Here is a 72089-nt window from a genome sequence, read left to right as displayed (position 1 = left end):
TTCAAATGTTATCCCCTTTCCCTATTTCCCCTCTGGAAACCTCCCATCCTCCCATCCTCCCATGCCAAGCTTCTATGAGAGAGCTCACATTTTTAATTGAACACAAGCAATGAGAAAGCCAATGTGAAATAGCCCTTTGAAATGTCAGTGCTCTCCCCTAGTGACATACTACATCCAGCAAGACCACACCTCCAAAATTTACACGAACAGCAACACCGAGTGCCAACCAGGTACTCAAACATCTTAGCCTATGAGGACATTCTCATTCAAACTATCACACTATCCCAATAAAAGTGGTAGCCTCGTACATTATGGGTCTTTTTCATTTACTTAAACTGGAATGGAAATATACTTCAGACATCTGGGTGATTCCAAGTCAAACTAAATTGACAATGAAAGTTAATTATCACATGTATTGTGTCCCATAACATCCTGGTGATAATGAGAGGACTGTCAGGGGATACTCAGCTCTGAATGAGAGGATAGAGGCCCCTGGCATTAAAGAGTACATTTTTTAACCTGCCCTCACATAGTAAGGGACTCATTGAAAAACATTCACAGGCAACTAGTAGTGAATGCAGAGACATATAACTGCTCCGAGTGCTGGAAATAAGTGAGAGTCGGGAACACAGCCATCCATAACCAAGCCATTATATCACCACACCTAAGTCTTGGAATATTACAGAAGAGGGTTCATAAAGAATGTAGAACTGAAGATAAGAAGAACTGTGAAATGCTTTTTGCTGGACATGATAATCATTAGAAATAGTGATTCAAAGCAACTAGAGGTACTGTTAAAGATTAGGTAAAATATTAAGGCCTAGATGGAATATTTATTTATTTATTTATTTTAGATATTTTCTTTACTTACATTTCAAATGCTATTCCCTTTCCCAATTTTCCTTCTAGAGTCCCCCTATAACTTCCCCTGTCTTCCCGTGTCTATGAGAGTATTCCTCCACCCACCCAACCACTCCCTCCCATCTCCCTGCCTTGGCTTTCCCTATATGGGCATTGAGCCTTCACAGTGCTGTGGGCCTCTCCTCTCCCTTATGCCCTATAAGGCCATCTTCTGCTACATATGTGGCTGGAACCATGGGTCGCTCAATGTGTACTCTTTGGTTGGTGGTTTAGTCTCTGTGAGCTCTGGGGGATCTGGTTGGTTAATATTGTTTTTCTTCTTATGACGTTGAAAACCCCTTCAGCTCCTTCAGTCCTTTGTCTAACTCCTCCATTCTCAGTTCCATGGTAGGCTGCAAGCACCTGCTTCTCTTTTGTCAGTCTCTGGCAGAATCTTTCAGGAGACAGCTATATCAGGCTGTCAGCTTGCATTTCTTGGCATCCACAATATTGTCTGGGTTTGGGGACAGTATATGGGATAGATCCCCAGGTGGGGCCATCTCTGGATGATCTTTCCCTTAGTCTCTGCTCCACACTTTGTCTCTGTATTTCCTAGTATGAATACTTTATTCTCCCTTTTAAGGAGAACTGAAGCATCCACTATTTGGTCTTCCAACTTCTTGAGCATCATGTGGTCTGTGGATTGTATTTTGGGTCTTCTGAGTTTTTGGGCTAATATCCACTTATTAGTGAGTGCATACCAAGTGTGTTCATTTGTGATTGGGTTACCTCCCTCAGAATGCTATTTTCTAGTTCCATTCATTTGCCCAAGAATTTCATGAAGTCATTGTTTTTAATAGATGAGTAGTACTCCATTGTGTAGATGTACCACATTTTCTGTATTCATTCCTCTGTTGCAGGGCATCTGGGTTCTTTCCAACTTTTGACTATTATAAATAAGGCTGCTATGAACATAGTGGAGCACGTGTCCTTGTTATATTTTGGAGAATCTTTGGGATAGGAGTGATATAGCTGGGTCCTCAGCTAGTACTATGTCCAATTTTCTGAGGAACCTTCAGACTGATTTCCAGAATGGTTGAACCAGCTTGCAATTCCAGAAACAACGAAGGAATGTTCCTCTTTCTCCACATCCTTCCCAACATCTATTGTTACCTGAGTTTTTGAACTTAGCTATTCTCACTTGTGTGGGGTGGAATCTCAGGATTGTTTTGATTTAAATTTCCCTGCTGAAGAAGGATGGTGAACATTTCTTTAGGTACTTCTCAGCCATTTGATATTCTTCAGGAGGGAATTCTTTGTTTAGCTCCATACCCCATTTTTTTTTTGGTGTACTTCTTTTTTTTTTTTTATTTATTTTTTTAACTTGAGTATTTCTTATTTACATTTCGAGTGTTATTCCCTTTCCGGTTTCCAGGCCAACATCCCCCTAATCCCTCCCCCTCCCCTTCCTTATGGGTGTTCCCCTCCCCATCCTCCCCCCATTGACGCCCTCCCCCCAACAATCACATTCAGTCTTAGCAGGACCCAGGGCTTCCCCTTACACTGATGATCTTACTAGGATATTCAATGCTACCTATGAGGTCAGAGTCCAGGGTCAGTCCATGTATAGTCTTTAGGTAGTGGCTTAGTCCCTGGAAGCTCTGGTTGCTTGGCATTGTTGTTCATATGGAGTCTCAAGCCCCTTCAAGCTTTCCAGTTCTTTCTCTGATTCCTTCAACAGGGGTCCTGTTCTCAGTTCAGTGGTTTGCTGCTGGCATTCGCCTCTGTATTTGCTGTATTCTGGCTGTGTCTCTCAGGAGAGATCTACATCCGGCTCCTGTCTGCCTGCACTTCTTTGCTTCATCCATCTTGTCTAATTGGGTAGCTGTATATGTATGGGCCACATGGGGGGGGCAGGCTCTAAATGGGTGTTCCTTCTGTCTCTGTTTTACTCTTTGCCTCTCTATTACCTGCCAAGGGTATTCTTGTTCCCCTTTTAAAGAAGGAGTGAAGCATTCACATTTTGATCATCCGTCTTGAGTTTCATTTGTTCTAGGCATCTAGGGTAATTCAAGCATTTGGGCTAATAGCCACTTATCAATGAGTGCATACCATGTGTGTTTCTCTGTGGTTGGGTTACCTCACTCAGGATGATATTTTCCAGTTCCAATCATTTGCCTACGAATTTCATAAAGTCATTGTTTTTGATAGCTGAGTAATATTCCATTGTGTAGATGTGCCATATTTTCTGTATCCATTCCTCTGTTGAAGGGCATCTGGGTTCTTTCCAGCTTCTGGCTATTATAAATAAGGCTGCTATGAACATAGTGGAGCACGTGTCTTTTTTATATGTTGGGGCATCTTTTGGGTATATGCCCAAGAGAGGTATAGCTGGATCCTCAGGCAGTTCAATGTCCAATTTTCTGAGGAACCTCCAGACTGATTTCCAGAATGGTTTTACCAGTCTGCAATCCCACCAACAGTGGAGGAGTGTTCCTCTTTCTCCACATCCTCGCCAGCATTTGCTGTCCCCTGAGTTTTTGATCTGAGCCATTCTCACTGGTGTGAGGTGAAATCTCAGGGTTGTTTTGATTTGCATTTCCCTTATGACTAAAGATGTCGAACATTTCATTAGGTGTTTCTCAGCCATTCGGCATTCCTCAGCTGTGAATTGTTTGTTTAGCTCTGAACCCCATTTTTTAATAGGGTTATTTGTCTCCCTGTGGTCTAACTTCTTGAGTTCTTTGTATATTTTGGATATAAGGCCTCTATCTGTTGTAGGATTGGTAAAGATCTTTTCCCAATCTGTTGGTTGCCGTTTTGTCCTAACCACAGTGTCCTTTGCCTTACAGAAGCTCTGCAGTTTTATGAGATCCCATTTGTTGATTCTTGATCTTAGAGCATAAGCCATTGGTGTTTTGTTCAGGAAAATTTTTCCAGTGCCCATGTGTTCGAGATGCTGCCCTAGTTTTTCTTCTATTAGTTTGAGTGTATCTGGTTTGATGTGGAGGTCCTTGATCCACTTGGACTTAAGCTTTGTACAGGGTGATAAGCATGGATCAATTTGCATTCTTCTACATGTTGACCTCCAGATGAACCAGCACCATTTACTGAAAATGCTATCTTTTTTCCATTTGATGGTTTTGGCTCCTTTGTCAAAAATCAAGTGCCCATAGGTGTGTGGGTTCATTTCTGGGTCTTCAATTCTGTTCCATTGGTCTATCTGTCTGTCTCTGTACCAATACCATGCAGTTTTTATCACTATTGCTCTGTAATACTGCTTGAATTCAGGGATAGTGATTCCCCCTGATGTCCTTTTATTGTTGAGGATAGATTTAACTATCCTGGGTTTTTTGTTATTCCAGATGAATTTGCAAATTGTTCAGTCTAACTCTTTGAAGAATTGGATTGCTATTTTGATGGTGATTGCATTGAATCTGTATATCACTTTTGGTAAAATGGACATTTTTACTATATTAATCCTGCTAATCCATGAGCATGGGAGATCTTTCCATCTTCTGAGGTCTTCTTCAATTTCTTTCTTCAGAGCCTTGAAGTTCTTATTGTACAGATCTTTTACTTGCTTGGTTAAAGTCACATCGAGGTACTTTATATTATTTGAGTCTATTATGAAGGGTGTCGTTTCCCTAATTTCTTTCTTGGCTTGTTTCTCTTTTGTGCAGAGGAAGGCTACTGATTTATTTGAGTTAATTTTATACCCAGCCACTTTGCTGAAATTGTCTATCAGCTTTAGTAGTTCTCTGGTGGAACTTTTGGGATCACTTAAATATACTATCATATCATCTGCAAAAAGTGATATTTTGACTTCTTCTTTTCCGATCTGTATCCCCTTGACCTCCTTTTGTTTGTACCCCATTTTTAAATAGGGTTATTTGATTCTTTGGAGTTTAACATCTTGAGCACCTTGTATATATTGGAAATTAGACCTTTATCAGGTATAGGATTGGTAAAGATCTTTCCCAGTCTATTGGTTAACATTTTGTCCTATTGACAATGTCCTTTGCCTTACAGAAGTTTTGAAATTTTATGAGGTCCCATTTGTCAATTCTTCATCTTCGATCATATGTCATTGGTGTTTTGTTTCCAAAATTTTCCCCTGTGCCTATGTGTTCTAGGCATTTCCCCCACTTTCTCTTTTGTAGTGTATCAGTGCATTGGGTTTTATGTGGAGGTCCTTGATCCATTTGGACTTAAGCTTTGAACATGGCAATAAGAATGGATCGATTGGCATTCTTCTACATGCTGACCACCAGTTGAACCAGCACCATTTGTTGAAAATGCTGTCTTTTTTCCACTAGATGGTTTTAGCTTCTTTGTCAAAGATCAAGTGACCATAGGTGTGTGGGTTCATTTCTGGTTTTCAATTCTATTCTATTGATCTACCTGACTGTCTTTGTAGCAATACCATACCGTTTTTTTTTTTATCACAATTGTTCTGTAATACTGTTTGAGGTTGGGGATCATGATTTTCCCAGCAGTTCTTTTATTGTTAAGAATAGTTTTCGATATCCTGGGTTTTCTGTTTTTCCAAATGAATTTGCAAATTGCTTTTCCCAACTCAATGAATCTTTGAATCAGAATTTTGATGGGGATTGCATTGAATCTGTAGATTGCTTTTGGCAAAATGTCCATTTTTACTATATTAGTCCTGCCAATCCATGAACATGGAAGATCTTTCCATCTTCTGAGATCGTCTTCAATTTCTTTTTTCAGAGACTTGAAGTTCTTGTCATATAAATATTTCACATGCTTTATTAGAGTTACACCAAGGAATTTTTATATTATTTGTGACTATTGTGAAGGGTGTCTTTTCCCTAATTTCCTTCTCAGCCTGTTTATACTTTGAGTAGAGGAAGGCTACTGATTTGTTTGAGTTAATGTTATACCCAGCCACTTTGTTGATGCTGTTTATCAGGCTTGGTAGTTCTCTGGTGGAACTTTTGGGGTCATTTAAGTATGCTATCATATCATCTGCAAATAGTGATATTTTGACTTTCCAAATTTTAACCCTTTGATCTCCTTTTGCTGTCTGATTGCTCTGGCTAGGACTTTTAGTACTATATTGAATAGGTAGGGAGAGAGTAGACAGCCTTGTCTAGTCCATGATTTTAATGAGATTGCTTCAAGTTTCTCTCCATCTAGTTTGATTTTGGCTACTGGTTTGCTGTATATTGCTTTTACTATGTTTAGTTATGGGCCTTAAATTCCTGATCTTGCCAAGACTTTTAACATGAATGGATGTTGAATTTTGTCCAATGCTTTCTCAGCATCTAATGAGATGATCATGTTGTTTTTTTTCTTTGAGTTTGTTTATTTAGCACATGAAGTTGATGGATTTCTGTATATTGAACCATCCCTGCATCCCTGGGATGAAGCCTATTTGATCACGGTGGATGATCATTTTGATGTGTTCTTGCATTTGGTTTGTGATAATTTGATTGGGTATCTTTGCATCAATATTCATAAGGGAAATTGGCCTGAAGTTCTCTTTCCTTGTTGGGTTTTGGTGTGGTTTAGGTATAAGCATAATTTTGGCTTCATAGATCGATTTGAGTAATGTTCCTTCTGTTTCTATTTTGTGGAATAGTTTGAAGAGTATTGGTATTAGGTTTTTTTTGAAGGTCTAATAGAATTCTGCTCTAGATGGAATGTTAAGACCTAGATAAAATGTTAAGGCCTAGGTAACAGTTACCTGGCTAGTCTGCCATTATAAGGAAAAGTTTTAATGTTTCTGCTGTTACTAGGAAATGTTCTAATATTAATCTGATTAGGCATTCTGCTATGTTCTGTGCCCTTGGAAAGCAATCCCACTAGAAGTCATTAGAAATGTTTTGAATAGCTACTTATGATTAGCTTGGACCAGAAACAGGGTTCCAACTTTGTTTCTGTGTATAAGCTTTTCTGGTATAAGCTGCCCTTGTGATGAATCCCAGCATAAAAGAGATGCATGTTACAAAATAAAAAACTACTTGGAACAGGACTTTCATTTTGAGTAATAGTTCAGTGAAGTTTAAGTTCCAAAGTCCTCATGACTTGAAAATATATTAAATCATGGGTTAATAAAGAAAAGGTTTTGTAAAAAAAAAGGCTTTGTTTGCTGGCAATAAATTGAATGTGCATGATATTTAAAAATACAGTTCAATTTCACTTAAACACGCAGTTATTTGCCAAAGGAATATTTGTGTACCTGTATTTGTAATTCTTTATTTTTAAATTTGGTGTGTGTAACTTTTTCTTGCATGTGTGTCTGTGCGTCATGTGTATAAAGTGCCCACAGAAGACAAAAGAGAGTATTGGATCTCCTGGGGCTGGAGTTACAGATGATCATGAGCTACCGTGAGGGTGCTGGGTAGCTTCACAATTGAGTCACAATAGATAATCTGATGGTGGAAATGTTTTTCTGAAACTACTAGGAAGGAACGTTCTTTAATGAAGAATGAAGAGAGAATAACTTGTAGATGATTGAGCTGGTTGAGCTCAGAGCATTACATAAGCCTAGGGAATTATTTTCTGCGAAGGCTGTATTGAAGTTTAAAAAGAATGGATGATGGTGGCTTCCTGTAGTGCCTCCATCTGTTGCAAAGAGAAGTTTCTTTGATGAGGAGTGAGGACTACACTTACCCATGGGTATAAGAGCAAATACTTAGAATGTAGTTAGAGATGTTTATAGCTTAACAAATTAGTGGTTGCCTATTTTCTTCCAGTAACAATGAGTTCACTAGCATTGAGAAGTTAGTAAGTTTCCAGTACCTGGCATAGTCTTCATCTTGTTGAGTTGGTCTTAATACAAATGGAGAGCTATTGGTCAATGCCAAAGTATACATATCAGTACTGTATACCCTTAGGGTTATTGTGCCACAATTGTTGATATGGTTCATAGGTATCTGTCTTAGTTTTGGTTTTCTTGTGAAGAAACAACATAGCTATGGTAACTCTTATAAAGGAAAACATTTAATTGGGGCTAGCCTACAGTTCAGAGGTTTAGTCCATTATCATCATAGTGGGAAGTATGGCAGTATGCAGGGCAGAGTTGGTGCTAATGAGGTAGCTGAGAGTTGTACATCTGGATCTACAGGTAGCAGGAAGAAATCTGAGCCACATTTCGTCCAGCAATGCCACACCTACTACAACAAGGCCACAACTTCTATTACTGTCACTTCCTATGGGCATATGGTGGGGGCATTTTCTTTCACATCACCACATGTTACTACCTGACCCTATAGGATTATAGCCATATCATAAAGAAAACTGCAATCAGTTCAGCTTCAAAAGTCCCCATATACAAGAAGAAACTCCAAAGTTCCTTCTGAGACTCATGACAATCTCTTAACTGTAGTCTCCTGTAAAATAAAAATAGAAAGTAGATCATATACTTTCAACATACAATGGCACAGGACACACATGATGATTTCACAGTGAGAAAATACTGGACCAAAACAAGACCAAAAGCCAGATGGGCAAACTCCAAACTCTGCATTTTTATATCTGATGCCAAATCACTCTTTAGATCTTCAATTCCTTTTAGATTTGTTGACTGCCACACACTTCTCTCCTGTGGGCTATTTCCACTACCTGTTAGGAGCTCTGCTTGGCAGATAGCACAGAGTTCTGGCATTGTTGACATCTTGGGATCTCCAAGGCAATCCAGGTTTCATCCTTATCCTTTCACAAAATGGCCTGTCTAGGCCTTCACACAAGAACAGACCTGACATGCATACCTGGCCTCAGTGGCTTTCCTTAGTCATGGATAAGATTCTATAAACCCTTTCTTCTGTTACTGACTCTAAAGCTAGAGCAAAGCTCTGCTGCTTGCTGAGGCTGGGTCATGATCTCCTCATTCAATTACATCTTCACCAACTTTCTGGTTTTGATGGTTTCCTTCACTTTCTGCACTTGGTTATACTTTCTCTGTGGACCAGCATGGTCTTAAACTCTGAGATCTTCTTGTTTCTGTCTCCTGGGTGCTGGATTAAAAGTGTATACCACTATGCTTGGAACATAAGTGTCCCTTCCTTAATTCCTTTTCTTAAATTGGAAGCTCATATTTTTATATTTTTATTTCTATTGGATATTATATATATATATTTACATTTCAAATGGTATCCCCTTTCATGGTTCCTCCCTCTCCCATTCCCCATCTGCCTGCTTCTATGAGGATGCTCCTCCTCTCATCCACCCACTCCCACCTCAACACCCTAGCATTGCCCTACACTGGGGAAATGAATCTTCACAGGACCAAGGGCTTCTCCTCCTATTGATGCCATAAAATGCCGTCCTCTGTTACATATGTGGCTAGAGCCATGGGTCCCTCCATATGTACTTTTTGATTGGTGGTTTAGTCTGTGGGAGCTCTGAGGGAGGGGTCTGGTTGGTTGATATTGTTCTTTCTGTGGGGTTGCAAACCCCTTCAGCTCCTTCAGTTCTTTCTCTAACTCCTCCATTGGGGTGCCCATACTCAGTTTGATGGTTAGCTGCAAGCATCATCATCTATATCAGTAAGGTTCTGACAGAGCCTCAGGAGACAGCCATATCAAGCTCATGTCAGCAAGCACTAGTGACTGGGTTTGGTGGCTACATATGTGCTGTATTCCCAGGTGGGGCAGTCTCTGGATGGCCTTTACTTCAGTCTCACCTCCATTCTTTGTTGCTGGAAGCTTAGCTGGTCTTGCCCTGAGGTCATCACTCCCTTTACTCCATTTAACATCTGCCATTTCTTTAATCTGTTAATCTCTTTGAAGGCAGGATTTAGCTGCATTCTGATTCCTTGTGTTTTCCAGTTCTCCTTATTCTGTGTATTTTTCCTTACTCGGATTGCTTATCTTTCATTATAGATCTTCATAATAGTGAACATTAATAACCATAGGACAAAGTTAATACTAAGCTGTTTTGAAATTTCTTCTCCTGAAGGAATTAACCCAAAACTCTTCATTATAGCCTCAGGAACATTTTTGTACAAAGGTAAAACATAGCCACATTCTTTGCCAAATTTTACAAGAACAGTCTCTAGACAACATAATAAAATTCTTTTCCTCTGAACCTTCTTGAACCATATGCCCACAGTTCAAATTATCCTCAGCTCCACTCTCTTCCACATTCCTACAAACATGCCTCATAAGGCCCCACTTAAAGCATTCCACTGCTTTCCTAAGCTAAAGACTTTCCAAACAAAAACATCATGGCCAGGCCTATCACAACAATACCCAAGTCACTAGTACCAACCTCTGTCTAAGGTTTTATTGCTATGAAGTGACACCATAACCAAGGCAACTCTTATAAAGGGAACCATTGAATTGAACTGCCTCAGAGTTTAGAGATTTAGTTTAATATCATTATGAACAAACAAGATGGTCTTTCCACACATGGCAAACTTGAAGCTCCTACTTTACCCTAAGCTTTGATTTTAATATCAATGCAAGTCTTCAGCTTCTATGTAGTCAAAAAATTTTAATCCCAACCCAGGGTTTCTACCATGCTTTGACCATTTCATTCCCGGGAAAACACACACACAACCTTTATATCTAAAACAAGCCTTAAACAGCATTAGAGTTGGGCAGGTATCTACCCTCTATGCTATTAGAATCTACTTTCCTATTGATAATCCCAAGTTATTACTTAATATGTTTCATCTAGGCTGCTCTTAACTCCAACTGATCAGTCCATGTTCTCTTGAACTCACCTAACCCATGGTTGCTTCCCTTCCTCTATTCTCCTTCTTCTCCTCTTGGTTCTCCTCTATCCCCAAGCTTGGGAAGCCTAAACTCTACCTATGACTCTTCTGACCAGCTGTTGGCTATTAGCATATTTATTTACAAATCAGAAATAATTGGAAGCAGGATCACTTGGGTCTATGTGCAGACTCCATTTGGGGTCCTGCCCTTAGAATTAGAATACAAGCAACATTGGGCCAAACCACTACAGTCCTTAAAAACAGGGTTCTTATGAAGAACATGAGGCTCAAATTATCTGACTCAGAAACTTCCCAGGCTAAACTTACACCTTGTACCAGTACATGTTCATGTTCACATTTACCTCATTGTTAAAAGCATCATGTCTTTCTGTACAAGGATGTTTGCATAATTATGAGGAAAGAAGGTGACATTAAATTTTATTTATCAATCAGAGAGTTGATAGGTATATGATGTGGAGTTAATGAATATGTAATTTTTCTGTGTGTTACCCAAGCACCTACACTCCTCCCTGGAATTTTCCTGAATTGCTTTAAATTGAACCTTCAAGCTCACCTGGATGTTTCTATCTTGGTAAACGGTAGATTCCATCATGCAGGACTTCTTTCTTTTTTAAATTTTTTATTAGATATATTTCTTTACTTACATTTCAAATGTAAGTATTCCCCTTCCTGGTTTCCTATCCATAAGTTCCCATCCCCTCCTCTCCCCCTCCCCCATACGGGTATTCCCCCTATACATCCCCCTTACTGTCCCCCATATCCCCTTGCACTGGGGGTCCATCCTTGGCAGGACTAAGGGCTTCCCCTTTCCACTGGTACCCCAACAAGGCTATTCTCTGCTACATATGCAGTTGGAGCCCAGGGTCAGTCCATGTATAGTTTTCTGCAGAGTGAAACACTCTTTGCTTTTGCATACTATTTGAGTTCCAGGTATCATTTTTCAAGGCATCATAGACCCTAACAAAAATATGAAGGGAGAGGAGGGAAGGAAACAAGGAAGGAATGATGAAAGAAAGAGAGAATAAGAAGAAAGGAAAGAAAGAAATTGCAAGTTAGTTGGAGGAAGACGACTTATAGCTTTTATAGGGCATTTGCAAAAGATGTGGTTGGTAGAGAAAGGACTCTATATGCCTTATATAATACAGATATAGAGAGTGAGTTGTTAAACCTTTTCTGATCCTGAGAAGAATAGCACTTTATTACTCAGCTAACCCAGGGTACATGTGGGGACCCAAGATGCTTATAACAACTTAACATGAATGACTACAGCAGCATATATCTTTTTGTTAAATGGTGTTAGAGGGTATTTGATTATGTACATAGAAAACCTAATTGTTAGCAAAATACAAAAGCCTAAATGCAATGAGTTATGCCCTGAAGAGATGTAGTTTAGGCGTGCCTCAAAAAGCTTGCATAGATAGCAATGCTAAGGAATGGGAAAGGCTAATGGCTTGGGGGACAGCTTGTGTTCTTCATCCTATGACCCTAGGAAAAGTCAGTTCAGTGACCTCCAGCTACTCCAAGGTAAAGGTGAAATATTTCAGCCCTACTGACATCTAGCTTGTTCCCAGCTCCCTTTTGACTTGAAAGAGTCCTTGGGCTTGCAAGAGAAGCATCTGGCAGGACACTGGTGAAACATTACTCTAGGATAGAGAGCTAAGGAGCTCCTCTTGGGTTTGGAGGAGTTCAAGAGAGAGGTAGACTGGCTCAGGAGAATGAAACAGTTAGAAAGAGATTTCATAAGAGCTAGCTGTTTAGTTGTAGAATCAGGCTTATAAACAACATTTTATATGTAGTTAAGAAAACAAAGGTATCTCTCTGAGATAGCAGGTTTGTAACTCTGTTTATCCCTCCTGTGTCTGTATTGGTATAAATATTAGAAAATTTAAATTGTTAGAAGGTGGAAAAATTATCTACAGATATCTGTTAACTTCTTTACAACACAATAGAGGCTTTATCTGTCCCAGTCAATGGAAAAACAAAGCATCTACCATTTCTGTCAGATCTCAGTTTTCATTTTAAAGTGTTTCCCAGATAGTCTGCAGACTACTGTCCATAAAAGAATAAGGAATGAGTTCTTATGTATTGTCCCTATGATAAATACAACACTAAGATTGTCAGACACAGACATGTTTTAGGCAGGAACCCAAAACATAAATATGATGGTGAAGGGGTTAGGAGGAGTCCCAGTGTGTTGCTGCAAAGCACCTTGGTAATCATCAGGGGCAACTTGTGTTGGCTTGCGCACTCTGCCATTGATCTTCTTTTTCCAGGACAGAACATTAAGGCCCTTGGGGAGGCTGATTTCTGGACAGTTTGGAAGGAGTAGGGCTAGATGAATGGCAGGACTCCAATGCTGAGCAGTTTCTAACTACTACAGACTGGAGGGTAACCAAAGAGGCCTTGTTTGTTTGGGGAATTTACTCAGAAAAATCTTTAATCACAGAAACTGACTTCTATTCTTTGGAAGTTGCAGTTTAATAGTAAAGATTATTCTATGTTCTACAGATCCAGGGAAACTAATTAACAAGGGAGAGGAGGGCCCATGGGTTGAATCTCATTGAGAAGGGGAGGGTGGGAGGGAACTTGATGGAGGACAGGGGACAGGATGGTGAGACAAGCAAGAGGAATCAGTTGGGTAGAAAGATGAAGGGAGAGGTTTCTTGGAGGGAGAACTGGAATAAATGGAGATGGGGAGCATCTCTGAAAAAAGCTAGAAATCTAGAACAAAAGGAACTCCCTGGAATCTATGAGTATGTGACACATAGATTAGACCCATAGCAATGGAGCATATGGAACTTGAAGGGGCCATCTCTTGTAAACAGTATAGACTTCCAGTGGAGGGGCTGGGACAGCAATCCAGCCACAAAACCTTAGAACCACAATTTGCACTGTCTACAAGTTGTGCAAGCATAAAGATGAAACAGAAACTGAGAGAATGAACAACCAATGGCTGGCCCAGCTTGAGACCCATGCCGAGGGAGAGAGAGAGAGAGAGAGAGAGAGAGAGAGAGAGAGAGAGAGAGAGAGAGAGAGAGAGAGCCTATCCTTGACACTGTTAATTATGTTCTGTTATATGTGAAGACAGAAGCCTAGCACAATTACCACCAGAGATCCTTCATCCAGCAGCTGGTGGAAAGAGATGTATAGAAGCATAGTCAAGCATAAGAAGGAGAGGCTTGTGAGGAGGAAGAATTGAAGGAGCTAGATGGGTCAATGACAACACAAGAAAATTGAGAAAATCAACTAACCTAGACTCACAGTGGCCCACAGAGACTGAAACACAACCAGAGAGCATGCATGGGGATAGACCTAAGCCCTCTGAACATATGTAACAGTTGTACAGCTCAGTCATTAGGTAGGATGAGGGGATGTCTCTGACTCTCTTGCCTGCATTTGGATCCCATTCCTCTAACTGAACTGCCTTGTCTGGCCACAATAGGAGTATATGTGCCTAGTTCTCTTGCAACTAGATATACCAAAGTAGGTTGATATAAATGGGAAGGAAGCTTCTCTTTTTCTGAGGAGCCTGAGAAGATGGGAGGATGGGGGTGAAGACTAGGAGGAGAGGAGGGTGGGGAAGATGCAACTGCCATGTAAAGTAAATTAAAAATAATTTGAAAGAAATAATGATGACAAATACAAGCAAGCAAGCAAACAAACAAACAAGATCAAGCTCAGGAAAGAGGCAAAGCAAACTGACTAAAACATTGCCTACCCAGGGGCTTCAACAACTTAATTTTTCATTGCTGCAGAATAGTTGAGTCCTGGTGTCATGCATGCACTTTCCCCAGAAATGTCTATATGGACTGGCATTTTAAACTAATTATTAGATCATATCCACCCCTTTGTCTACCCTGTAACTCAATCATTTATTTTCATAAATACTTTCTAAGCATGTCCTCAGAAACCATAGACCCAACTCCTAAATAATCAACTAACTCTCCACGTTCAAAGCTAATTCCAGGCTTGGCATTACAAGAAAAACTCTCCAAAGATTTTCCCTATTAGATATCTAAAAGAACTCACCAGATTCCACAGGACACAGCCATGTGAAGCATTACATAAAGGCAAAGGGTAGGAAGAGAAATGCAAATGAGCATCAGAGGTCATTTAGACATAGAGACATAGAGACAACTCCAAACATGCATGACACTCTATGCTACAAAGCATCCAGGAAGGCTCAAACCTGCTGGTTCTGCTGTCAGTGGAAAGCCACTGGCACACTGCTGGGTGAGAGTGTAAATTTTAACAAACCGTGTTGCATGAGTAAAACTCAAGTCAGGGAAGTGGAAACAATGTAATCATTAATGCTTGGTGCTGGGTAAGATGTAGTGCGTGTAAACATTTAGGAGCTCCGTCTCCTAAAGAAAGGTAGGAAATCATTAAAATTTGTTCCTCTACAAAATGTGAGCACTCACATCCATGCATAACTTTGAATACAACTTTAAGTTGTATTAAAGTCTTGATGCCCAATTCATCAACTCCCTGGGAAGCTTTCAGCATTTCATACTGAGCACTGAAAGCTCTTAGACGGGGAAGCCATTAGAGATCTGGAGTCCATTTGAAGCAGACTCTAGGCTGTAGTCAAGACATACAACTTTTCACTTCCTTTCAGATGCCGAAAGACTGGAAACAATCCTGTCAACCTAATTATTTGTCCTCAGTCAAGTAATAGAATTCCTCTTACTCCTGGGCACATTTGCCCTGCTGATTTCTCCTTCTGCATCTCTTTAGCGAGAGAGAATGGGTTTGCTTTTCACTTTCTTTCAGGTTTGTAAGAAAAACCCCTGCATATTCCTTTCTTGCCTCACAGTGTGTGCCCTACATCAGCTATGATTACCAGCCAAACCACTGCATGTCTGTGCTAAGTTATACAACGCCCATTGTGCTAGCCTCACATCCAGCTTGCTCACATCTTGCTCAAACCTCTTGGTTCTCATTGTTCATCCTGCAGGGTGTTCCTTTCTTGTGCATCTGTAGAGGGCCACAGAAATAGCACACAGCCTTTGGTGTCTAGCTAATAGACAAAGCCTTCCTGTTGCTTTCCATTATGATCAACAAGGTCTCAATTGTCCAGTGAAAGAAAGCTACAAAACTTGAGTGCAGGGTTCAGCATTAGATATCCTTGTTTTAAAATAAACTCTGTTTTACACTTTCTAGGGTAAGGCTGCCGCCTTTGTCTGCCATGTCGTTTCCAAAGCATCTTAATGACAATGTCCATGCTGAACGTCCATCTTTAGACCCTCGGATCTAGCTGTTATTTGCTGAAGCAGGGGGAATAGGTATTGTGAACACACCAACACGAATCACTAAAATTGTCCTGCAGGTTTTGGAACTACTTCTCTTCTTCCAGGGCCTGATTTCGGCTTCTTATCCAAGATATGAGCTCACTTCCACTTGTAGGATCTATGCTTCATGTGCCTTGTAGCTCACCATTTGACTGTCACTGTTCTCGTGGAAACAAATAAAATTTACTTCATTCCAGATGAACACAGGATACCCAGGCCTTATTGAGTTTTGCTACTCTCCCAAGGAGCAGGGTCATAGGCGCCAAGCATATATGTCTTGAGTCTTAGCTTGACTGTCTGTCTATCATACATATTTGGAACAGTGCCTGTTGAGATCTCTAAGCTCAGTATTCTCCCTGGTGAAATGCTACTTGTTACTCTAACTTGGAGCTTTTTTCAGTGGTTTCCTGAGACTCCATTTCCACACGTGTGAAATGACTGACAGTGATCCTTTCTAGATGTAGTGTGAACAATGAACGAACGAATACATGTGACACCCTCAGCATACTTTGCGGGACAACAAAAATTCATCATTTGCTAGCTTTAGTTATTATTAAGCATAGACAGTGTTCATTAAATTTATGTTTCAAAGAGGAGAGTTTCAGGCAGTCATTAACATATAAACAATGTTTTAAGAACTAAATATGAGAAGAGAAAGGAAGGAGAAATGGATGTCATAGAGTCTCTAAACTAAGCAGAATGAAAGAACGAAGAGGGAGCAAGAATAGGAAGGCAGGACCCCACCCTGTCGGAACTCCCTATTGCAATAATATTGGGATTCATAGTTAAGATGTCAACACTGTAACTCAACATCTAATGCATTAAAGGGAGATACTGAGACTGCCATGATCTTCCTATGTAACAGGCATTCTTCCCTATATTTTCTTCTTAATAAAGCAAAACATATAGATTTTATTTAAACTCTATTTAAAATATATAATTTAACAACAGCAAATAACAACAACAATAAGAATTATAAAATAATAATGTAAAGAGATCATCAATCTGAGAGTGAGTTGTGGGTCGTGGGAGGAATTGTAGAGATGAGGCATAGAAAAGTATGAAGAGTAGACCGGGAAGGAGGGAAATGATTTGATTATATTTTATTTTTCTTTCTAGGTGATATGTCCCTCCTTTAAAATAACAGCATTCTTTGGTGAGTGCCTTCCAGATAAGGCTGGCCCATACTCCACAACTTTTCCCAGTAGAAGCAATCTCACTTCTCTCTCTCTCTCTCTCTCTCTCTCTCTCTCTCTCTCTCTCTCTCTCTCTCTCTCCAGAAGCTTGTCACTAAAGAGTGTGCTTCAGTCTCCCTTCTGACCTCCTTGATCCAAGTCACTCTACTTAAATCATCCCTTTCAAAGGAAGGTGGAAACCAACTTCAAAGCAGTTCGTTTGGTAGTTCTTGGGTTTCAGAAATCAAAGAGATTGTTGGTAGCCTGAGTGCTCTAATGAGTTTGCAGTAGAGCATGAGTCCTGGCTAGTGACCTTGGTTCTGAAAGAGTCTCAGTGTCCCCAGGGAGGGATGCTCTGTTGGGGCAGCGACTGTACTGAAGTAGCCTCAAGAGAAAGCTGGACTCTGATCCTGGCAGTGTTGCTTCCCGTCTAGATGACCTTAGGATGCATTACTTGTAAGATCTCGTCCACTCTTTAATGTTCTTTCCTTTGAGACACACAACTGGTGAAAAGAACATGATTCTTATAATCTGGTTCAAACACTTCTGCTCATGGTTATTTCATCAGCACCGGGACTATCTATGAGAACACACTGGATTATCACCCTCCTTTCAGGTAGAACTCTCTTGATCTGCCTCACATAATTTGAAAGACTACAGAAACATGATTTGGGAAGGTTGAGTTCATATCTATGATGTGAAGGATGAGGACTGAAAAGCTGGAGAAATCTATGTTAACTATTTACTTTACTTCATGCCATTGAGAAGTTCAGGCTATTGAAATGGAAAATGACAATAATTAGAGAAAAGGAAAACAGCTTAAAACTGTCCATTAGTTCTCGCAATGTTGTGATTTGAATGGGAAATATCCCTCGTAGACTCCTATACTAAAGGCTTGGTTTTTATCTGGTGTGGCTAAGGGGAGGAGCCTCAATGAATGATGGGACATCTTCGGGCGTGAATTAAGTCACTCACACAGTCATGGTTGTCTTTACCCCCTTTTTCGTATTGTTTCTGCTTTCCCCTGGCAAGTTGCCATGGGTGTAGGTATATTTTCTCTACTGTGCCCTTCTGCTCAAGATATTTTTGTACAACCACAGGCAGACAAGTCTAATACCCATAGACTGAAATCTTTGAATTTCTCATCTAGACATGCCTTTCATAACTTTTCAAGCAATGCAAGGACTCCATGACCTATGCAAATACAAATATATATATAAAGTGCAAAAAGATATATAGATTATGATAAATAATACTACTCAATATGTTTTCTAGGTAGATAGTTTAACAGATAAAAAACTTCAGTTCTCTAGTGCAACCTCATTTGAAAGTTCAAATGAGGATCTGGAGGAGTGATAGCTCACTGAGTACAGTGCTTGCTGTATAAGCTGGAGGAAGTGAGTTTGAATCACTATCAACCCATAAATAACACACATGATGGCATAGTTCTGTAACTCAGGCACTAGGGGATCATGGGAGGCAAAGAGAGGAGGATCTCGAAATATGGCAGGCCAGCCAGTCTTGCATATCCGTGAGCTCCAGGTGGAATGAAAATGTCTTTCTCCCAAAAGTAAGGTGGAGAGTGTTAGAGAAAGATAAATTAAGTCAATCTCTGCCCTTCATAGGCACAAGGACATACACATGTGCACACTCGGAAAGACATGTACACGCACATACAAGCAAAGACATATATGAGAAAGTGAAGTGTTCTTGTAAAAACAGTAGTAGAATAAATGGAGGAAGGGGAGAGGACAAGGGGGGCTAAAGAGAAGGGACGGGGAGGGCAGAAGATAAATAAATAAGGACAATGGAAGAAACAAAACAAGCTCCTATTCATGATAGCAACAAAAATTATAATGTGCACGGAAAGAATCCTAAGACATGGAAATCTATAAAAAACACAGAAAAACAGCTTGAAGGGCATTATGTTCGCAGAATGAAGAGGCTATTACCTTATTTTGTTATCTGTGGGTGTTACTAATTGAATGCAGGAATAGAGAACCCCGAAATTCTATGGTTTTCAAGGATGTCCCTCAAAAAAATGCATGAATCCACGCAAATTTGAAACAGCCTTATTCTATTGAGAAATACCAAAAAATAGATGGGAAAATAGCAGAAATGTATCTGTAAAAATCATAAAGAAAGTTCTATCTAACAAGGATGTGAACTCTCCAGGAATTTTTTTTTCTTTTCTTTTCTTTTTTGAAAATTTCAGTTGACAAAGGAAGGGATTATTATGGGCTGATTTGTCTTGGAAACAGATACGGTTCTTTCCAGTTTTCATCATTACTTTCATATTTCCCATTTCCCAGCATTATGGTAAAAAAAGATTTTCTTTTCACAGCTCACAGCTGTGAACCACAAAGAGCGGAGAGTGTGTGAATATATTTTCAGGGTGTCAAAGAGGGTTCAGAACTCTTGTTTGGATTCAGGATCATTTGGACCTTGACTTTTTAAATTATTTAATTATTTTATTTTGATTTAATTAATTTTATTTAATAAGCATGATATATGTATTTATTTATTAGATTCTACTATAATAAGAATGGCAGTTGCTTTTACATTCTTACTTGCTTTTTGTTTGTTTTGTTGATATTCTAAAGCTTAGTACACTTTTTGTATTCATTGAAATGCAGAGTACATTAACTTTCAGACGAGAAATCCAAATATACATGCCTGGAAGGTCATGGACACTAGAGGACAACCTGCTGCTGACATTTTCCTAAATCAATATGATTTTTAATTGTATTTTAAATACTTATCCTTCTACATACAGAGAAGTTCGTGCCTCTCACCAGAAAAGCTTCTTTTTGCTAGTGATAACTATTACAGAGACCCACAGCTGGTCAAGATATAAAGAATATTAAGTATCCCTGGGATTCCTTGTTCCAATTGCTCTAACCTAACTCTATACCCAAGTCTCAGGAAACATTCCAGGAGAGGGAGCAGAAAAACTGTCAGAGTCAGAGGAACAGTCTACCTGCTATGAGAAAGTGTTTTCCTGAACGAAAAGGAAACTCCATCAATGCAATCTTAACAATATGGTCTCCTAACAAGATGTCTGTATTGATGACAACAGTTGGCATGCAAACATTGAGGGGGCAATTCACAAAATGCCACTTCTAGATAAAAAGCCACATCCAGTCAATGGGTGAGGGGAAAAGGTGAATCAGGTTTTTTATGGGATAAGCCTGTGATGCTGTACCCAATACCAAGGAGTCAGCCCTAGGAACAGGTAGAATTAAACAAAATTAAATATGCTCAGTAAATTGCATCTCTATATACTGTGTATTTGTGTACCCATATGAAACTGTCAAAAATTAAATTAAAAAAATGAGTGAAACTGAGTGGAAATGCCCACTGCCATCCCAAGGGGAGTTTGACCATTACATTTATGATTATGTCACATCTCCCTCACAACTCACCTATTCTTTTTTTTTTGTTTGTTTTTTAACTTGCGTATTTCTTATTTACATTTCGAGTGTTATTCCCTTTCCGGTTTCCAGGCCAACATCCCCCTAATCCCTCCCCCTCCCCTTCTTTATGGGTGTTCCCCTCCCCATCCTCCCCCCATTGCCGCCCTCCCCCCAACAGTCTAGTTCACTGGGGGTTCAGTCTTAGCAGGACCCAGGGCTTCCCCTTCCACTGGTGCTCTTACTAGGATATTCATTGCTACCTATGAGGTCAGAGTCCAGGGTCAGTCCATGTATAGTCTTTAGGTAGTGGCTTTGTCCCTGGAAGCTCTGGTTGCTTGGCATTGTTGTTCATATGGGGTCTCGAGCCCCTTCAAGCTCTTCCAGTTCTTTCTCTGATTCCTTCAACGGGGGTCCTGTTCTCAGTTCAGTGGTTTGCTGCTGGCATTCGCCTCTGTATTTGTTGTATTCTTGCTGTGTCTCTCAGGAGAGATCTACATGCGGTTCCTGTCTGCCTGCACTTCTTTGCTTCATCCATCTTGTCTAATTGGGTAGCTGTATATGTATGGGCCACATGTGGGGCACGCTCTGAATGGGTGTTCCTTCTGTCTCTGTTTTAATCTTTGCCTCTCTATTCCCTGCCAAGGGTATTCTTGTTCCCCTTTTAAAGAAGGAGTGAAGCATTCACATTTTGATCATCTGTCTTGAGTTTCATGTGTTCTAGGCATCTAGGGTAATTCAAGCATTTGGGCTAATAGCCACTTATCAATGAGTGCATACCATGTGTGTTTCTCTGTGATTGGGTTACCTCACTCAGGATGATATTTTCCAGTTCCAACCATTTGCCTACGAATTTCATAAAGTCATTGTTTTTGATAGCTGAGTAATATTCCATTGTGTAGATGTACCATATTTTCTGTATCCATTCCTCTGTTGAAGGGCATCTGGGTTCTTTCCAGCTTCTGGCTATTATAAATAAGACTGCTATGAACATAGTGGAGCACGTGTCTTTTTTATATGTTGGGGCATCTTTTGGGTATATGCCCAAGAGAGGTATAGCTGGATCCACAGGCAGTTCAATGTCCAATTTTCTGAGGAACCTCCAGACTGATTTCCAGAATGGTTGTACCAGTCTGCAATCCCACCAACAATGGAGGAGTGTTCGTCTTTCTCCACATCCTCGCCAGCATTTGCTGTCTCCTCACCTATTCTAAGTATTAAGTCATTCTTCAATCTAACCACATCCTTCATTGCTTAAGGCAATGAAATACTGAGTGGGAATTGTCACCACCATTTCTCCATTTCTAAATTTTCTTTCCCCAATCACATGTAAACAAGAAAAGGAATTGATTGACAAACGTGACCAAGGAAAGTGCACTCTAAATACTGATTAGGAAAGGGGACATATTTTCTAAAAGTGCCCCAAGAATTAGTATATCTTTTATAGCTATGTCTCTCCTTCACTTAGGATGATTGAGAATTTATTCACAAGACCTCAGACCTACACCATTATGCCTTTAGAAAGGAGTAAAAGAGGCCACTCTACTTTTCTCCTCAGAAGTAATTAGTTGGATTGGAAAATGGACTGAATTTGGAGACAAAAGGGTACAGTCATTCTCAGAGGATCTGCACAATTTGGCATTGGGCTTCTTGTTTCCACTTAGCACTTGAGAAGCAGATTCAAAAAAAGATTTTAAGATCTAGGTCCAGGAAAGGGCCTGCAATAGGTAGCAGGAGGACCTCTTTTCCATCCCAGAAATGAGGAGAAGTAAACAGATGACGTTAATGGCCCTTTAAATATCATAGTTTTAAACTAACATGATTTATTCATTCCAATTTTGTAAATAAGTTTAATCAGGATAGTTCAGGGAAGAGAATATCCTAAACATGAATTTCCTGAGTTCCATCTTCTGCAAAAATAAAAAAAATCTATAAATTTATATATTATCATCTAAGTTAAAAGAATATGATTTTGCCACATTTTAAAAAAAATTATAGGTCCACAGAAGGAGGGGAAATTACATTGCTGGGAAGTTCTTCATTGTTTTTCAAATGTGATTTCTACCAGAGCCTGAAACTCAGTAAAAATAATTTCTATTTTGCCAGTTTGGGAATGGAGGCTCAGAGAGCTGAAATTACTTGCTAGGCAGTTTCCTATTCTAAGTCATGGCATTTATCCACCTCAGTTTCCCACACATATTCCCTCAAGGGAATTGGATTCATTGTCAATGTTTGCCTCATAATGATCAAGAATAAAGGCATATTAATTTCCTACTGGCATTGACCCAGTAGCTGGGAAATCTATAATTGAGTTATGGGTATTAGCGGATGACACTGCTCATCTTTATTTCTATGTTCTTCTTTCTTTCTTAAAAATAGAAGAAAAGGCAATTTACTCTTTATTTTAATTTCCAATACTTTAAGAACCGATCCCCAATATAATCCAATACTGACTAGAAATCACTTCACTGCTTGTACCTCTATTTCAGAAAAAGAATGATAAAGACATAAAATGTATAACGGGTAAAACCTCACTTAGTCATGTGGAATTCTTAAATCTGAGTACACAAACAAACACACACATTTGAAGGTGTTTAAGACTACTGGGATATCATATGGTAAAGTAATTGTGGTCAGTGTACTCCGGGTTAACTTGCTATTGTGAATTTATAGTAGATTCCTCCACTTGTGGATTCAGCTTAACTGCCCTTGTTTTATGCATGATGCTCACCATGCAGTTTATAAAACATCTGTGCTGGACGTTGTTTTGACCTATAAACAGAAATGTGGAAGGTATAAAGTTACAAAGAGATCGATATAAAAATACATACATGAACGGCAAGCAAGCAGCTTCAGTGTTGTGGCATATTATTAATTTCTAAACAAATGTCCTGTGAATGAAATGTCAAATATTCAATAGAAATAGGTAAAAATCTCGTTGAGAGAAAATAAAACAAAACCAAGCCTTTCTCTGTGTAACACTGAATAGAGCACATCATGATTCACTTTATTATTTTCTAGTGAACACCATTTCTTGTGCATGGAAGCCTTGTTCCATTAGGCAAGTGTTTGTAAATGCTACCATAAGGCATGCCTTGAATTCACATACAGGATGCAGCTATTTACAGAGCATTACGGTATTATGAAATAGGTGAGTTCTGTGCTGTTGGAGGAAACCCTTGTATTAACACTTTCAATGTGTCTGCTTCATTTCGCTTAAACTTTCTTTTGAAAGAAAAATGTTAACCATGCCCAGAAGCCTTCCCATCTGACACATGTGTTTAATGACCTTGAGGGAAGCATGCCCAGAAGCCTACACACCATCTTTTCTTCTTGAACCATCACCTTAAACTGAGAAATCTCAGAAATGAACATCTTACACTGAGCTAAGAAATGTACCCTTCCCTAAAATGCTTTCTTATGCAAATATGTCTGACCATCTCAAGGAAAATCTGTTTTGTTGAAGAGGGCACAGGCTGTGAAGTAACCCTGACGCTCTCCAGATCTGTTTTGTGAAGTGGAAACTTATGGTATCTTTGGAAAATCAGTTGTGTCAGATGGTGTTTTGCTGGGACAAACACATGAAGGAGTGTTTTCCAGAAGCAGATGTTGTGTCAGGAAGTGTCATGAACCCCAAGAGACCACCAAGGAACTGATTCTGATGCAATCACATTAGGGTCTGTTTATTACAAGCTCAACTTTGGGCCCTCTGTCAGCCCTGACACAGTAAGATGGGAAGGGGTGTCCCTGAGCCTAGTTTTAGGCAAGCATTTATAGAGGCAAAAAGTGGGTATCTAGCCTGGTGAGCATCTAGTTGGGGGAATATTGTGGCCTTTAGCATAATTGACTAGTGCTTTGACCCAGACCATAAACTTAACTTCTATTTTCCTCCTGATTGGTAGTTCTTAGGAAGCTAAGTGGCAGGGGCAGGTTTGTAACCTAGAGGTCCAGATTTATTGGGGAATAACCTAGAAACCGGTGTTAGTCTCAGGTTTTGTTTGGTGTGTGTGTGTGTGTGTGTGTGTGTGTGTGTGTGTGTGTGTGTGTGTGTGCACGCATGGCAACCTGGAAACTGGTGCTATGAAACGGTATGTTAGTGAACTTGAGTCCAACTTTAGGTCAAGGTTCTCTAAGATGGAGTCTGAACCCAAAATCTGGTCCCTCACAGACACAGGTGAAAGGATGTTTTGCTAAAGCACACATGTGACAGGACACATGATGTTAAGAAGGACCCGAGAAAGGGTAGACAATGCTGGATGGTATTAGTACACCCTTCCTTATTGGTCATCATTCTATGACTTCATAGAAAGAAATGCACCAAAAACTTTCTGGTAGTATTCTGGCTGTTTCTTGCTGATTCCATTATGGGCTGATTGACAAAGCGTGATGTCAGCTTATACAGACTCATGGAGTTTTGATAAGACAGACCTACATGGTGTTTTGCTAAGGCGAGACCCATGTGAGGAAACATGATGTTTGAAGGGAGTATAAATAGGACTCAATGGACAGTGACAGGTTTATGGAACTAGCTTCGCAATGCACTGTTGGTCTTGAGGTTTGGCCTTCACTGGTCTTCACTTCATTGAGAGAGATATGGCAGAGAACATCTGGCAACTCCGCTGGTCCTGGTTGCTCCTGCTTACTCATGCCGATTTGGTGGAGGCCTAGCTACTTTGGTGGGGGGTTGTGCCATTGCTGCTGATTCGTGTTTGTTATCCTGACACTACTGAACTGGACTGCTGAGATACATGCTGACAACACAGATTGGATTTGCTCCAAACAACTATTTCTAAACAGGTCCACTTCCCCTGGATCCTAATAACATTTTTTCCCACTACCTCTGGTTGGTAGTGGTCTAAAAGGGAGGTTAAATCACTTAAAAACCCTTATTAAAAGTAGTTTTTGAAAAATGTAAGGCTACATTTGTGGGTAATAAATCTGTTACAGCTGTTATCACTGGCTTTGCGCAAGTAGAGGACATGTTGTCTTTTACTGGAGAAGTGATTGTTTTGTGGTTGTATAGGGAGATAACATACTCCATACTGGTATGCTTGAGATCAGGGAAGTAGTCAGTGATGCACTGTATTAATTACTTTTATACCCACCGTGAACAAGGTGGGGGAAAGGGAATAACACTCGAAATGTATATAAGAAATACTCAAGTTAATTAAAAAAAAAGAAAAAAAAACACTGTAAGGAATGGTTTGTTTATTTATTTCAGCTCATGGTTTCAGAGGGTCCTGTTTAGGATCATTGGGACCCATGTACTTGAGCAGAATACTATGATGACAAAAGTGTGTGATGGAGGAAAACTTCACACTTCGTGGCTTGCCAGGAAGGAGAATGTGTGGCAGGAAGTGGAAAGGACCAACTACTCAATTCAAAAGCCCATGGGGACATTACATAACCAAACTATTAAACAACAGTGAAGAGCTCGGCTGGCATTGAGGTAAAGATCAAATGATGTGTCAAACTTTCTTTAGGACTTAAAACTGACTATCATGTAGCATATGTGTTTTTGAGTTAAAGTCTCATGTATCCCTGGTAGCATGTCCTGGATATCCTTGGATTTCAGATTTCCCTGTCTTCTGCTCCCATGCTCCATAATCATAAGCATGTTCACCTCATCATGTAGATGTGATGCTTGAGAGTCAACGTAAAGTGTATTCTAAGTGAGCACTATCTCAAATAACTTACATCCCCAGTCATTGATGTATTATTAGGAACATTGTGGACGTAGAGTAGATATGGGAAAAGACTTAATGCCAGAGATAGGCACCTCAAAAAGAGCCACTTAATATAATGCCTGATGTTCCCAGTGTTTCCAAACAGGAAATGTCCTAAGAAAAATATTCAACATGGTCTAGATTTCCTCTTACTGTAGGACTGCTGGAGACATTCAGGATTATCAGGCAGCTTTGGATCAGCACGTTCTGAATTACTTAAAAATTGAGTTGAGGCACAATAACAGGATTGTGAGGGATTCCTCCATCATGGCAAACAGAACTTCTTATTTCCTCCTGCCAACTTGTGGATTCTGAGCAGGCACTGTGGAGGCTTGTATGACAACAATCTGGAATCCTTTTAGTTCCAGGTCATTCCTGAAATCTATCTGTTTCATTGCATCTCAGGTGGCCCTGGCAGTAGACTTCATGTGCCCAGCAGTACAGAGCTATGTTAAATGACAGGGTTAATGTGATGTGACCATGATGAGAGAACCAATGGGACACAGCCAGATGGTTAACAGAAGCATCTCCACCTTTGCTTCAGGGACTGATGCACCATTAAGCTGAAAAAGGACCAGGTGTTCTCCTGTGACTATAAACATTCTTCTCAATCAGGGACAAAGAAAAGTTTCCATGTCATTGTCAGTATCTGTCCATGTATGAGCATGGAGAGCAGCTCCTCCCAAAATACTGACTGTATTAAAAGTTTACAGCAATCATCCCTTTAGATATAATATATTCAACCTGGCCACTTTTGGACCTGCCCATTAACATAAATCATTTTGAAATTAATGTCTTTGGAAGTAAACCAACAATACAGAAGGCATTACCATCATCTGTTTTCTTTTCCAAATGGATGACGCCACAGTGAGTCATTATGACATAAGATTTCTGAGACTTTAGAACTGCAGAAGTGTTTTTCAGTATTGTGTACCAAAGTATTTTGGTGGTATAAAAATTTAATTCCGTTGAATAATTATTTTTATCAATCCATAAGCATTTGTTTTTGATTAATTGGTATTGATATAAATTAATTACTTGAATAAGGGGAATTAATTCTCTTGTCCATGAACAATGTATTTTAAGACACAGATTCTATTCATAGTTCCCTGCATGCTTGTCACTGTGTTGAAAATGTATTAATGACAGTAAAGCAACTTCCTCTTGGACCAGTTAGAAGAAAAGCTGTTTGTTTCCATGGTTTCTGCTCTTTTAAAACATGATATAACTCCAGGTTTTGTTGTTAAGGATTCATGCACAAACTCTCATATGGAGTCTAGACAAGGCAATCCAAAGAAGGAAAAACAGTCCCAAGAGGGACTCACCTACTTCCACTATTAGGAGTTGAGCAAAAACACCAAGCTAACAGCTATAACATTTTTGCAGAGGACCTGCTACAGACCCATGCAGGCTGTATGCTTACTGCTTCAGTCCGTCTCTATGAGCCTTTGAGAGTGCAGCTTAATTGATTCGGTAGCCCACATTCTCCTGGTGTCCTTCTCCCTCCTCTGACTCATACACCATTTCCCTAGCATATCTTGGAGACAGGACATATTTTACTTGGTTTATTTTTTTCAATGATATCTAAGTGATTTTTTTTACTTCTTTATATGTTTTTGGATATTAATCCACTATTGGATGTGTAGCTGATAAGAATATGTTCTCAAGAATATGCTGCTTTGTCCAAATAACAGTGTTCTTTGACATGCCTGAACATTTTGTTTTTCTGAGATCTCATTTAATTAATTGTTGATCTTAGGAACTCTGTTAATAGTGTTCTATTCTGAAAGTTGTTCCTGTGCCAATAAGTTTCAGACTATTCGCCACTTTCTTTTCTATCAGGTTCAAATGTTTGTTATTGTGTAACTATTTCAGAGACCAAGGGCTTAGCTGCATAAATATTTAATATTTTCATGTTTCCTAACTTTTCAGCTTATTATTAATTTGATATATATATATATATAATTTATAGCTCACTTCTGCTTGATCTAGTCAGTTCACTGGTACCATATTTGTGTCTGGGATTTAAAGTTCTCCTGTGGTTGACAATACACATTTATGTCATATGGTTAGGTCTGCCTGAAATATCCATGTTTTGATGCTCTTAGAATTTTATCTTCATGTGAACCTTCATTTCCTCAAGTTTATTTCTTTTCTGTTCCTAGTTGTTTTGCACATGTCCCTGTTTATTTCCAGTCTGTTCACTGTTGTCTACATCCTGAATGGATTGTATTTTAGTTTCTTGTTCAAGTTTATCCCACTACACTGGTAATTGTCAATCCATACTTTGTTATTTCATCCCTTGCTTTAGATTTTATAAATACTTAATTTATCATCATTTTATTTCAGTGATATACTATTTAATTCAAAGGAAATAACCTTAAAGCTTCAGGTTTCCATTTTTTCTCTACAATTCTTTTGCTCTTGTTGAGGTTTTGATTAGAATTTAATCCAGCATGTGATAAACCCCATTCAGATTTCAGTTATTTTTCCAAGGAACAAATTGTCTCTTAAGGGATTTAAGCAACAGGAGCTAATCTTACATATTTGTCTAGTATTTACTATCTTTAATGCCTTACATTTCTTTGTGAAGCACAAAATTCTATATGATATACATCCTATGTAGTAATGTGTTCCTGGTACTCTGAAGGGTATTGTGTTGAAGTATTTCCTTTAAATTTATGTTTATGTTTAATTTATGTTTCTGTTGTGATACTAATTTTTATAAAATATATTCACCAGGCATGTAGACTTCAAGGGCACAGTCTTTCCCCTGCAAGTTCTCTCTCTCTCTCTCTCTCTCTCTCTCTCTCTCTCTCTCTCTCTCTCTCTCTCCCTCCCTCCCCCTATTCCCCATTCTCTGTCTCTGTGTCTCTGTGTCTCTGTCTCAGTGTCTCTGTCTTGTCTTTCTGTCTTTCTGTCTCTCTGTTTCTGTCTCTGTCTCTGCCTCTGTCTGTCTCTGTCTCTGTCTCTGTTTCTCTCTCTCTGTCTCTGTCTGTCTGTCTGTCTGTCTGTCTGTCTGTCTCTCTCTCTCTCTCTCTCTCTCTCTCTCTCTGTGTATGTGTGTGTGTGTGTTCCTGCCTTGTTCTTTCTGTGTTCTTCCCTCTCCTGTCCCTTTCCCATCAAAGTGATGGTGTTCTACTGTGTTCTTTTTTTCTGTTCTGTTTTGAATGAATGTCTGTCATCCCAAGAGTTCTGTTTTCTGTTTGTATTGTATTTCTTTCTCTACCTGCTTTTATAATTGTAATTAATGGGAGTGTAATTGTGGCAGATACCAGCATTCTTCTTTTGTTTCAATTTTGGAGCATATTTTCTTTATGGATTTATAGTAACTAGCAAACTAGCAAAAAATTTTTTTTCCTTGTTTGCTCCAATATTGACCCTTTTATTTCTTTGGAGCCCTCACTCAAATCCATATTATTTCACTTTTAGGTACTGGAACATAATGTTTCCATGCTTAATGACTTATTATTATCGGTGTATGCTCTATCTACATTTCATTTGGATAATTCTTACTGCTATGACTTAAGGGAAAGAATGCATTCTTTCTGAAGATCTTAACCCATCCTTAATTTCATCCATTGTAACTTCATCTTGAAAAATTAGATTTATGTCTTGTATGTCCCTACCTGAGCCTTTGAACATCATAATAGGCATCTTAATGTGCTTGTCTACTGCTATAACAACTACTAGAATCTCAATTATCTTGTTCTTCCAATTATGGGTTACATGTACTGTTCTGCTGGTCTCTCTGTGGGAGTAACCAGTCAATGTTGATTTGTGGCCCACTCTATGAGCTAGAACCCATATCTGACACTTCTTGGATGACCAAGAATCAAAGACTAGATACTCCAAGCACCCAGGATAAAACCAAATACTTCTCTTCTTAAAAACAGCAATAAAATTGCTTCTAAAGTTCTTTTGATATATAATAACCAATTATATATCATCAGAGAAGCTTCTTCCTATAGCAAAAGGGAACAAATAGAAAAACTCAAAGCCAGACGTTACTCAGACTCTGAGGGAGACCTTGGAACATTCAACCCTAAATGGGATCTCTCTTTCAAATCCCTCCCCCTAGTTCTCACAGAACCCTGAGTAAAGGGGGTAGAAAGAGTGTAACACCCAGTGTGCATGGGGTACTCCAAGAAAACAAGGCCTTTTAAATCAAAATGATCAAAGCTCTGTGATGAATTCACAGAGACTGAAGTAGCATGCACAGGGCCTGCATGTGTCTTCCCAGTGATTATATATATATATATATATATATATATATATATATATATATATATATATTCATGATCTTATGTTATTTCTGTGTGTGAAAATGAATGGGTCTCTAATTCTTGTTCCTCCTCCTCTTGGACTTTTTTTCTGTATGTCTGTCTTGTCCAACTTCAATGTGATAGTTTTTGTCTTATTGAATTAGATTTTTACCTTATTATTAAATACTTTCATAGTATTTTAAGTACTCTTTCCTGTTTTCTAAGTCACATTTGCTTGAAGGAATAAAAGATTTTTTTAGGGTGCTGCTGGTAAGGATTTCTTTTTCATTCTTAAATCAGTATTGATTCCACAGTGATCACTGGTCACTTCTGAGACAAGAAAATCACCTGTCAGCTACTCCATGCTCGTGAAGTTTACATGTTAGCTATTCTGTACTTTTAAGGCTTTCTGGTCTGGCTATGAAGAGCCTGCATTCTTTCTCATCCACTGTGATCATTAGGCTCCAGCAGTTTGGCTCCTTCTGGGCTATGTTGCTAACCTTATAGGGTTTCTTCATATGCATCCAGTGATGAGTTTGCTTCCTAACAGCGCACCTCTGTAGATGTGTGAGTGTCTTTCCTTTTTGTTGCTGTTCCATTCAATCCCCTGTTCTTTGTCTTCTCTACATGGCCCCCCTCTTTTTATCTACCACAAGTAGTATTGGATCTTTCTTTCTTTACTGTATCATGGTGCTTCTCTCAAGAAAAGAATACAGGACATTAAAACAAAATAAACTAACTAAACAAAAACAATAACTTGGCCCTGTCCAGGAACAACTGCCTACCCTTGGTTTTAGTAGATGGCTGCTCGCCATTATTCCATGTGGCATCTGTATGTTGGTGACATGCACAGAGAGTGAGGTACATCCTACATCCTCACTGCTCCTAGGCTAAAAGCAGAAGTCCTTTCTTTTTGCATGTTTCTTTCTCGCTCTAGTCCTACAGAGGTGTGGTTATTCTCAATCACAATGCCTCCATCCCCTCTTCCTGGCCTTAGATTGCTAACGCTTTTCATCTGCTGCTTCTTTACTTGGCTGGATTTCCAACTTCTCACTCAGCTGAACAGTTTGTTGGGAATTTCATATGCTAAGATCTCTCTGAAAAAAAATCTCAGGGGCTTCTACCAGTTCACATTGACTCTTTGTCTAATATTTTGTGATGTGCTTGAATTTCATAAAGAACAACCACACAATCTGTTAACTTCTGACTTATAGAAGTATCGTACTTAGTTTCTATGTGGATTTTGCCAGTGATCATTGCTGTAATGAAGAAACAGAACTGCTGGGCAGAAATGGAATGAAGAAAGATATGGCTTTATCTGTGGAGCAAGTAAACCTGAGGTTGTATTTCTAAGCTAAACACTAATGCAAGAAAATTATCATCTTATTATATAAAGTTTATTAATTCACACAACTATTAAAGTTGAGTATTTCGATGTGTTTAGCAACATCATAGGTTTCCACATTTATAAGCTCTGTTCCCCTAGGGTTTCATCCTGTTTTATTTAATATTTGAAATCTTGTTATACAGAAATAGATCCCCTTTTGGAAAATTATTCACTGAAAGTTCTAGAACATGTTTACCTCTTTAACTTAAATTATTCTTTGCATAGGATTTTTTCAAACTTTTATTTATTTAAATATGTTCTTTTTTAATTTTATGACCCATTTCCTTTTAAAATTCATAATACCCAGCCTATCTAGTGAGATTTGGCAAATTTTCATCTCTATTATCTTTGTTTTCCAATGAATTACTGTTTGAAATCTTACCTGCAATTGCTAAGGGATTTATTTAGATGGATGTGGGGAGGTGAGAACACAAACTAATTATAACTCTCCTAAATACATAGTTATTTTTCTAATATTTTCTTTCAATTAACTGTTCTTGTCTTATCATTAATTGACTCTCTATGGGCTGACTAGAGAGCTTTGTGGATAGCGGTCCTTGCCACCAGGCCTGATGATTGGAGTTGAAATCCCTATGATCCATATGGTAGAGGGAGAGAACTTATTCTTGCAAGTTGACCTCTGACTTCTCTGTGTATACTGGGCCACACCCTTTCCCCCACATAAATAAGTGAAAATGTAATAAAATTATAACAAGTATTCTTTATGGGTTTTGTCTGGTTTATTTCAAAATTGTATTTCATAATTTAAATGCATTACCTACTCCATTATAATGCATTTTTGAAAATATACCAGAACTCATAAGAAAAGGATTAGCTTTAATTAGTAATCCTGCACAGTAATTGTTTGTAAAATGTGTTTAACTGTGACACAATTGTGACTGAGAATGTTGGTCAGTCACATCACATCCCCAGCTAGGAACAGAAACAGAGAAGTAGATACATTTTGCTTGCTGTCTTAATGATCAGGTAGCCAAACTGATCTAGATGATTCCTATTTAAACCTCTTCTAGGTTGAATCTAAGGTGTTCCAAGTTGGCAGTTGAAACTGACCTACAGAAATAGACTTGTTCTCATTGGCAACAGCAACAGAGCTTAGGGTAAAGGTAGAACTCAGCATTGGCTAAGCTTTGGGGTCAACTTCTACTTTTGTTTCTTTCTTTCCCCTAAGCTGAAATCAGAAAGCCATGGTTCCTAAATGTAACTTAATTTGCTTTTGTCCCTTTATGTCTTAATATAATGCTCTACTATATATTTATAATCTCTGATAACTGTACTCAAAGTAATTAATGGAAAGAAATGTCTTATGAGACAGAACACTGAAAATAAAGAGAATAAAACAAATAAACAAATGAAAAACAAACCCAAAACAAATGAACCAATCCAAGTAAAAGTGAGCAAAGAGAAAACCAGGCACTGTTTTTATTGATTAAATGTTGGGCATATACCCAAAAGATGCTCCAACATATAACAAAGACACATGATCCACTATGTTCCTAGCAGCCTTATTTATCGCAACCAGAAGCTAGAAAGAACCCAGATGTCCTGCAACAGAGGATGAATACAGAAAATGTGGCATATTTATACAATGGAGTACTATTCAGCTATTAAAAACAATGACTTCATGAAATTCTTAGACAAATGGATGGAACTAGAAAGTATCATCCTGAGTGAGGTAAACCAGTCACAAAAGAACACACATAATATGCACTCACTGATAAGTGGATATTAGCCAGAAATCTTGGAATACTCAGGACACAATTCACAGACCATATAAAGCTCAAGCAAAAGGAAGACCAAAATGGGATGCTTCAATCATTCTTAGAAGGGGAACAAGAGACTCACAGGAGGTCGAGGGTGGGAGGGACTTGGTAGGAAGAGAGGAGAGGAAGGGGGAAAGGTGGGGACAGGATTAGGTATGGCAGGAGGTAGGGCTGATATACCGAAGGTCAGGAATTTGAACAGAGGTGTATAGCAATGGAGGATGGGGAACTGGGGGTAGCCATCAGCAAGTCCCAAATACAAGAGTTCCCATGACCCAACAGGCATGAGATTAGCTGAAATGCCCAACAAAGGGGAGGGAGAACCTATAGAGACCATATCCAGAGGTTAGGTAAGGCCCCCAGTTGGAGAATGGGGCCACCCACTCATCTCCAAATTTTTACACATAAAGTATCTTGTCTAAATAGAAATACAGGGACAAAGTGTGGAGCAGAGACTGAAGAAATGGCCATCCAGAGACTGCCTCACCTGGAGATCCATCTCACATACAGACACCAAACCCAGATATTATTGCAAATGCCAAGAAGTACTTGCTGACAGGAGCCTGTTATAGCTCTCTCCTCAAAGCTGTCTCCTGTATTTGCCAGAATCTGACAAATACAGATGCAGATGTTCACATCTAACCATTCGACTGAGCATGGGGACACTAACGGAGGAGTTAGAGAAAGTACTGTAGGAGGAGTCGAAGGGGTTTGCAACCCCATAGGAAGAACAACAGTATCAACCAACCGGATGCCCCAGAGATGCCAGGGACTAAACCACCAACCAAATAGTACATATGTTGGGACCCACAGTTCCAGTTGCATATGTAGCAGAGGATGGCAGGAGAGGCCCTTGGTCCTGTGAAGGCCCGATTCCCCAGTGTAGGGGAATGCCAGGGTGGTGAGTTGGAAGGGGATGGGTGGGAGGTGGAGCACTCTCATAAAAGCAGGGGGAGGAAGGATGGGACAGGGAGGTTCCAGAGAGGAAACCAGGAAATGGGATAACATTTGAAATGTAAAACCATAAAATATCCAATTAAAAAATGTTAGGGAATATACCTCTGAGAATTGGTCTTCAGCCACCATGTTATAAAATACCCTTCATATCTTTGTAACAGATATGGGAACTAGAGATCTTGCTTAACTGGTTTAATTGAGATGTAGCACAGTTAAGAAGATCTGTGGGTAGAAAAGCTCAGGAACAAAAGAGTTAAATGTTAAGTGAAGCCAGAGAAAATGCAATGCAAAAGGCCTCCTTTTTGGGTGATCTGAAAAGATCAGCAAGGATTTTGAAGGAAGTTTGGAAATAAAACTCCAGTCTTAGGCAGGTAGAGAGGAGGTGGAATTATGCAATTTTGATAAGTCCCTGGCTGGACAAGGCATCCCAAAAGGAGGACAAAAGGGTCAAGAGCAAAAGAGTCAGGGGCACACTGCTTCTACTGTTACGGATTTTGCCTTGTCTTGTTTTACCTTGGTTTGTCCTTGTTTGACTGTTATCTCTTGGAGGCCTTCTCTTTTCTGAACAGGAAGTCGAGGAGAGTGGGTCTGGGAGAGAGGGGAGGTTGGTGGGAGATCAGAGAAGTGGAGGGAGGATAAACTGTAGTTTCAAACTACTATACAAAAGAAGAATCTATTTTTAATTCAAAAAAGAAAGAAAAAGGAAAAGCAATGTAAAAGAAAAAAAATGCTCCTTGCAGAGAGACAGGGCACATGGGCTCTCACAAGAAGGTGCTTAGAGCTGATCATCTAGATCACAGAAAATTAGCAAGGTTATTAATATCAGTTTACAATCAATAATATTTTAATTTTCCATATGACTCTAATACTGGTTTAAGCATGTTCATGCATCTAGTTATTTAATCATTACAATCATTTTATGCCATAAATCCTAGAATTATCTTTACAGTTGAAGGGCTTGGCTCTGCAAGTCCTCAGATAATCTGTCTTGTTCACAGCTCATGGTGCTGGATGCTGAGCTTCTCAGCACTGCTTGGATGCACTGAGATGTGTGAGCTTTTTCTTTTCTGGGACTCATAGCTTCTTCCCTTCAAGGAAGAGATGAGGAATGGCACAGCCTTAGACTGCAGAGATGCAGAACATGCATTCTCTATGGATAAATGTCCGACCATATCATCATGAATCACAAGATGGTTGGCATTCATTGAAAGCTGACTTCTCCCAGGAAGCTCATGTCCCTATCCTACTTGCTAAAAGTGTTCTTGGTGTTCTTTGGAAAGCCATACTTACTAAGACGAGTCATATACTGTCTGTTTCATAGTGTTAGTTCTATTTCTCATTGCTTCATAATATGTCTGATAAATAAAGGAAGATCGGATTTTTGGATCATTGTTTAAGGGTAGAGGGCACCATGGTGGGAAAAGAGAGAAGATAAAAGTCTGTAGCTATGGTGACAGGAGCGAGAGGCAGCTGGGCAAAATGTGTCTACAAGCAGCAGAGAGCAATGCATGTTGAGGTCAGTTGGCTTTTGACATCGGTCTCTTTATTTATTTATTTATTTATTATTTATTTATTTATTTATTTATTTATTTATTTATTTATTTATTTTTATGTAGTCTGTGCATCCAGGCAGTGGCATGGCACTGTTCATATCCATAGTTGGCCTATATACCTGAGTTCCCACTTCGGTAAAAATGCCCTTAGATATACTCGGAGACCTGTCTAGATGATCATATATCTGCTAGATTTGAAAATGAAAATGGAATTATTTCAGGTATTTCCTTTCAGCATCTTTGTGTTCTTGTGCCTAGCTTTCCCTTCGTTCATTAAGACAGATCAAATTAGAGACTTTCAAAATCTCAAGTTCCAAACTAATGTTCTCACCCATTCATAGGAAGGAGGGAGATAAGAAGAGCTTGTCTTGTGCTGGGCGATGTGGGGCTTGGAGGGGTAAAATTTGTTTCTATACAAAATGAGCACAGCTGCACTGCAAAGTAAAGCCAGGGGCATACCATGTTGGTCAGCAGTTTCTAAACCGTCCTGGCTTCTCACAGTCCAGTTCTTCCATTTGCTTTAGGTCCTCAGACCTGTAGAGAAATTGTAATATATACCTCCAAAATCGTAGCATGTTTTCTCCCTCCCTTTTTGTTTCTGGGCACTGATTCTTGTTTTCGCTGGCTTTTCATGATTCTTGAGGACATAGAGCTAATTAAAGCCCCAGGTTGAGAAAATAAACTGTACAATCAAGATCCTATTCACTATTTGTTATTGCTTATTGGCCTGTGAGTGAAGAATGGCTGTTACGACCATAAATGACTAAACTCAAAGCAAAACCATCAGGAGGTTTATGTGACACTGTGTAACAATAGAATTTTCTAGCCTCTCTGAGGAATTTGCCATTTTTGTCTCTTGTTTTCAATACTTTGCTAATTACATCTCGTGTCTCAATTTCTGTTTATGTATTGATAGGATTTAGTCTCCTCGTGATGTTCAGTCTCCTGCTTCATATTCCTTGCTGGCTTGCCGTGAAAGACTCTACTCTGCTCTCAATCTCATCTTTATTTTCCTTTGCTTATTTTTTATTTCCCTCTCAATCACTAGGTGTGAATATGTCTTAGGACATGCCTGCCAATTTCACTCTTCCAACCACATGCCCTCTGGAAGGATTTTTCTATGTGCCATGCCCATGTATGTCACCCATGTCTAGGAAATTTAAAGTAATGATCTCTAGAAAAGAAACGCCTGCATTCCAGACTTGCAGGTCCTTATTCCAGTTCAGTATGTGGGGATTCAATAAGAATGTGTGGGACGATGTCACAGGTCAGGCAGGTACAAGATAGAATGAGGCTTGTCACTGAACAAGAAGGAAGGATGACAACTAGATGTTGTCACAGTGACATATGTAGGGTTGGATACCAACAATTGCATTTTTTAAAAATCATAGACCCATAGTTTCATGGCAAGGGAGAGTTTTTGTAGAAGTCTGAGCAACTTCACTGGCCCTAGCTCTTAGTAGGTACATGAAATTTTTGTTTTTTCTTCTGTTTGTTTGTTTGCTTGCCTTTTCTTTTCCTTGTTTCTGTTATCGAATATTTGACAGAAAAAAAAACTTAAGTGAGGGGCTTATTTGGACTCTTGATTGACAGGTAGTCCCGTCTGTGATGACAGAAGCTTCAGCACAGATCCCCTTCTATACACACGCATGCATTCACACCTCTGTATATGAGAAAGGAGGGAGTGCTCAAGCTGGAAGTTGGACCAGGATATATAAACCTCCAGATCAGATCCCCAGCAAACTATTTAGTCCAGCTATGCCCCACCTCAAAAATAGTGTAAGCTAGAGATCAAACATTTAAGTGTGAATCTGTGGGTCACAGTTCAGGTCCCACCCATGATGAGATTACAGCTAGGTTTTACAGCTATTTCCACAGTTTTATCTTACTACTTCCTTGTTCTTTTCTCTTAACACTTGTTTAACAAGTGTATTCCATCAAAGCATATCCACAAGAGTTGCTAATGCTGATTCTACTTGTTAGTCTAGCCTCTGCTTGATTCCTCTGGGGATAAGACTTCCAGTCTCAATTATATGACTTGAGGAAACATATCCAAGTGTGAGTCCTTTTCCCTTGCTATGACACAATATTCCTTATGGATATCATAAAATTTCAGTTTTCTTTTATGCTATATGCTCTTTCAAAGTTGCTTGATGCAACAATAATATTGCCAATTAGAAACTGCTAAATTAGTTAACAGCTCTTACTAAATGTTATATTCCTGATGTTTGTATGTATAATATGTATATTGTGAATTACTATAGATAAGGTGCTTATTTCATATGTATGTGCATGATGTATAAAATCTGGGCTGTGTGTGTGTATGTGGATGATTGTGTGTATGAGTGTGTGCTTGTGTGCTTGTGTGTGTGTGTGTGTGTGTGTGTGTGTGTGTGTGTGTGTGTTTGTGTCTGCACTGAGGTATGAATCAAGGAGCAAAGTCCAGAAGCCACTGTCATTCATCATTCCCAAACTTCTATTTTCATGATTCACTCTCATTATTTCTATTCCAATTTCAGGTGGAAATATTGACAGAAATGGGTATTGGCTGAGGAGAATACTATTTCCAAATATATAATTGAAGTGACTCATGTCACCTTCTGAAATTAATGTGATTCTGGGCTGACTCAGAATGGGTCATAACTGTCATGTGAAGTGGGGAGGATAAGTCTGCCACCATAAAATGAAACTGGGAAGGGTGGCAGGTGTGGCTAGTGTGGGTGAAAAATGAGACAATAGACGACATAATTGCATGGTGCAGCTTCCTTGCTCCCTTGTTCCTGTGGATTATTGCTGCAGGCTCCACAGTACACCTCTGTGGACCTGCTTGCTAGTAGAGAAGAGGGAGCTGCAGGGCAGAAAAAGTTTAGGAACACTGAGGAATATCTTGTTTGAAATGCTTTCCTTATCATGTCTGGTTTTGTTTTACACTAAAAAGATTCTGAATCCTTTTACTCTTAATTTGCAACAGCTCTATGGGGCAAGTGAGAATGATATTTTAAAACTGTAGTTTTAATCTATTGCTTGAAATTTTCATAATTATATACAATGAGTCTTGCTTATATCCTTCTCTGACTCACTCCTCTAAACCCCCATAAGGTCCCCCTACATATTTCATACATATTTACTGACTTTGCCTATGACTGGACCACATTCTGTCCCTTCCCTGATTTCTTTTGTTTTACCTGGCTTTAGCTCTGGGATCATCTGCCACCAGTCCTAACCCACACTACCAGTCACTCCTGAGACCCTTGAATCTGGGGATAAAGGACACTCACACACAGCTTGTTACATCAAAATCTGCCTTCTCTCTCTCTCCTCCTACCCTAAATTAGTGGCTTGTTTCACCTAGCCCTTGCCAAACATCCTTGGCCTCCAGGCTCTAGCTACACCACCCTGGGGCAGGGGTTAAGGGAGCTTATATGATTGCTTCATCCTTCTTCATCCAAAGCATGTCAGAAAACATCCTCTCTCCTTTCTTGTGTCAGTGTTTTTCTTTTGGCACCTGAAAGTCCCACCTGTACCCTCAGCCTTCTTTATTAACAAACCAAGAACCAATTGAGGAATAAGTTCAGCATCAGAATTTCCCCCTCACAAGGTGTGTGTGTGTGTGTGTGTGTGTGTGTGTGTGTGTGTGTGTGTGTGTGTGTGTCTAACTTGTGCTGCCTATATATGCATGGATGTGGGATTATCCACAGGAGCATTAGCAAACTACCAAATGGCCCATATAAAACAACATGACTCTTCTTCCCACACCAAATCTCAACAGCCGTTGGAGTATTCTTTAGGACTTTTTTTTTAAGTGTAGGATTTGAGAGCTAGAACACAATGGTAAAGGTAAGCAGAGTAGGGAATCATTTGAAAAGCATTCAGGATCTTTGAGGGTCCCTTGACTAAATATAGGTTTAGGAACCAGGAACTGAGGGTACTCAACCTGTCTAAATACACTCCGTTATGTTCATTTCCTTTGTTTGTGTTTGTACATTTTTTGTTACTCTTTTTGTAAAGTATTTTTCTTCTGTAAGAATAATCCAAATTTTTGATATCTGTACACTGTTGTCTATCAGGTTTATGAGTATACATAAACTTTCACCTACTTCTGCTCAATTTCAGTTCCAAGATTATATAAAAAGTCAAGAACTATTATTGCAATCTCATATCACTGCATATCCAGTGGGGTTGGGCAATGTCCTGGTGTTTATGACAGAGAAGCTTCTGCATTGAGATTGTGACTGGTGTTGTGGGGGAAATACAAGAAAACGGAAATACTTGTGGAGGGCACACATGATCTAGGGACTGGAAAGACTATTCCTGAGTGTGTCTCTGTGCTATATTATGTAGGAAGTAAGTGAAGATCTCAGTGAATGTGTATTTTTTGACATGGTCATACATCAAGTAGCCCTAAGGCCCACAGTAGATTTGAAAAGCTTTCCTCCAACTAGGACCAGGAGTCCAGTAAACACTTCCTCTCTGGTTCATCTGTAAATATTGATAGTATTATAGAAATTATGTGCCATTACTTTCTTGTTTATAGCTTAATAACTGTTCCCCTGAAGAGAATGCCTACTGAGATTAGCTGAGCAATTTCTTTGACTTGTATATATAGCACAAGCCTTGAATTCTTACTTAACTGTATATAATAAACAAAATGAACTTCCAGCATGCTATGACTTCTCCATCGGAGAGAACAGTTAATCTGACCCTACCTCCTCTATGTGACCAAGTGTCTATATGTCCATTCTTCACCTCAATGTTGCCTCCAGTTAGTCAGTCATGGAAAGAGTGCAGGATGCACAAAATAGTACAGGAGAAGAAACTTGAACAGTAGACGTCTGACTCCAGGGACCTTGTGCTAGAGAAAGAGACAATGGAACACTCCTGAAAGAAGGAAACAAAGAAACAAGAATAATGAAATATATAAGAATCAAAGAATAAAGAAAGAGATATTGGGTGTGGAGGCTTGAATAGGAATGTCCCCTTTAAACTCATGTGTTTGATTGTATATCCCATAGGGATCGAATGACACTATTAGAAGTTATGGACTGACTGGAGTAAGTGTAGTCATGTTGGAGAAAGTGTGACACTGGGTGGGGGGGTGGTTTGTGTTCATATATGCTCAATTCATGCCTACTGTGGTTTATGATTTCTTTCTGCTGCCTTTGAATCCAGTTGTTAAACTCTCAGCAACTTCTCCCACATCATGTGTGCCTGCAAGCCACTAAGATTCATGTTATCCGCTATGATGATAACAGACTAAACCTCTGAAACAGTAAGCCAATTAAAAGTTTTCTTTTATATGAGTTGTTAGGCTCTTGCTGTCTATTAGCCGCAAAACCAAGTCAAAGCAAACCAAACTAAACAATCCCCCCAAAACAAAACAAACCTAAGCAAAAACAATCATCATCATCATCATTATCATCATCGTCAACAATAACAACAACAACAACAACAATAACAATAACAGACAAACTAAGACAAAGGGAAAGCATTTCCATTCCTTGGGTGTCCCAATGTGTCAATTCAAAACATTGGGGCAAGTAGAACCTAGGCATGGACCTATTAAAAATGTACAGACTCTTTCTGGAAGTACTTTGCTAGAGGTAGGGTAAAGACATTGTAGCTTCATTGGTTCTTGGGCTATGCCCTTGTCTTTCAAGGAACTAGGCAATGAATTTGACTATTTGACAAAAATACACAACTTCATTAAAAATAGGAGAAAAAAAGGTAAGATGCACATCTTATGGTTTCAAGCATGTTCCCATGTTTGCCTTCAGTTGAACTGCTTTTCTGTTATATTTGGCACAAAACAAGCATCAGATAGGTGACAGATGTACAATGGTAGACCTCTGAATGGGCAGCGTATGGGCTAAAAGCGAAGGCTCTGAGTCTGTGGTGTCGCAGCTATGGCATGCCAAGAGTAAGAAAGTAGCCAATAAATGTAGACTGGGAACATGAGGAGGGACAAAGGACTTAGCCAAATGAAAAAATAAAAACCTGGTAGCATTAAATGTTATCATTTTCTTAAGAATTTAACATTTTAATTTCCTTTTTGAGATTATAGTATAATTACATCATTTCATTCTTCCCTTTCCTCCCTTAAATTTCGCTAATATATTCACCCTTGCACTTTCTAATTCATAGTCTCTTTTCATTAATTGACCAACTGGCATGCTTTCCTCTGGGGAAGACTGTTTCTCCCACTCTCAGCCTTCAATACTTGCCTATAATTCTTTGTTTCAGGTTGAGGCCTAATGATCTTTCTTCTATCTACTTTAATATGTTTATTGTTTTTGAACAACCTGTTTTAAATAACCAGGGTTATATTTCTAATGATTCTGGTAATTGTATCCATGCCTTGTTAGGTACTATTTCCTATTTTACCTATGCTTCTATCTCTAGTGTCTTCATCATATCATTCCTGTTTATTGTAATGAATATCTCCGTTTTGGAGGATACTTATCTAACTATCTGGTGAAACCACTGGGATGCAATCAAATATTCAGGATGAATTGAAGACCTGCATGTAGACAAGAGTGAAGTTTGAGTGTTTGGAACTATGATAACGTATTATGGGTGTGGCACAGTTGTGAGGACATTCTAGAAAAGCAAAATATTGCAAAAATGACAAACTTCTCTTGGTCTATGCATGAAGATCTACCATGAACATCTAAAATATAGGAGAAGGAGAGATTTGGGGAGGGAGAAGACCTAAATCAGTATATAATATTTGACATCGGGACAGCCATGTTAAGAAATATAATTCTTCAGCTACTTGAGAATTGCAAAGCTTTTTTCCATGGTTAGGCTGAGGAAAATGCCAATTCTGTTCTTCTTGCTCTCAATGGGAATGTTGATAGTGTGTGCATGAAATATGAACCAAAACTATCTCTTCCTGGATATTTATTTAGGGTTTGTGTGTGTGTGTGTGTGTGTGTGTGTGTGTGTGTGTGTGTGTGTGTGTGTGTGATAAAACTTTATGACCTAAGGCAACTTAAGGAAGGGAAAGTTATTTTGGTGTATAGTTCCAGTGGGATAAAAATCCATTATGGTGAGGAGGCATGGCTGCAAGAAGCAGGTATGGTGGCAGGGCCAGGGAGCTGAGAGATCACACCTCAATGGCAAATGTGGAGCCCAAACAGAGAAAGCATCTAAAGTAGCGTAAGGCTATAAACTCTAAGAGCCTATCTCTATTGATGCACTTCCTTTAGCAAGACCATAACTCCTAAACCTTCCCAAACTGCACCATTAGCTGAGAACCAACTGTTCAACTTTCTTAGCCTATTTGGCATATTTCCCATCCAAAGTACCATGTTTGTAAGAATGGCTTCCAAGAGGGAGATTTGTGTATTGAACCAGTGGGATACTGAGTCCTGAGTATTGGTGGCTTGTCAGCAGTCACAGGTAGAATGCTTTGCCATATTTACAAATTGACCACCAGGAGTATGCACCAGGAGTCATGTCTTATCACACAACTCATTATTGTGATTTTCAGAGTTCACAGATGCCCATGAAAGATGATTTTTCATCTAGCATGTATAGCATTTTCCAGCATGATGAATGCTAACCTGTAGGGATGAACCGTCCAAATGATTTTTCCATGTTATATGGCTCAAGTATGTGATGTCATAAGCAATAGATACTTACTTTCAAGTTATGAGGGCTGTGCATATTACAAAGCAAACTATTTGGGAGTCTATGGGACTTTGCAAGCCAACAACTCCAAAAGAAGTAACCCATTTCTACTGTGGTGCCTTTATTTGTTAGCTTCTGGTGTTTAGTAGGGCAATTGCTGGCCTGTTATAGAGTAAGTCTGTTTTAACAATTTTATAGTAGCAGGTTCCCATATGACCATTTAAGAAAGTCCTTAGCATTATTTCTCCCCCTCAACCCACTCTTTGCTTTTCATTCCTCCACTCTAGCATAACCCTTGCAACTCCAGTATTTCCTTGAAACACTTTATAAAATTTTATAACTCCCCTTCCTTAAAAGCATACCCAAAAGGACATTTTGATATTACTTGTGTCCTGAGATAAGTCAGGTCTTAGACTATTGAGTCTAGATATTTTCCTATATGTCTTTTATATTTCTCTTGTGGGAGAAGAAGGTATTGATGGAATCTAGGACCTTACACATGTTATTAATGTCATCACCAACTGAACTACATCTTCACTCCCTTTAAATATCATTTACCCATGCTTCATTGACATCATTGATTTAGTATAAGTAAAACTCTTTGTAATTTATATCCAGGCTTATAGTATTCAGGAGACTTCTACAAATGTTTTCTACTATGCAGGGAGTCATGAGCCAACCAAGAATGTCATATTAGCAACAGACTCTTAAACGATTGCTGAAGAATACCATAGGATATATCCTGGCTCCTTCCTCCCCAGAATAAGGAGTCCTTGTCACCTTGTTCACAAAACCATGTGGCCTGACATAACAGCATGGAATATTGGTAAAGTTAAATGAATGGCTGTGTTGTTTACGATCATGGACACTATCATATGTGATCTTGATTTTCTTTCTTGTGATAATTAATTACTACTTGGGGGGGCATGGATGAATGAAAGATGGAAAAAATAGAAGACTTAATAAGTGATATTTACACTCAAACGTCAGGCTAGCTGAGAGGTTGGCATAAAGAAATGCAGTCTATTAACTGCAGCCCTTGTGTAGCCTTGTGCAGCTGTAAGGGCCGGAAGCTGATTAGCAAGTGCTCAGTCCAACCCTTCTCAAGAAGTTTGTGAATTTTCTCAGAAGAATGTGGAGTCCTAGATGAGTCACTATTTTGAAGGTCCAGAATCTACACATACTGCACAGGCCATCCATTCATTGTTCAGCACACAGCATGGTGTGTATATCATGGAGCCTAGGGTTGACGTGTGGCCAGGCATAGGAGGGATATGAAGTAAAATTGTCTGAGAAGAGCAAAACAAGGATTACATGTTATACAAGGTAAAAGAGCAGTAGAGGGTTCAGAGGGTTCTGCTGGTTAGACTTTACTGCCAGCTAGCTACAATCTACAGTTCGCTGAAAAGTGGGGACTGGAACTGAGAAATTGTCTCCGTTATATTGATTGACATATTTGTGGGAAATTACATTGATTGATTATTAGTATTAGAAAGCACAGCTTTCTGAGGGTGGCATCAAGTGGATCTTGGCTGCATAAGAAAATGTGCAAAGTCGCTTACCTAGGAAGCGCAAGGCCCTGGGTTCGGTCCCCAGCTCCGAAAAAAAAAAAAAAAAAAGAAAGAAAGAAAATGTGCAAAGTCTGAGCCTTTGGGTAAGTTAGTAAGCAGCATTCGTTCACGGTCTCTGCTTTAGTTTCTGTCCTGACTTCCCTCAGTGATGGACTATGACTTGGAAGTGTAAGATTCTAAATGGCTTTTCATCATGGTGTCTATCACTGTGATAGAAAGCAAACTAGAGCAGGTAGCCAAAGGGAATCAAGCGGAAAGAATGAAAGGAGACTCAGGGAACATCCACACATGTGCACAAGTACACAGAATCACCACTAAGCTGGAAGGATGCAGAAGACATGGAAGAAAAAAGGACCCAGAAATACAAAGAACAAAGACAAACAAATGGCACTTATTTAAGTAGTTATCTTTAATGCTGCCCTTTCATGGTTTGTTTAATTCCAGAGATGAGAATCCTTATGGATTGTCTGATGCAGAATGATCAGTCCTGTATTCATATATTTGTACACACACACACACACACACACACACACACACACACACACACATCCATATACAAGTATGTAAAAATATTAGTCAAAGAAAAAGAGGCTATCAGTGCTATCAACTCGAGAGTGGGAGAGTACAGGAGGAGTTGAAGTAAGGGAGAAGTGACATAATTCTATTTCAATTCAAAACATCTTTTAAAAAGTACATAAGTCATTTAATGGACATGTCTGAAGAAAAATATTAATTTTTATCGTAGGAACTGATGACTTTTCATTTTCATGTTAGCCCTTCCATGGAAGAAAACCATTGAAGAAAGAAGATATGCACTTTCTTTGCAAGGATCCTACTAGGGAGTAAGCACAACACTGTAGCCTGTCCATTAATCAAATCATGTGTTTAATCAACACATACTATTGGTAGTTATTGATCTGGAGGAAATGAAGGTCCAATTCTTGGGTTCAGTTATAAAAATATTTCAGAGCAGATATAAATTGAAGCTCAAGGATAATTTAATTATGGTTTAAGAGTAAAACCTCAGGGAAGGCATAACATAAAGTTCAGTTGCTGCCCAGTAGAGGAGAATGGAGAAGGAAAGGAAAAACTATGCCAGTCAAACTGGCATGGAAGTCAGACACATAGTGGGTGTGCAGCCACGTGGTAGAGAAGGAGAATTCCCAGAGATAATAAGGAAGTCTAAGATGCTGTAGAAACCCAAAGAGTTAAACAAAGAATGCTTAGAAAGAGAGTTTTAAAAAAAAATAAAGGCAGAGTTATAGCTTTCTGAATAATTTAGAGAAATGGCCAGGCTTATGGCCCTATGTGACTGCAGCCCTGCACTAGGGGCAAGGATTCTGCTGAGACAGTCAGTATCTATTTTCTTTTTAAAATTTTTATTGGATAATTTTGTTTAAATTTCAAATGTTATCCCATTTTCCAGTTTCCTGTCCATAAACCCCCTATCCCATCCCCTCTCACCCTGCTTCTATGAGGGTGTTCCCCCACCCACCCAGCCACCCCTTCCTGACTCCCCGCCCTGACATTCCCCTATACTGGGGCATCAAGCCTTGGCAGGACCAAGAGCCTCTGTTTTAAGGAATAATTGTGCCCATCTCTTCAGTGGTGAGCAGCCTGCTTTGGTCGGGTCCTTAGCCAAACTGATTGAACCAACCCAGCTGGAATATTAACATTTCACCCAGGTCAGAGACAAGTATCTTGATCAGGAGTTTGTTCTATTCTTTATGGTCAGCACCTTGGCTGTATCTTTTTTGTCATAATACATATGAATTCTGCCTACCACACAACTAAAACTTACAAGACAAATATGCTTAATGTATAAAACAACCAAAGATAAGGCAGGCACCATATCAAGTTTAATGCTGCTATGATTAACAATAAGATATCAAATCAAAACAGCTATTTCGGAGGTGGTGGTGGACTTGATACACACAAACACACTCAATTGTAACATGAACAAAATGGTCAAAGTTATGAATATCCAGTTCCCAATATTCAGACTTTCATATAATCCCCGTGAGAGAAGTTAAGTTTGAAGTTTGAAGCTATTTATTGGAATATGCGGTGGTGACAGGTGCCACTCTGTGACTGCTTGATTTAGTATCTCTACAAAGCTGTGAAGATCTTGCTTGACAGCAGACTCTCTCTGGAGTCTTGCTCTTGCAGGATTCAAAGGAGAAAGTTTATATGAGCCCTCTGGCTTCAGGGTACTGAGTTCTTCCAACAGCCCGAAGGTGGAAGATCCATCTCCAGTTGAGTGTCTGATGGGAATAAGCCCTAGGTATCGCCTCAGTGCTCTCTAAAATACCCAAAGCAAAAAACCTGCTGAGCTCTCAAACCATACTACTTTTGAGGTGATATGAGTTATTTTAGTTTAAACTATTGTGATACTTTGCTATTCTGCAATAGGAAATAAATACAACCCAGCAGCTTGAGCACCCATCTGTGTGTTAGTAACAAGTAGCAAAGAGTTCTGGACACTCCTCTCCTCCAGCTATAAGCCCACATTCTAGGAGGGGCAATGTGGTTATACATAAAAGGATGTGCATTGTCTGAAAAGAAACAGTGGCTTTATAGCAATGTGGACCAGGGATTTTTATATGCCACTTGGTGGTCTTCAAACATGTTCACACTGAAAAAAACATAGGACCTGAAATTGAGGAAGTGCAATGTGTCAAAAAACATTCAGAGTATAAAAGGCATTTGGCAGAGAGCAGAACACTGCAATACCTCAGAGGTCTCAAAGACTGAAGACCCTCTCCTGCTATCCTATGGTAATAACCAGTAGATTAGCCTCTGAGAAGCTAAAACACAAACTTCTCTATTTACCAAATGACTGTGCATATTAAAAATAAGCTACCTGATTATTTCCCATTCTAGTCTTCTTGCCCCCTCTGAGTTACATACCTTTTGGCAGTTTATGACAGTCCTGGCAAAATTATTACCTAGCTAAAATTACTAACACCCACGATGGGAATTTTCGCTGTTATAAAACAAAAGCAAATGCTGGGTAGGGACAAGGAGATGTGGAGAGCATGCCTGATGTGAGGGGACCTTTTTCATCTTTTCTTTAGGCAATGTTCTTTCTATGCTAATACCTCATAGCGCCCTACCTTAATAGCGCTATTAAATGCCAAGAGAGTATTTGCAAAAGAAAAGTGTACCTGGAGATGGGGATGTTAAGTTACTAAGTGCATTTTGAGGAACAGAGATTTCTCAGCAAAAGAGTTAATGCTCTAAAGAAAGCTTTGTTTGTTCGACAGACTTTATGGCTGAGCTGTTTTCTCCTTTCTGCACCTTAGTTCTCAACCACCATAAGGCTCTCCAGATGTTTAAAATAAAAGGCACATTTGGGTATTATTGGAGATTACTGGGAAGAGGTAGACAGACATGATGTTTAGCTGTGCAACGTAAATTCCCCAAGTGTGTGCCATCCAGCACACACTATATTCTCGCCCCACTGAAAGGCTGAACTAGTAAATCATAACAAGGAGACATGGGACCCTGAATACAACTTACCTCCAGCCAGCTGTCACTGTAGGGCAGGAGGAGTGGAGGTGGAGAACAACAATTGGCATTTTCCTTCACTGTGAGCAGCTGGGTGGACCAAGTTTTATATATTCTGCCATTGAGAGGCCCTGCTTTGTCCCTGGTCTCCAATTCAGCCTTAAGAGCATCCCTAATTAAATGTAGATTATGTTGCCATCAGGCTGGCAGACAGATGTCTGTTCTCTCATCTTCCTTTGCACACTGTTATGCCTTAATGTAGTTTGCTCAATTTTCCCACTGTGCCTATCCTGGCTACCTCTGTCGAATTTGATTTATCCTCCAGAATTTATTGGGATATTCTTCTTCTTGAAACTTTTTGGAATTGTACCAATGGAAACAAATTTCTGCAATGTTTTTAGCCTGTGTTGTCTGAGTTGCATCTAAGAGTCATGATACACTACTACCCATATTTGGCAGACATCTCTCAGTCCCTTCAGAAGATTAGATTTCTTAAGAGTGTGAATCATATCTTCTGTTCTGTATTGCTCTGATGGTGGTCCCTGTTCCCCTTAAAACATATACCGGTCATGGTGGCTGTCAGTGAATCTGCACCCATACATTGGCAATCTTACTTAATAACTAATAATTTAATGCAGGATGACTCTCTGTAATTTTCTTTTGCAAATACTCTCTCGGCATTTAGTAGTGCTATTAAGGTAGGACTGTAATTTAAGAGGTAAATGCCATTGTTTATTTTCTTTTCAAGTTGTGTTTACATCTACATCATAAGATGGGGGCGTGGCTTAACAAATACAGACTTCCGCTGCTAAGCTTGATAACAAAATTCAGTCTCCAGCACACACAGATGGAAGAAGTGATCCAACGCCATCAGGCTGTCCTCTGACCTAGACAGGTGTTTCAGTGGTGTGAGCATATATGTGCGCATGTCCGTGTACGCAAGTGCGTGCTTGCACACACACACACACACACACACACACGCACACACAGACACACACACACACATGCACACACACACACATACACACACACAAGATAGTAAATAAAGTACTTAAAAAACCTTATATCTCAGTGGTTTATAAAGTTCACACAGATCATAAGGAGCATGGAGAGAACTTTATCCCAAACTCGAACTCCAGAAGGCTACCACTGGAAATCTCTTCATAGTGCTTGACTACTGTGGTGACTATTAGAAGATTATACTGAGTGCTTTAGGTACGGCTCAATGGACTGAGCAAGTTATCTTCAGTTCCTCAACTGCATCAAGGAGAGAGAGATAGAGATAGATAGATAGATAGATAGATAGATAGATAGATAGATAGATAGATAGATAGATAGATAGATAGAGAGATAGATAGAGTATGATGGGTCAGTAAGATGGCTGAGTATGTACAAGTGCTTGCTTCCAACCTTGTCTGAGTTCAATCAGAACTCAGAACTCATGCTATAGAAGGAGAGAACCCACTTCAGCAAGTTGTCCTCTGACATCTCCATGTTTTCTACGACACAAAAAAGCCCATATGTGTGCGTACACATGCAGATAATAAAGCAAACCAGAAAACTATTATTCAAACAAGAACAAGATATAGGCCAAAAGGAATACATCTGTGAAATGTGAAATATTTACTTACCTTTGGATCATCCTGTTCACTTCCCAGTTTTTTTGTCCATGATTTATCACTGCCTGGATGACTTTTTGCTGATGAGTAATTTGGACTGCCATACATCGTATTGAATTCTGACACTATTCTTCCATTATTAGAGGACTCCTTTTGGATGCTATCTTATAAATACTAGCTATCCCTGTCCATGCTTTCTCGATGGTCAAGATTTGCAGATGTCAATGGCACTGGTGTTATGACAACATGAAAAACAATAGCAGAATACCCAGAGGAAAATATAAGTGGAAGGAGTTATTGCCATTCATGGGAGAGGAGTTCTTCCTTTTCAGAGCAAGATATAAGGACTAATTATTAATTCTACTGCTGTTCTCTGGAAAGACTTGGCAGTCAGTCCAACCTCTTTTCATTTGGCTTATCAGAAAGCTGGCTGCGGGATCCATAATCAACCGTTTATGAATGGATTTTGTAGACACAGATAAGTGTGAGCACTTGGAAAGTGGTGGGTCTTGACAGGATCATGAATTTCAACTGAAGTACATGATGAAATGGGTGTTAGTTACTATTGCTTCATCATTATTAAAATAATGGAAAGAATAATTGAGGGAGGAATAAGATTTGTTTTGGCTTAGGAGATCACAAGCATAAATCCATTGTGTTGGGGATGATGTATAGAACAGTGCAGTTAATGTGATGGGGAATCAACAAGCAGAAACACATGAAGAGGCTAGCACAAAATACAGCCTACAGGGGCAAAGCCTTTGGTGATCTACTCTCTCTACTATGCCTAGACATTGTCTTTTACCACTCCCAGAATGTACCACTTTTCAAATTAACAATACATTTAACCATTTGTTAAGTCAGAGCCCTCAACACCTAATTGTCTCCAAGACCTCTCTCACAGATTGAACAGAGCTGGATTTCAACTAATCTCTTCTATGTTTCTAATCCCATCAAATTCACTACTAAAGTTTAACTGTCTCAATATGGGCCTAAGACAGTGGCTGTTAACCTTCTTATTGCCCTTTAATATAGTTCTTCATATGGTGGTAAGCCCCAACTATAAAATTGTTTTCACTGAGGCTTCATAACAGCAATTTTACACTCATTTTGAACCATATTGTAAATATCTGATATGTATGATGGTCTTATGCCACACCTGTGAAGAGGTCATTTGAACCCTCAAAGGAGTCATTACTCACAGGTTGAGAACAGTTGACCTAGGCAATGGTAGCTCTGTGACCAATTAACAAGTGAGCCATTGCTTTACCTCAACAATAAACAGTTATGTTTCAGCACTAATATTGAATATGTATGTCTTCACTACTGGATTCATGGGGACGGTGCTGTTCCCACTGTTTTATAAACAGATGGCCACAAATGAGGATGTTTCTGTCCCTTACCTGTAATTCCTAATTATACAGCATAAATACAAATTTAGCTTTAATTCAATTAAGTGGTAATGAGGTGAGGAAATAATACTTGAGCATATTATCGCAGTTCTGGCTATTAAACAGTAGACGATAATATTTGTGTTCCATTAGCTTCTAAGAGGCATTTTCAAAATCTTTTAATGGCCTCAAAATACTTTGAGAATAACAGCCTATTAAAAACAGAGAAAAGTATTTGGAGGAAAACAAACACATACATAGTCGAGGTTAGGATTAAGCCACGTGTAAAGCTTCAAGACACCAAAGAATTTTACAAGTATGTGTGCATGTATGTGCGCACACTAGCATGTATGTATGTATGTGTGACATTATGTACACATATATGTTGTGGTATATGTGTGCTATATACTTACATGCAAAATAAAAATTAAATATAAAATAAAAAGTTATCCAATAAGTAAACCCTTCAACCTTAGTTTTTATTTTGTGCCTCCAAAACAGAGAACATCTTTGTGGTTGAAACTATCTAAGCTATGTTATTGTGCTGCTATAGTCCTACTAATCTAATACTGGACAAATAACAAAACTAAATTTGACTTATTATCAGAGTCTAATTGAGATTTAAAACCTCATAAACTAGCAGTAACAAAGCCATTTGAAAAATCATAGTTTGGTAGCATTTGTTTGCTGAAGAAAAGGCTGCTGATAGCTGTTCATAATTCACAGTGAATAAATAGCCCCCCATCTTGAATGTGATAGACAGCTATCAGGCTTATAACTTTGCTTCTGCCATTCTCTTCCTGGTGTCCACTGTCTGCTGGTGATGTTTTCCCAAGGATTGTTCCAGATGCCATCAATACTTTTGTGGACCTTGAAACACACCCCCCACTATGAAAGCCCCCAATTGAGCCCCAGCTATCTCCAATTTCATTCCCAGCTCATTGACTTTCTCCCCACTCCACATTTAAATCTTTCCTCAGAATTGCAGGCCACTCTATCCCTCTTTCTCAGAGAACAATCTTTGTCTTCAGCCTGCCCCTCTTCTGAAGGAATAAAAGAATAAGAGAAAACTCCTCCCTGTTACTCCACACTCTGGTAAGACCTCTTCCTAACCTCTATTTTTATATCTTCCTTATTAGTACTTTTCAATCTTTAAAGCATATGCCAGTTTCTAAATGCAGGTCAGCATCACAACATGATTTTAGGGGCTTATACCTCAGTAGATGTTAGAGAATAAGAGCTGACCTTCCAGTGGGTGTTGCCCAAAAGAAAAATAAATGTCTTAAATCCCACCTGAATCTCTGACAAAACATGGCTGACTAGACTTTCCTTTTCATGTGGGTTCCTAGCAATATTGAAGGGAATCTTTCTTGACCCGAGGTCATGATAAATAAGGTGAATCAATATAGACTTTCCTTTTTCTCTTGCTGACTCATCTTAAAGGAAGCTCAGAAACAATCTCCTGGAACTACACAATGTCACCTGTTCCAATCCCCACCATCCTTTTCGGGAGTGTTGCTCCAAGCTCACCTTCCAACATCAATTCTCAACTTTAGGTACAATCAGCAGTCGAGACAGTGAGTGCTATGGCGTGTCACACACTGGAACGTCTCTCTGCTACTCTCATACCCCAGCAGGATTCTGTCACATCTTTGTTAAAAACCTTTGTCCTCTGGCTTACGAAGCTGTACATTTCTCCATGAATGTCTCTAATACTATTTTAAAACCATGTTCTCTCTTCTCTTACTGTGAATTTTACTCTACACTGCTTATTTAAATGCAACTTAATGGCTTTTTTTCTTTTCTTACTTAAAAGAAAAACTGGAACCATCATCTTTCTGCATATAAACTGTATTTTTCTAGCTTTGTTCTTCGATGTGTTTTAAGTGTGTAAATTATATCTTACCCTAATATATTTTACCTGAAATTATTTTGGGGTTTCCTTTTGTACTCATGTATTTTATGTTTCTTTTATTAGTAGAACATAAACTTCTGAAATATTGGGGAAAGTGATTTTCATTCACTTTATTTCTTATGTGTGGGGTAAGGTACACAGCGAGTATAATCCAACGCACATCAGTTGAATTTGTTATATGGTAAGAGAGGAGAGGGATGGGGTGGAGGAGGTACTATGAGAGAGGAAGCAAGAGATCAGAATAGGGAGAGAAGAGAAGAAAAGAGGGAGAGGAAAATGTAAAAGGGAAAGGAAAAAAGGAGGAGGAAGATGAGGGGGATTGTGGAAGAAAGGAGGAAAGAACATGGATAGAGTTTAGAAAAAGTTCATATTGTGTGTGATGATAGATAAGTTTGTGAAGACTGAAAAGATGGTTTCCTGTGAAATCAGATTTAAGACTAAAAGTTTTTACTCCATTGATGACTCAGATAGAATTGCTTGATTAATTTGAGAAAGAGGGCTTTGTTTAATCCACTCTGGAAGACTTAATAGGATATGGAATTGATTCTTCCTGAAGCTAAGTTGTACTTTCTGTCATTTGGCATGATCACTATAGACCTTGGCATAGAGAGAGAGAAATGCCAAGTGTGATCCTGGAGTGTGTGTGTGTGTGTGTGTGTGTGTGTGTGTGTGTGTGTGTGAGAGAGAGAGAGAGAGAGAGAGAGAGAGAGAGAGAGAGAGAGAGAGAGAGAGAAAGAGCGAGCAGAGAGAGCATAGAGAGATCAATCTCAGATAAACTGTTTTACCCCACTGGTGAATAATGTCCAGGCCAATGTTTATGTATAGTTCACTTGCTGTATCTATCCATTATGTCTTAAAATTGTATGTGTGAACATGATGCTTGTTTGCTTCCACCCATATTTCCTTATATTATTTAAATCAATATTGTTTTCTTTTCTATTTTTTAAAAGATGTATGTATGTATGTATGTATGTATGTATGTATGTATGTATTATATATGTGTACACTGTAGCTATCTTCAGACACACTAGAAGAGGGCATCAGATCTCATTACAGATGGTTGTGAGCCACGATATGGTTTCTGGGATTTAAACTCAGGAAGAGCAGTCAGTGCTCATAACCATTGAGCCATCTCTCTAGCTCTCAAAGTTGTTCTTTAAATATATTCTACCACCCCAAGTCAAAGCCATGAATGTAGAATGGGGTGCTATTGTCATACACTGAATCGTAAATGCAGCAGTGTTCTAGAAGTCGTGATAGGGACAGGGAGGTGATAAGGGGGGAGTGGAGAAGAGCAAAAGACTGAGAAATATATATTGCAATTATAGGCAATGTGAATTTATGAATTGTATTCTGCAATTTGCAAGCTAAGCATCTTGGATTCCAGTCACATCATTCAGATTTCAAAGCCTCAGAACCAGGTGGCAGGTGAGGTTAAATTTTCTGTCCCCAGTTGAAGTTCTGGGGTCTACAAAAGAAATGTCACAGGTCAAAAATGCACTGAAAACCTACCATTTCTTAGTAGCATGGTTCTCCTGCGCTCTCTGAGGACTGCTCACCCACACTGGTGAGGAAGGCACTGCTTGCTCAGGCTACCAATGTAAATGTTCACTTTCTCACACGTCATAAAAAATGTTCCAGAAATGGACTATCAGGGCATTCTTTAACTGGTGAAATGTACACAAAGTTACCCAGTAAGACAGCTCCTCTCAGCTTTCTCTCATTCTTTCCTTTCTCTTCATTTGGAGATCCTTGGAAACATCTCCTATAATCTCAAGTTTGTCTTTTCTGCCTTAACCCAATCAGCTCTGTTTAACTATTAGCCTCTCCGTATGTCAAGACAGAAGTAGTATTGTAAATGATCATGGCTGAGTTTACTGTCAGTGGAATAAATCACTATTGACCTTTCTGCTTTCAGGAGTTTAATGAACTTAGGAGTGGAAATTACCCACAACAGCAACAACATAACCTTGGCTTCTGTAACTAAATCCCAGTGCCATTAATGTTCCCTTTTTGACATGGTAGCAATGCACTGCTATTAATCATAGATCAGACCAAAGTAGAAAACCGCTAGAAGAAATGCCACAAGAATTAGTCAAACAAGAAAGTATGAATGAAGCATCTTTCTGGGTAGAAAGATCCAGAGTGGCAGTTACATACACTCCTAGCAGACCAGCAAATAGTGAGTTTGACTATATATTTACCTTTTTGTTGACAGCTTATATACTGTAACTGTTGTAACCATTGATGTATATTAATGATATAATAGCCATTATTCCTACATGAAAAAATGAGAAGCCTAACTATCAATCATTAAAAGAGAGTAGTTAAATAATTAATTTTGCTTCAGTACTTCAGTACTTCAGGGCTGGAAAGATAGCTCAGCAGTTAAGGCTACTTGTTGCTCATATAAAAGATTGGAGTCTAGTGTCCATCATCCATGTCAGGTGACTCCAAAGTAACATAAGCTCCAGGGGATTGCATGGTCTCTTCTGGTCTGAATGGACACTACTCTGCACACACTCACACATGTGCATACAAACATAGGCACATACCTGCAAAAAATAAAAATAAATATCTTAAAATAGTAACAATTCATTCCTCTAACAATACGTGCTAATGATGGTCTATTGCATCCTACCTGGAGGTACATAAATACTTGAGACATCTGCCTTCTAGATTCATGCCAGTCATATGAATTGACGAGACATTTGGACATTACCCATTTTACATTCATTTGGAAAATGGAAGTCCCAGATCCTACAACTAGGAGCCATGCCTTTGAAAGTGAGCTTTCTTAGAAGGTTACTTTAATTTCTTCGGGTCACCTGCGGTGACACAATTTGATCTTATTACACGAATCAGAGTCTAGTTCTTCAATACTGAACTGTCAGGAAAGTAGTGCCCCCTGGTACAACATGGGGATACGATACCACTTTCACTTGGATTTGAAGTTTGCTCTAAAGGTAGGAATTTCAGGATGGGTACTATACTCTAGTCAAAAGCCCATGTCAGGCATTGTCATGAGCCCTAAGTAAAGAAAATGTCATTGTTATTTTGCTAAATGGTTTGAGCTGTCAAAGGGCCTTCTAATTCTTATATTCATACCATGAAGAGAAGCTGTTCTAAAACTTAGACAAGCTTCTTTTAACAGAGTATACAGCTGGATAAAGTATTGAGAAAAATGAGACTATGATATTGAGCACTCTAAATGAGATATGTATATCCACCTCCCTAATCCTGGTACACACAGGCATGTATACACACACACACACACACACACACACACACACACACACACACATACACACACACACACACACGGCTCAGAAAATATCTCTTAAGAGATGGTGAGGGAGAAGAATATAAATACTGGAGGGTGTTAGGTCTCAAACCTGGACAAATGTATAGATGGGGTACCTATTAACACATCAAAGTGGACTCTGCCTGCCAGTCTCCCTCAGGTTCTTCATTTCCAGAATCATCCTTGCTTGCATATGCTGTTTCCTATCCCAAACTCTTCAGCCCAGGGCTGGGCCCCTTTCCCTAGCTGCTTTGCCCTATACAACTCAGCCAATTTTTTTTGTATGCTAATCTCCTGGTCTCCTGGATCACTGCTGGCCTCTTGGTTTCTAGTTTCCCCCTCTCCTTTCCTCCCTTCTCTAAACATGGCCTGACTCAGTTTTCCAGTCATGTTCACTCTAAACTCTTCCAGATGCGTCTGCTCAAACCTGTATCTATAATAAAGACCTCAATCCCTTTGAGCAAATATGCTCCTCTTATTTCTTTTGTATTACTTAGTTGAGAAGAATGATGTTAATTCTGTCTTCAGGACATGACTAGATTATCACACTTATGAACGCACAGAAGCTGCAATTACCTGTTCAAGACGTGAGCAAGAGAAAACCATCAAAAATCCCTATACAAATGGAGTAGGCCATCTCTGGTCATGAGTCTTTTTGAGAAGCTATGGACAGTTGGTAGATTTTGAGGCCAGGAGAATGACTCTTTTGAGGATGCTACCATGTTTAGAATTCTCATACTCCAGTGGATAGCTCTGTTCTTTTGTATGAACACGTATGTTGGCACTTGCTGGATGTAAGGGGTAATTTTAAAAACCTGATGTGAAATTGGAAGGGAAACATGTTATAGGTTTTATGAGAGAAATTAGAAGTAATTATCATCATATTTAATGGTACCTACATATGAACTTCTCAATAATAATGGAAATATTTAAAAATCTAGGTCTTGAGGTCAGATATTCCTGGCTTTAACTCCTGTAACGCAGTTGTGCTTAGAAGGATCCCAGCTATTTTTGTGACAATTTTGGCACCACAGAGGGATGATACTAATAGTATCAACCTCCCAGTACTCTGGTGAGCACTTTACAGTTTACCATATGTAAGTCGTTTAGCATAATGCATGGCAGATGGCAAACATTCCATAAATGTTAGCTATCTTTATAACAAATGGATGAATTGATGAATTAATAATTCTGGCAAGAATGGTGGCATTTTAACACAGCTCTAGACTGTGGGACATTTTGAGATAGTTTGAAGTGTTGAGTTGAGGTGCGTTCAATGAAGCATATTCAGACGCTCCTTGGGGTGAATCTCCCAGCTGCAAAACCTAAAGTCCAAGTAAGATCCAAGCTGTGACTGTGGAGAGGTGACAGTGACATTGGCAATGAGTATTAACACGCACACCTGCTCTCACAAAGTGCTTCAGTTCCAAGTGCAGAGGTGGAAATCGCTGGTTTTTGAAGCTGAAACACAAAAGGGAACTTATTTCTATGTTCTGCCAGTTTCTGGGTTATCCTCTCAAGAAAAGAAGTGATTTCTGTAATCCAAAGCAGAGGCAGGCTACAGCTGCTTGGTGAGGTGAGACAAGATGGCCGCTCATTTAGAGCCTTGGTTTTCAGAAATGTGCGGGCTCTGAAATAGAGCTAGGAGCAGTAAGGTAATTTCAGTAAGGACCACTGCAAACAAAAATATCTCACTTTTGTAAAGGGGGATGGACTCTGCAGAGTTCCATGGACAACGTCATCACGACAGGCAACTTTTAGTTTTATTTAGCAACGCTGTGCACCTACCGTGAAGCTGGTCATCTCCAAGTGTTCTCGTAAATCACAGAAGTTGTATGATTTCTGATCTTAATATACTCACAGGCTAGAGGTAAACAAAGTAATCCAAGTATCCACACATGGAATAACTGCCTTAAACAAGTGCCAATTTGTGCCAGGAGAGAAAGAAAACAGGAATCCAATGTCCATAATTGACAGGGGAATTTTAAAATTCTACCTCAGTAGCTGATAGTCTAAGGCATGACTTATTTCACAACCTGGCCTTGAGTCTAGAAATGGGCAGAATTCAAATTACAGAGTGATAACACAGACACTAAGATTCAAGTGTTCATGCAATTTCAACCTAGAAGTTCTTTTTCTATGAATTTTCATTATACCATATGCACACAAAACACAGAAAGTGCTTTTTGTCTAGAAAGAGCTTCAGTCCAGTGCTTTATGTGTTAATAAAGCTGAAAAATACATACTAATAAATACACATTTATTACTGAGTTATATAGCACATTCGCATGACATACTGTGTAATACTTATAGATGGTGAATGAAAACTAATGGTATCAGATAATATTCAATGCATTATGAAATACTAAGTTCTGTTAAAACAGCAATTGTAATATGCTGAATGTCTATATCCCAATATTCATATTTTAAGTAATAGTTTCCATTGTGGGTTTCCTGTTACTAATCTAAATGATTAGATTCTAGAGGCTGAACCCTTTTAATAAATTAGTGTTGTTATAAATGCCATCCGAAACAGCTTTCTTGTTCATTTTGTCATGTGAGGTGAAGACAAGACACATGTGAATGAAGAAACAGGCTTCTACCACACATTGAGGGTCAATGCTTTGATCTTCAGCTTCTTAAGCCTGTGAGCAATGTTTTTTTTTCTCTTTGTCACTGCCCAATCTATTGCCCTTTGATATACATTGCAACCCAAGGCTTTAAGATATCAATGTAAAAAAATATTGCATGTCTTCTAGAATTAAATGTATCATAAATGTGAACTATTTGCTTCTACATATAGTGTATATTATAACAATAGTGACTGTACACTCTTAAGCAAAAGAAATACTTGGAGCATGGGCTGTGCAGTTGTCATATTTTAGCTGAGTTTTGAATGGTACATAGGACCAAAACTGAGTAGTTAGTCACCATCCACAGTACCAAGTTCCAAAACATCCATTGTCATTAATAATATGGCTCAAGAATTATGGAAAAGTAAGTTTGAGCCTGCTCAGCTATGTCCTCTTGTATAATTTGGGCAATTACTTGAGTTCTCCCTTTCAAGATGCAATTATATTTATTTTAAATACTCTGTGTGGTGATTAAATATTGGCACTTATAAAGTTGCTCACACAGCTTCTAGAGCAAGTAATAGCCAGCTCTTGATATTATTACTAAAATGCAGAGTATAGCACTTTGGAACCTAGGACACAACTACATTTTTTTAATTTCTAGGTCTGTGACCTTTGTACACTCACTTAACCTCAGTTTCTTTGTCTTTAAAATGAGATGGTGAATAAAATCCACTTCATGTCTTTGCTCAAGTAGGAGATGAGAAAAGAAATGAAAATCTACTGAGTATGAATAGTGACACAGAGGTTCTGTTAGTGGAGCCTGGATATTGATATTCCGAAGTGACTTTGTAGGATTTATAAGGCAGCAGAGTTTGGGAAGTCTGACAACTTCATATACACTGTTTACAAGAGAACTCATAACCCAATGGGTGTGTACGGTGTCCAGGACTATAGCTGACCAGCAAAGCTAACACTTCCTCCTCAGGCAACCATAATGTCTCAGTAATTAGCACATAATTATAATTAGCCATGGTGTTTTATCCTCTGTGGTGTTTAGGCAACCATTGTACTCCCAAGGTGCTAATAACACTTCTACAGAAAAGGCAATGGGGGAATCTTAAGGAATCCTTATAGTCCCAGAACCTGCACCACATCCTACAAGATCCTTGGTGAAGTTTCCTTCTGTACTAGGATGAATTGTACATGGCACATAAAACTGTTTGTTCATTTCCTTGGTTTGATACATATTTCTGATTTCTAGATAGTTCTTCCTATTTAGAATCAGAATCACAGCTCTGTTTTGTTGCTTTGACTATACCATCTCCTTATGAAATGACCCTGCAGATGAAGCACCTTTCAGTCCCATTTCTGCCTAAAAAGTCCTTTTCCCATGATTTCCCATAAGTTAAAATTCTTTTTCTGCTCTTATTTATGCCCTTTGTTGCCCAGGAATGGGGGTAACCAATGGTTAAGTCTTGAAGGGACTGCCTGGTCTTTCAGTGTTGGTTCTGATTCTTCGTGTTCTACTTAGTCCCAAATATTGGTAACTGGGAATATCACACTGCTTACCGTGGTGGCAAAACAGAAGATGAATTAGACAGTTCACTCAAAGTCCCCAGAGTGGCTCATGGTACCTGGTGCCAGCATGGGTAGCTATGGTGGATGACGATGTAAACCTAGTGGAGGAACAAGTGGGACAGAGAGCGAAGAGGCTTCTGTGACCCCTTGTAGAGTCCTGATCTACTACTCTTGACTGTATATAATTTGAGATGGCTTCTGGCACATGGTATATGATCTCAGATGGCTCCCAGCACACACATGAGACAATACAAAGGACATGAGGACAGGGTGGTGGCTGGTTCCTCTCTCATCAAGGAAATTTCCCTGGGTGACTGGTCCATACCCGATAGGCTCATGGGAACATGAATCAGATTCAGTTAAAGAACATATGTGGCACCCTGATTTGCCCTTGAATACATAAAGATACCCTAATTGGCTGAAAAACTGTATATATGCTTATATACTAAACAATAAACTTAGATCTGCACCCCAATGCTGGTCTCTGGAGTCGGAATCCCAGGAATCTCCATGGATTCTACCTCGACTTTTCTCCAATTTCCCAGTCCCTGTTCCCACATGTAGCTGCCATTTTTACTACTCATCGGCCTCTACTGTTTTCTGGGCATAGCCAGGGAAGGAGGAGTCAATTTCTCATGTCGAAGGCATTCATTCCATAAGAAATCAAGTGTAGAAGTATATGGACAGTGACAAATCAGATGCCACACTTCTCCCAAGTGTGGAGTGGGAAGGCACACTTCAGTAGATAAAGACTTGTCTTCTTCCAAAGAACACTTCACTGGAACTGTGTTTAGGATAAATGCATTTTCGTGCACCCCCTTCTTACTCTTGCACATGGCAGTTCACATTCAGAAGGGCCAGGGGTTTTCTGCTGGTTAATTTTCCTTCCAATGCTCGCTCACTAGGTAACTGGGAATATCATACTTCTTACTCTAGTGTAAGAATTAGGGTAAGCCCAGTATAAAGATCCACAGGGAGAGAGCAGCAATCTGGGATAGCATGAAGATCAAAGATTATAAATATATGTGGAGGGTTGCTCGACAATGACCTGCTGTTTTCTAATACTTACAAAATTGTCATTTCCAAGGAAACAGGTGTTTGATCCCAGCAAGGTAGAGGGAGGATACTAGCCCACACACTTTTGTGTTGCCGGCTACTGTGTTTATTTCTCACTAGGGTGTCCTTAGCCAGTGAAGTACTGGCCTTGAGCCACCCATGCTGCCTACTAAGATGCTAGAACATTCAGGCGGAAGGCCTTCATGGCATTCAGGGGTGTGCCATCGGAGGTGGATCTGAGGGTAGAAAAAGAACAAGATGCCAAGAAAAGATAGGATAATATCTTGGTACTGAGGTGTCAGTTTCAGTGGCTGCTTGTGGGATTTTGGATGAAGTCTAGTTGAAAGAGACTCTCCCTGCTTGAGACCATTGAGTCAAGGTTCTCAGCAGTGGGGTTAGGGGTAGTGTAGTTGCTTAGATTAACTGTGAGCTCCCCCCAGTTCCTATATAGGTCATGGAGAAATGAAAGATGGGGTACACACCTCTCCTTATGTTGTGTTAATTTATTCCATGATAGTGTAATTGAAAGCTGATTATCCCAGATCTCAGTCCTTAACATCACATTTTTCCTATGCAACTCAGTCTGTTTTCTGAACCATTTATCCCCAAATTTCTTCAGGAACAAAAATAGGAATAGTACTATAAAATCATTCACTATGATTATACTTGAAACAATGTCTGGTGGGTGATCATAATAATTGTTATTCTTAATATTTCAAGGTTTATATTAGGTGGTGGTGGTGCTGGTGCTGGTGGGGGTGGTAGTGGTGGCATGTGTGTGTGTGTGTATGTGTGTGTGTGTGTGTGTGTGCATGTCTGTGCGTATGTATATCTAGGTATGCAGGGGCTAAAAGTAGCAGATTTCTGAATCTCACAGCTCTTAACTGATGAGTCATCTCTCTAGCCTCCTCCCCATCCCCTGTCCAGTTTGTTTGTTTGTTTGTTTGTTTGTTTGAAATGAGATTGTTCTATCTATACTGTGCTAATATCAAATTCACTATGCTGTCTCGGTTGGCCTTTAAGTCATAGAATTAGCTTCCTCACCGCTGGGGTTATAGGCATTCATTACCATGTTTAACTTAGTGAGGATTTTAAGTATCAACCAAAAGACTCATGTGATAAAAACTTGGTCCCTGCTGTGGATCTGTTTGGAGGAGGTAGTCTTAAAAACCGATATTTATTTATATTTGCTGTGCGTGTCAGTGTATGTCTGCATGAATGTATGCCATATGTGTGCAGGTGCCTCTGAAGGCCAGAGAGTATGTGGGGATTCCCTAGAACTGAAGTTACAGGCAGCTGTGACTCACTTGATATGAGTGCTGAAAAGTAAATTTGGATTCTCTACAAGAACAGCAAGTACTCATAACTCCTAGGCTATCTTACCAGCCCTAGTGGTCAGAGTTCTAAGCCCAGTGGGAGGCATGCTTTTCTCTCTTCTCTGGGCAAGAGGTAAATTTTGACCCACTCTGCAGGAGTTCCTGGGATGAAGGCTGGGCTTGGTTCCACAATCATGGCTTCAATGCAGTTCATGCGTGGACCCTTCTAGTGTTGATTAGTTCCAAAACTCATTCAATCTTCTGTGTCGAATTATCTCTAATTCTGTTTGGAATCACCCTCTAGTCTCTTAGATGTAAGCATAAAGATTGTTATACAGAATAAAACGCACATACGATGGATGAGAAGTGGAGTAAACAAATTTGCAGAAAGTGCTCTAAAAATATAAGCAATTAACAGACCTTTCTCTACAAGCACCGTGGATTCTTTGATATCTTTCCAGTGTTTATATATCATAAATGGCTAGTGAGACAAATGCTGACTCCTGTTGTTCAGGCCACTTTTTTAGGAATGTTTTTCTCTGCAGGGTGCTGGGCTCTCCCACATCAATTGTCAATCAAAACATTGAGCCACAGGCACACCCACAGGTCAAACTGATGAAGGCAATTCCTCAATTTAGCTTCCTTCTTCAGAGGGGATACTAATTTGTGTCAAGGTGACAACTAATGCTAACTAGCATAGCATACCCATTCTCCAGATTTATGTCTTTATAACTTCCACATTGGTACCTAGATCTTGAGGGCATGATGTCAACGAACTCCATAGCTTTGCCCAACCAATGAAACTTTTTTTTTTTAATTTCACTCTCTTCACATGGAGAAATCATGCTGCCCATAGATGATCACTCCTCCATTTGGCCTCTCTTGTTAGGTATGGTGGCCCATATTTGAGAAAAGAAAAGGGAATCTGTCAGGAGGTATAGAACATGAGCTCTTGCCTTCAGCATTTCTGCTTATTTCAGTGAGACTTACCTAAGCAGTTAGAGAACACAAGAACTAACATGTATGGATCCCACTCCATCACCCAGGTCTATCCTTGGGCTGCTTCTGGATACCATAAACTTTATAAGGACAGGGGCCTCTTTCTCCTGACCAACAAGGAACCTACAGCAACTACAGCCACATCACACAGGGCAAGTGTTCAGTGCAATACATTGAATCTCCTTTGTCTCTGTACTTCCTTTCCATTCTAACTTCCATTCCTCTTGGTAACTTCCGTGTTAAGTTAAACGCGACTCACTGACATTTAGTTTCCTGTGCTAGCTTACATTCCTACTTTTCTAGACCCACATTTAGGCAATCTTTCTCACATTAATGTTTCTTCCCTAGTGATTGCATTATCTAAATATCTAATGAATTGTAATTAATTATTTCACTTGGGAGATATCATATCAAATGACAGCTGTTGACATCTGAGCAGAATATAAGAAATATAGAAACCAGGAAGACACAGGGTCTCTTATTCAAAGGAGCCCAGAGTCTGACTGGCTGTGATTATTCCTATAAAGCAAAGCAGGGCATTCTCAGCCTGACCTATGTCTCCTGGCAGTTCTTGTGCTTCTGGTTAAGTTTCAGAAGCATGAATCATACGAGTTTCCAAGAAACAGCAGGGATGGCTGCTGCGAATGACTTCCTGTATGAGACAAGAAAAGGATATTTCTTGATATATTTCAAATGGTGAGGAGAGAAATGAACATGATAGTTATGAATGTGGAGGCCACTTCTAAGAAATGAAAAACTGAAGCGTAAAACCAGAACACCTTTCACAACGTTAGAATTGACTCTGCATGCACACTGCAGAAGAGGACAGCAATGTGGAAGTGAGAGCAGATCCCTTTAAATATGCATTATGGGATCACCCATGTCAAGGCTCAAGATTTTTCCAAACTCTTCTATCTGTATGCTCACAAATTCCATCATTTGAGGGTCTATTCTATCTTTGCATATGAATGCACATACATGTTTCACTCCAGAATGCATGCAATATTTTCCCTATTACTGTGACTAAACACTTGGAAAGAAACAACTCAAGGGAGAAAGGGGTTGTTTTGGATCATAGTCTAAGGATAGAATCCCTCCTGGTAGAGAAGGCATGACGAAAGCAGTCACTTTGTGTCTTGAGTGAGGGAGCAGAGAGATAAGCTGAGAATTAATTCAGCTCATATAAGATTTTTATCCTTTGTATTATGTCTGAAACCACAACCCATGGCATAGCATGGACCACATTCAAAGTAGGTCTTCTCTCCTTGTCTAAACTGCAAAAAACCCTCATGTATACCGCACAGTGTGCCTCTCAGGAAACCCTAGGTCTAGTTCAGTGGACATTGCAGATTAAAAAGCATCCCATGGTTTTTTGATTTTATATTTATCACATAACAGAAGGAAATGGAGGCTCAGAATCCAAAAGCGTGGGGCACCTGCTTTCCTTAACATGTGTTAGAATCCCTCACTCATGAGGCTAACACAGTGGGCAATGCCCAGCAACTCAGCACAGGTGACAAAATAAGCTATTGGAGAAGTAAGAATTGGGCAAGATGATCCCATCTAAAATCACTAGGTGCAAAATAAAATCACCAGAGGAAAGGATCTTAGTCTCTGACACTCTGTCTCTCTTTGTTTCTCTCTGTCTCTATCTGTCTGTCTCTCACCCCTCCTTTGTGTGTATGTATACATGAACATGTGAAAACAGAGATAACATAAAGTTATACTCTATAATTTAAGTTTTGTGCACAAATCAAAACTAAATCCCTGTGGTGGACTGGGAAGTGCGTTGGACATCTACTTCTCTTTCCTCCCTCATTTATCTACTAAGACTACAAGTTCCTTGAGAGCAATGAACGTAATACTGGGAATTTCTACCCTGGCTTCAGCATTCTCGTGTGGGTCTCTGACATACACCTAGCTATATAGCACTACGGATTAGTAGATGTTGTAACTTTTGATATTCCTTACTTTCCCAGCCTCATCCATGCTGTATTGTACTCCCAGAGTATTTCCTGTATCAGGTTCATCTGATGTTAACCCCAGTTATCCTCTCCTCTTCTGTTGCACTTGCCTCTATCTGCTTCAGTTTCCACGTGACATATCTAGACTGGACTCTCCCTTATATACTCCAGCAGGGTGCTTAAGAACTTATCTCACAGGAGACTACATGCACTTTTTATATCATGGAGAGAAGCATATTCATATGTCTACTATGATGCTGACCCCAGGCAAACACTCTATAAAACTTTTGTTGAATTGATGGATATGAAATCAGGATTCTTGCTTTCTTAGCCCTCATAGTTTTCAATGAATTCAACTCTTTATGTGTCCTTACCCTCATCTGTATGCTTTGTACCATGATTCATTGTAGTCAAAACTCCAAGACACAATCACAGGAAGACTGATATTACTTCCAGCTATGGCCATTTCACCCTTCCAGCCTTCTCTAAATGTCTGGATCCTTCCTCAGCTCCATCTCTAAAGCCAACTTGACCCAAAGAAGACTTCAAAGCTCCTTCGTGTGCTTTTCTACATGTATTAGGCTGACTATGTCTTCGTTACACCATTTATCTCTTTTTACCTTGAGGGAAAGACAAAGATTTGCTTTCCCTCTTATCCCCAGGTAGAGATCAGACTCTGAACAGTAGGGAACGATTGTGTCAGAGCCAGAAGTCATTTTCAAGTTCTAAGCATCTGACTGCACATTCAGAGAAAAAGGGGGCCCTAAGCAGTTTTCTTTCCTGTCAGAACACAAGGCTTTAGTTAGGTTCAATGGGAGGGAATAAATGGAAAATAATAGAAAATATCAAAAATTGTGATAGTTTATGTCCAGGAGCTGCTTTTAGAAGCTTTCTAGTAGTTTGGCATATGCTTTATTGGTAAGAGTAGATCATAGTACAGGGAGAATGAATGCCTTTTCCCTTATTCCTTCCCCTCCACATGACAAGAACTTCTTATATTTGTATATTCTTATTTTATTTTGAATGGATTTATTTGGATTGATTTTTATTTGTATTTTGGAACTTCATAGGAACCCAGAATATGCAAGATAAAATTTATTTGGAAAGGCAACCTCTGAGGCTCAAAGAAAGTGTGCACTATAGTGTTGCCCATGAGCTCAAGGTAGTGCAACTCTGATCTATACTATTGCTCACTGCCCTTTATCAAACCCCTTTCATGTCCCCTAAGGACTGTATGCTATATGAGCTCTTGACATGTATACTATCATGGGCTATCTGTCATATTTCCAAAATTGGGCAACATTAAATACTTGATGGGAGGAAAAGAACACAAAGTTTGTTGGGGATGGAAAGAGCTGGGTGGGTTTGGGAGGAGAAAAGGGTGAATATGATCGAAATGTATGTATGCCATTCTTAAAGGACTAATAACATGGAGAAGAGGATGGCCTTGTTGGGCACCAATGGAATGAGAAGTCCTTGGTCCTGCCAAGGCTGGAACGCCCAGCATAGAGCAATGTTGGGCGGGGGGATGGATGGGGAGGGGAACACCCTTATAGAAGAAAGGAAGGGGGATGGAATAGGGGGCTTATCTCCAGGAAACCAGGAAAGGGAATAACATTTGAAATGTAAATATAAACTATTCAATAAAAGAAAAAGAAAGAACTAATAACAATGAGAAAAAGAAGACAAAAGAAGAGCTAGTTGTGGTGTACTTTGAAAAAATGTTACTTTTAACATGCAAGTTTTCTTTCTCTGAACTCTGAAGTAGAGTTTATGGGAGTTATAACTATGAGTTATCACAGTTAAGAATGCCCATTGTTTCACATTGTCTTCAAACTGTCATAGACATTGCAATATCTGCAGTTTGATTTTCCTACATGACTTCTTACTACTGAATTCTCAAAATATTTTAAAGCTCACTTGTGGCATGCTTTCTGCATGTTCAGGAACAAATATTAAATATAAAAGGATAAGGTGCATTATTGAACTTGTTAATGGTAGCAACACTTGCGAAGTACTTTCAGTGTGACAGACACAGGTTAACAGTCTTACAAGGTTTGTGCTAAGTGGTTTTACTATTATTTACACTTTATAGATAAGGATTCTGAAACATAAAGGTGAAAAATAATGTTTCCTGTATCATATGACAAGGGAAGATAAGGCCAAGCCTCAGTCTCTGCAAGTCCAGGCTAGTCATCTGTTAAGTCCTTCTAGATGATGAAGAAGAAGATGATGATGGTGGTGGTGGTGGTGGTGGTGGTGGTGGTGGTGGTGGTGGTGGTGGTGGTGATGATGTGAATATCCTTAATACACTGGACTTGTTTGGAGCTGGAGAATAACTAATTCCTGAGAGATTAATACAAACCATCAGAACAAATACAAGGAGAACCACAGACCACAGGTGAGACCTAAGGATGGGGTACATAGGGTGCAAAGAAAGAAGTGATAGTAAGGAACAAACCAGAAGGGCTCCCAGGGCCAAAATATATCATTTTATTTTATTGGATATTTTCTTTATTTACTTTTCAAATGTTATCCCCTTTCCCGGTTTTCACTCCAGAAACCTGTCATCCCCTCCCCTAACCCCTTGCCTCCATGAGGATGCTCCACCACCCATAAACCGATTCCCTCCATCCTCCCCACCCTGGCATTCCTTTACACTAGCCTTCACAGGACCAGGAGCCTCTCCCCCAACTGATGCCCAAGAAGGCCCATCCTCAACTACATATGCTGCTGGAGCCACGGGTCACTCCATGTGTACTATTTGGTTGGTGGTTTAGTCCATGGAAGCTATAGCTTGTTTGTTTGGTCCATATTGTTATTGTTCCTCTGAGGTTGTGAACCCCCCTCAGCTACCTCAGTCCTTTCTCTAACTCCTCCATTGGGGACCCTTTTCTCAGTCCAGCGATGAGCTGCAATCAATGAGCTGTCTCTGTGTTTGTCAGGCTCTGGAAGAGACTCTCATGAGACAGCTATTTCAGGCTCCTGCCAGCATGCTTCTTGGCATCCCCACTAGTTACTGGGTATGGTAACTGCATTGGGGATGGATCCCCATGTGTGGCAGTCTCTGGATGGACTTTCCGTGAGTCTCTGTCCACATTTAGTTTCCATAATTCCTCCTGGGAGTATTTTTCCCCTTTCTAAGAAGTACCGAAGTATCCACACTTATGTCTTTCTTCTTCTAGAACTTCAGATGGTCTGTACAATGTATCTTTGGTATGCTCAGATTTTGGGCTAATATCCACTCATCAGTGCAAACATATCATGTGTCTTCTTTTATGATTGGTTTACCTTAATCAGGACGATATTTTCAAGTTTATTCATTTGCCTAAGTATTACAAATCACTGTTTTTAATAGCTGAGTATTACTCCATTTTATAAATGCACCACATTTTCTGTATCCATTCCTCTATTGAAGGACATCTGGGTTCTTTTCTTATTCTGGCTATTATAAATAAGGCTGCTATGAGTATAGTGGAGCATGTGTCTTTGTTATATGTTGGAGCATATTTTGGGTATATGCCAAGGAGTGGTATAGCTGGGTTCTCAGGTAGTACTATGTTCACTTTTCTCAGGAACTTCCAGACTGATCTCCAGAGTGGTTGTACCAGCTTGCAATCCCACCAACAATGGAGGAGTGTTCCTCTTTCTCCACATCCTTGCTAGCATCTGTTGTCACCTCACATTTTGAACTTAGCCATTCTGACTGGTGGGAGGTGGAATCTCAGGGTTGTTTTGATTTGCATTTCCCTGATGACTGAGGATGTGGAACATTTCTTTAGGTGCTACTCAGCTATTTGACATTCCTCAGCTGAGAATTCTTTGTTTAGCTCTGTACCCCATGTTTAAATAGGGTTATTTGGCACTCTGGAGTCTCCCTTCTTGAGTTCTTTGTATATATTGGATATTAGCACTTTATCGGATACAGGATTGGTAAAGGTCTTTTCCCAATCTGTTGGTTGTTATGTTGTCCTAATGACCTTTGCCCAGAAGCTTTGCAATTTTGCGAGGTCCCGTTTGTCAATTCTTGATCTTAGATCATAAGCCATTGGTGTTCTGTTCAGTAAAATTTCCCCAGTGCCCATGTATTTGAGGCTCTTCCCCACTTATTTTTCTAAGAGTGTGAGTGTATTGGTTTTATGTGGAGGTCCTTGATCCACTTGAGCTTGTGCTTTGTACAAGGAGATAAGAATGGATCCGTTTGCATTTTTCAACATGCTGATGTCCATTTGAACCAGCAATATTTGTTGAAAATGCTCTTGTTTCCACAATGGTTTTAGCTCCTTTGACAAAGATCACGTGCACCTAGGTGTGTGGGTTCATTTCAGGGTCTTCAATTCTATTCCACTGATCTACCTGCCTGTCTCTGTACCAATACCATACAGTTTTTTTATCACTATTGATCTGTAATACAGCTTAAGATGAGGGATGGTGATTCTCCCAGAAGTTCTTTTTATTGTAGTTTTCACAATCCTGGGTGTTTTGTTATTCCAAAAGAACTTGCAAATTGCTCCTTCTAACTCTATGAAGAATTGAGTTGGAATTTTGATGGGGATTGCATTGAATCTGTAGATTGCTTTTGGAATGTTGGCCATTTTTACAATATAAATCATGCCAAACCATGAGCATGGGAGACCTTTCCATCTTCTGAGATCTTCAATTTCTTTCTTCAAACAGTTGAAGTTCTTGTGATAGAGATCTTTCACTTGCTTGGTTAGAGTACCAATGAGTTATTTTATGTTATTTGTGACTATTGTGAAGGGTGTCAATTCCCTAATTTCTTTCTCAGCCTGTTTATCCTTTGAGTAGAGGAAGACTATTGATTTGTTTGAGTTAATTTTATACCCAGCCACTTTGCTACAGTTGTTTATCAGGTTTAGTAGTTCTCCGGTGGAACTTTTTGGGTCACTTAAGTATACTATCATGTCATCTGCAAATAGTGATAGATTGACTTCTCCTTTCCAATTTGTATCTTTTTGACCTCCTTTTATTGCCTGATTGCTCTGGCTAGGACTTGTGCTACTATATTGAATAGGTAGAGAGAGAGAGTGGAGAGACTTGTCTAGTCCCTGATTTTAGTGGGATTGCTTCAAGTTTCTCTCCATTATTTTGATTTTGGCTACTGGATTGCTATGTATTGCTTTTACTATGTTTGGGTATGGGCCCTCAATTCCTTAACTTTCCAAGACTTTAATCATAAAGGGGTGCAGAATTTTGTCAAATGCTTTCTCAGCATCTAATGAAATGATCATGTGGTTTTTTTCTTTGAGTTTGTTCATAAAGTGGATTACGTTGATAGATTTCCACATATTGAACCATCCCTGCATCTCTGGGATGAAGCCTACTGGATCACAATGGATGATCGTTTTGATGTGGTCCTGGATTCGGTTTATAAGATTTTTTGTGTTAATATTCATAACGGAAATTGGTCTGAAATTCTCTTACTTAGTGGGGTCTTTGACATAATTATGCTTATTCCTAAACCAGACAAAGACCCCACTAAGTAAGAGAATTTCAGACCAATTTCTGAGATGCAGGCATTTGTGTTCTCTTAGTGTCTC

This window comes from Rattus norvegicus, chromosome 7 (genome assembly GCF_021556685.1).
Source record: "Rattus norvegicus strain SHRSP/BbbUtx chromosome 7, alternate assembly SHRSP_T2T, whole genome shotgun sequence".
NCBI lineage: Eukaryota > Metazoa > Chordata > Mammalia > Rodentia > Muridae > Rattus > Rattus norvegicus.
The sequence above is the reverse complement of the archived record's forward strand: the minus strand, read 5'-3'. Positions refer to the sequence as shown.